Here is a 72,089-nt window from a genome sequence, read left to right on the forward strand (position 1 = left end):
CAGGGAGGCTGAGAGAGAAAGGCTGTGGGGGGAGGGGTGTGGTAATAGAAACTAAAGAACCTGCTCTTCTTGAAGATTTGGAACTCAGGAGTATTGATACCGAGATATGAGGGAAGTCTGTAGACTAGAGGACGGGGCTTTAGGTGAGAAAGCCTACTGTTCCATGACCAGTTTTTCCTTCATTGTCGGTAACTAGAGAAATAGCTGAAATACCCAAAAAAGGTTTATGTGTACAGCCAAAGTATTCACCCCCCTTCGCATTTTTCCTATTTTGTTGCCTTACAACCTGGAATTAAAATACAATGGGGAAAAAAAGTATTTAGTCAGCCACCAATTGTGCAAGTTCTCCCACTTAAAAAGATGAGAGAGACCTGTAATTTTCATCATAGGTACACGTCAACTATGACAGACAAATTGAGATTTTTTTTCTCCAGAAAATCACATTGTAGGATTTTTAATAAATGTATTTGCAAATTATGGTGGAAAATAAGTATTTGGTCACCTACAAACAAGCAAGATTTCTGGCTCTCAAAGACCTGTAACTTCTTCTTTAAGAGGCTCCTCTGTCCTCCACTCGTTATCTATATTAATGGCACCTGTTTGAACTTGTTATCAATATAAAAGACACCTGTCCACAACCTCAAACAGTCACACATCAAACTCCACTATGGCCAAGACCAAAGAGCTGTCAAAGGACACCATAAACAAAATTGTAGACCTGCACCAGGCTGGGAAGACTGAATCTGCAATAGGTAAGCAGCTTGGTTTGAAGAAATCAACTGTGGGAGCAATTATTAGGAAATGGAAGACATACAAGGCCACTGATAATCTCCCTCGATCTGGGGCTCCACGCAAGATCTCAAAATGATCACAAGAACGGTGAGCAAAAATCCCAGAACCACACGTAGGGACCTAGTGAATGACCTGCAGAGAGCTGGGACCAAAGTAACAAAGTCTACCATCAGTAACACACTACGCCGCCAGGGACTCAAATCCTGCAGTGCCAGACGTGTCCCCCTGCTTAGGCCAGTACATGTCCAGGCCCATCTGATGTTTGCTAGAGTGCATTTGGATGATCCAGAAGAGGATTGGGAGAATGTCATATGGTCAGATGAAACCAAAATATAACTTTTTGCTAAAAACTCAACTCGTCGTGTTTGGAGGACAAAGAATGCTGAGTTGCATCCAAAGAACACCATACCTACTGTGAAGCATGGGGGTGGAAACATCATGCTTTGGGGCTGTTTTTCTGCAAAGGGACCAGGACGACTGATCCGTCTAAAGGAAAGAATGAATGGGGCCATGTATCGTGAGATTTTGAGTGAAAACCTCCTTCCATCAGCAAGGGCATTGAAGATGAAACGTGGCTGGGTCTTTCAGCATGACAATGATCCCAAACACACCGCCCGGGCAACGAAGGAGTGGCTTCGTAAGAAGCATTTCAAGGTCCTGGAGTGGCCTAGCCAGTCTCCAGATCTCAACCCCATAGAAAATCTTTGGAGGGAGTTGAAAGTCCGTGTTGCCCAGCGACAGCCCCAAAACATCACTGCTCTAGAGGAGATCTGCATGGAGGAATGGGCCAAAATACTAGCAACAGTGTGTGAAAACCTTGTGAAGACTTACAGAAAACGTTTGACCTGTGTCATTGCCAACAAAGGGTATATAACAAAGTATTGAGAACATTTTGTTATTGACCAAATACTTATTTTCCACCATAATTTGCAAATAAATTCATTAAAAATCCTACAATGTGATTTTCTGGAGAAAAAAAATCTCAATTTGTCTGTCATAGTTGACGTGTACCTATGATGAAAATTACAGGCCTCTCTCATCTTTTTAAGTGGGAGAACTTGCACAATTGGTGGCTGACTAAATACTTTTTTTCCCCACTGTACTTATGTAAATTAGATATATTTCTGTGTTTCATTTTCATTAAATTAGCAACAATTCTTAAAAATATGTTTTCACTTTGTCATTATGGGGTATTGTGTGTAGATAGGTGAAAAAAATTAATTTAATCAATTTTGAATTCTGTCTGTAACAACAAAATGTGGAATAACTCAAGGGGTATGAATACTTTCTGAAGGCACTGTAGCAACTCTGTGGTTTTGTCTTGACGCTAAAATGTAATGAGTGTAGCCTACGCCTCACAGACAAGAAAATAAACCCTTCAATTGTGTCTACATACAGTGCATTCAGAAAGTATTCAGACCCCTTGACTTTTTCCACATTGTGTTATTTTACAGCCTTATTCTGAAATTGATTAACTTAAATGTTTTCCTCATCAATCTAAACACAATAATCCATAATGGCAAAGTGAAAACAAGTTTTTAGAATTTTCTGCAAATGTATTAAAAATAAGAAACAATGTATTCAGACTAGAAATTGATCTCAGGTGCATCCAGTTTCCATTAATCATCCTTGAGATGTTTCTACAACTTGATTGGAGTCCACCTGTGGTAAATTCAATTGATTGGACATGATTTGGAAAGGCACACACCTATTTATATAAGGTCCCACAGTTGACAGTGCATATCAGCAAAAACCAAGCCATGAGGTCGAAGGAATTGAGCTCCGAGACAGGATTGTGTCGAGGCACAGATCTGGGTAAGGGTACCAAAAAAGGTCTGCAGCATTGAAGGTCCCCAAGAAAACAGTGGCATCATTCTTAAATGGAAGAAGTTTGGACCCACAAAGACTCTTCCTAGAGCTGGCCGCCCGGCCAAACTGAGCAATCGAGGGAGAAGGGCCTTGGCCAGGGAGGTGACCAAGAACCCGATGGTCGCTCTGACAGAGCTCCAGAATTATTCTGTGGAGATGGGAGAACCTTCCAGAATGACAACCATCTCTGCAGCACTCCACCAATCAGGCCTTCATGGTAGAGTGGCCAGATGGAAGCCACTCAATAAAAGGCACATGACAGCCCACTTGGAGTTTGCCAAAAGGCACCTAAAGGTTCTCTGGTCTAATGAAACCAAGATTGAACTCTTTGGCCTGAATGCCAACTGTCACATCTGGAGGAAACCTGGCACCATCCCTACGGTAGAGCATGGTGGTGGAAGCATCATGCCGTGGGGATGTTTTTCAGCGGGAGGGACTGGGAGACTAGTCAGGTTTGAGGGAAAGGAGCGGAGCAAAGTACAGAGCAAAGTACATAGAGATCCTTGATGAAAACCTTCTCCAGAGCGCTGAGGACCTCAGACTGGGGTGAAGGTTCACCTTCCAACAGGACAACGACCCTAAGCACCCAGCCAAGACAACACCGGAGTGGCTTCCGGACAATTCTCTGAATGTCCTTGAGTAGCCCAGCAGAGCCCGGACTTGAACATCTCTGGATAGACTTAAAAATAGCTGTGCAGCGACACTCCCCATCCAACCTGATAGAGCTTGAGAGGATCTATAGAGAATAATGGGAGAAACTCCAAATACAGGTGTGTCAAGCTTGTAGTGTTATACCCAAGAAGACTCGAGGCTGTAATCATTGCCAAAGGTGCTACAACAAAGTACTGAGTAAAGGGTCTGAAGACTTATGTAAATGTGATATTTCTGTTTTTTATATTGAAAACATTTGCAAACATTTCTAAGAACCTGTTTTTGCTTTGTCATTATGGGGTCTTGTGTGTAGATTGATAAAACATGTATTTTTTAAAATCCATTTTAGAATAAGGCTGTAACGTAACAAAATGTGGAAAAAGGGGTCGAAAACTTTCCGAATGCACTGTACGTACTTGTGAATTGTTGCAATATTTAAAATTGTAATATGGTTTGGTTGCATTATTCAATAGTTTAACATGTTTTAGAAGAAAAGTTTCTGTCATTATTGAATAGTTTGTGCTTTCTGGCTGGTGGCTACTGTGATATTTACGTTTCATTTGAGCTGCGGACCAAGAATGTTGTGTTGCCAGCCACAACGAAAGGTAAGGCAAGAATGCAATGTGAATTGAAAAGTAGAATTCTCTTTCGCCACCCTGCTCCTCAGACTCTCCTTCATATCTCGTAGTGGGAATAGGTTCCAAAACAGAGATAATGATATCAATGCAAAACCTCAGTATAATTCTATTTGTACATGTCAGAGAGATAAGAAATAAATGACAATTTTGTAAGTGAGGGAGACTGACCTCTGAGAAGCACATTCTTGTTCTCGAGCTCACCTCGAGAAAAAGGTATAACTTCAAAGAAGATTATGTGATTTCTACCGTGAGCCGGTGTTGTCTGCGAATGCCTCTTAAATCATCTTCACATCAAGGATGCTCTTTCCTCCGCCAAATAACCTCTCGTCCTTGTCGAGTGTGTACACAAGGCCCCCTCAAGTCCTCTCACTCTAAACAGTCCTTTCTGAAGTAGAGAACTGCATTGTTTGATGCTGAATTGATGAAGAGAGGGGTCATAGTGAAGGAAGTCTTACAACAAGCGATGAGTTTCCCTCTGGTTTTCTTTGTACCCTTGGGGCAGCGATACCAAACCTTTATGTAGGGAATACAGTACACCACTACTCATCTGAAACATGTAACTATGCAAGCCTAGCGTCTGATGAAAATGTATTAACGAACAAAATATTCCTTCAGTTGAAAAACAAGAAACCCAGCCACCTCCTACGCCATTTGGTCTTCCAATTCCCTTTGTTGGATTTGTTTGCTTATTCCTCGTTGTTACCCACTGGGCACACCACGTCATTTCAACGTGGATAATTGGGTAATATTTGATTGAGACGTTGATAAATGAGATTATAACCGATATTCACCCCCTCAAAAAGACAGCCAAAAGTTAGTTGAATTTGGAATGTGTTATCACTGTTGTTTCAACCATTTAAAACAGGGTGCCCGAGGCGTATGCACATACCAATTGGACGCATGGGGAGTGAGTAGCGCAGTTTTGTACCGACAAAACTGTGGTTATATTTAGAAGCCAGACAACAGAGTTTAAATTAATCCTCTAAAATCGATAGATCAATATATCCTCAAGCAACTGGGAGAGAGTGAGCGGTCAGTTACAGTACCAGTCATAAGTTTGGACACATCTACTCATACTTTATTTTTACTATTTCGGGCACCGATGATGCCCTAAACAGACTGCAAGAAACCTTTCCAGTTGAAGAAATAAACCCCACTGCACTGAGGAGAGGCAGAAGTGGGAAAAAGTGATAACCACACTAGGCTACATACAGTGATGCCTAATAGACCCTTTTCCAGTACACGACACACTGACGTCACGTACAGATGCACGCGACTCTTGGTTGCAGTAAGAAAGCCATCGCCATCTGCACCCCTTCAACATAGACTAGATTATGTTTTGAGACTTGCTTGAACAGTCGCTAAGATTAAATTTGGTGGTGATCTTTGCAAAATAACTATTTTGGATGCAGCAGTTGTTAGCTAGAATGCTAATGCTCATTGATATAGGCTGTAGCAAAAGCTAGCCAAAGAGACATTTTACAGGTTGAAGTTGAAGTGATTTTTCAGGTATAATGCTGTTGATTTGCGATGATGACAAACATTATAATAAACAGGACATTCATACCAGCCATAAAATCCAATTATAATCGAAAAGTAGTGTTAAATGCACTCATAAGCAACATGTAAATTGAGTTTTTTTTTGCTGGCATTCTATAAGGACTCCCCCTTGTTCTGCCACCAACTTGCGCACATCGCCCTGGTGCGGCAATGTTTGTAAACACAGATAGGGGTCTTGTAAATTGAGACAATATTCTTTCCCCCTCCCCCAATACAATCTAAACTCTACTGTCCCCAAGTAACTGTTCTTCTCTAGGAAGTAACGATTGAAGTAGCCGACGCCAATGAGCTACATGGACACTGAATAAACAACCCAAAAAATGAATTATAAACTGGGTGGTTCGAGCCCTGAATGCTGATTGGCTGACAGCCATGGTATATCAGACCGTATACCACGGGTATGACCAAACATTTAATTTTACTGCTCTAATTACGCTGGTAACCAGTTTATAATAGCAATAAGGCACCTCGGAGGTTTATGGTATATGGACAATATACCACGGCTAAGGGCTGTATCCAGGCACTCCATGTTGCATCGTGCATAAGAACAGCCCTTAGCTGTGGTATATTGGCCATATACCACACCCCCTCTGGACTTATTGCTGTAATATAGCACGTATGTCTATAATTGTTCTATGGATATGTGTATGTGTGGGCATGAGTGGGTGTATGTGTGTATATGTGTCTGTGCATAGGAATGGGAGTGTGAAGGAGGGTGAATATGAATATGTGTAGGAGGGCGGAGAATGGGTGGGTGGGTGGGTGGATGCATAGGGTATATGTTGTATGTAAATGAAGGTGAATGGATGAGTAAGTCGATATATGGATGGGTGTAAATGTGTCTGAGAAGAAGGGAGGGTGGGATAAATTGATGCTTATTTATAAGACCCTCTTAAGCCTCACTCCCCCCTATCTGAGATACAGTGGGGAGAACAAGTATTTGATACACTGCCGATTTTACAGGTTTTCCTACTTACAAAGCATGTAGAGGTCTGTAATTTTTATCATAGGTACACTTCAACTGTGAGAGACGGAATCTAAAACAAAAATCCAGAAAATCACATTGTATGACATAAGTATTTGATACATCAGAAAAGCAGAACTTAATATTTGGTACAGAAACCTTTGTTTGCAATTACAGAGATCATACGTTTCCTGTAGGTCTTGACCAGGTTTGCACACACTGCAGCAGGGATTTTGGCCCAATCCTCCATACCTTCTCCAGATCCTTCAGGTTTCGGGGCTGTCGCTGGGCAATATGGACTTTCAGCTCCCTCCAAAGATGTTCTATTGGGTTCAGGTCTGGAGACTGGCTAGGCCACTCCAGGACCTTGAGAGGCTTCTTACGGAGCCACTCCTTAGTTGCCCTGGCTGTGTGTTCGGGTCGTTGTCATGCTGGAAGACCCAGCCACGACCTATCTTCAATGCTCTTACTGAGGGAAGGAGGTTGTTGGCCAAGATCTGGCAATACATGGCCCCATCCATCCTCCCCTCAATACGGTGAAGTCGTCCTGTCCCCTTTGCAGAAAAGCATCCCCAAAGAATGATGTTTCCACCTCCATGCTTCATGGTTGGGATGGTGTTCTTGGGGTTGTACTCATCCTTCTTCTTCCTCCAAACACGGCGAGTGGAGTTTAGACCAAAAAGCTCTATTTTTGTCTCATCAGACCACATGACCTTCTCCCATTCCTCCTCTGGATCATCCAGATGGTCATTGGCAAACTTCAGATGGGCCTTGACATGCGCTGGCTTGAGCAGGGGGACCTTGCGTGCGCTGCAGGATTTTAATCCATGACAGCGTAGTGTGTTACTAATGGTTTTCTTTGAGACTGTGGTCCCAGCTCTCTTCAGGTCATTGACCAGGTCCTGCCGTGTAGTTCTGGGCTGATCCCTCACCTTCCTCATGATCATTGATGCCCCACGAGGTGAGATATTGCATGGAGCCCCAGACTGAGGGTGATTGACCGTCATCTTGAACTTCTTCCATTTTCTAATAATTGCGCCAACAGTTGTTGCCTTCTCACCAAGCTGCTTGCCTATTGTCCTGTAACCCATCCCAGCCTTGTGCAGGTCTACAATTGTATCCCTGATGTCCTTACACAGCTCTCTGGTGTTGGCCATTGTGGAGAGTTGGAGTCTGTTTGATTGAGTGTGTGGACAGGTGTCTTTTATACAGGTAACGAGTTCAAACAGGTGCAGTTAATACAGGTAATGAGTGGAGAACAGGAGGGCTTCTTAAAGAAAAACGAACAGGTCTGTGAGAGCCGGAATTCTTACTGGTTGGTAGGTGATCAAATACTTATGTCATGCAATAAAATGCAAATGAATTACTTAAAAATCATACAATGTGATTTTCTGGAATTTTTTTTGATTCCGTCTCTCACAGTTGAAGTGTACCTATGCTAAAAATTACAGACCTCTACATGCTTTGTAAGTAGGAAAACCTGCAAAATCGGCAGTGTATCAAATACTTGTTCTCCCCACTGTACATACTGCAGCCCTCATCCTCCACATACAACACCCGTTCTGCCAGTCACATTCTGTTAAAGGTCCCCAGAGCACACATCCCTGGGTTGCTCCTCTTTTCAGTTCGCTGCAGCTAGCGACTGGAACGAGCTGCAAAAAAACTCTCAAACTGGACAGTTATCTCCATCTCTTCATTCAAAGACTCGTACTGAGAGTTTTGGCTGCTTCGCGTGATGTATTGTTGCCTCTACCTTCTTGCCTTTGTGCTGTTGTCTGTGCCCAATAATGTTTGTACCATGTTTTGTGCTGCTGCCATGTTGTGTTGCTACCATGTTGTTGTCATGTGGTGTTGCTAACATGCTGTGTTGTCATGTGTTGCTGACATGCTATGTTGCTGTCTTAGGTCTCTCTTTATATAGTGTTGTAGTGTCTCTTGTCGTGATGTGTGTTTTGTCCTATATTTTTTATCCCAGCCCCCGTCCCCGCAGGAGGCCGTTTGCCTTTTGGTAGGCCGTCATTGTAAATAAGAATTTGTTCTTAACTGACTTGCCTAGTTAAATTAAGGTGAAATAAAATAAAAAAATAAACTTTGCCTGGGTGGGTAAAGGCGGGCAAGGATGGGAGATGGTGATAAGCTTGGTTTGGGTGGAAAAGGGTAGGTAAGGACGGGAGGGTGGGTAAGGATGGGAGGTTGGGACAAGTGTGGCTAGGGCGGAGTAAAGGGGGGAGAAAACTGGGATGGGGAGGTGGAGAGGGAAGGGTCGGCTTGGGAGAGAGATAAAGAAGGATTTAACTATACTATACATCATTTTATTTATTTTTGTGACTTGCAAACCTGCGGTAAAATGAATAAGAATTCTGGAAAGATTAGGAGAGGATGTTGAGTCATTATTATTCCTTGTTTGTCATTATAGCTAAGATTCAATGTTGGTTATTGGTGAGAGTGGAGAGGGGCTCTATCCGAGGGATTGGGATGGGGTGACTGGGAGGGCACCTCTACTCATCCCACTTCAGTCTCTCGGTGGAGCCACTCTCCCCAAGTAGACCCCCACCAGCCACTATACTTTAATTTAATGCAAACTGACCACAGTACTTAAGTGGCAGTCTTTCTCCAATGTACAGTTGAAGTCGGAAGTTTACATACATTTAGGTTGGAGTCATTAAAACTTGTTTTTCAACCACTTCAAAAATGTATTGTTAACAAACTATAGTTTTGGCAAGTCGGATAGGACATCTACTTTGTGCATGACACAAGTACTTTTTCCAACAATTGTTTACAGACAGATTATTTCACTTATAATTCACTGTAACACAATTCCAGTGGGTCAGAAGTTTACATACACTAAGTTGATGGTGCCTTTAAACAGCTTGGAAAATTCCAGAAAATGATGTCATGGCTTTAGAAGCTTCTGATAGGCTAATTGACATCATTTGAGTCAATTGGAGGTGTACCTGTGGATGTATTTCAAGGCCTACCTTCAAACTCAGTGCCTCTTTGCTTGACATAATGGGAAAATCCAAATAAATCAGCCAAGACCTCATAAATTTTTTTTTTTACCTCCACAAATCTGGTTAATCCTTGGGAGCAATTTCCAAACGCCTGAAGGTACCATGTTCATATGTACAAACAATAGTATGCAAGTATAAACACCATGGGACCACGCAGCCGTCATACCGCTCAAGAAGGAGACGCGTTCTGTCTCCTAGAGATGAACGTGCTTTGGTGCGAAAAGTGCAAATCAATCCCAGAACAACAGCAAAGGACCGTGTAAAGATGCTGGAGGAAACAGGTACAAAAGTATCTATATCCACAGTAAAACGAGTCCTATATCGACATAACCTGAAAGGCCACTCAGCAAGGAAGAAGCCACTGCTCCAAAACCGCCATAAAAATGCCAGACTACAGTTTGCAACTGCACATGGGGACAAAGATCGTACTTTTTGGAGAAATGTCCTCTGGTCTGATTAAACAAAAATATAACTGTTTGGCAATAATGACCATCGTTATGTTTGAAGGAAAAGGGGGGGGGAGCTTGCAAGCCGAAGAACACCATCCCAACCGTGAAGCACGGGGGTGGCAGCATCATGCTGTGGGGGTGCTTTGCTGCAGTGGGGACTGGTGCACTTCAAAATATAGATGGCATCATGAGGAAGGAAGATTATGTGGATATATTGAAGCAACATCTCAAGACATCAGTCAGGAAGTTAAAGCTTGGTCGCAAATGGGTCTTCCAAATGGACAATGACCACAAGCATACTTCCAAAGTTGTGGCAAAATGGCTTAAGGACAACAAAGTCAAGGCATTGGAGCGGCCATCACAAAGTCCTGACCTCAATCCTATAGACAATCTGTGGGCAGAACTGAACAAGCGTGTGCGAGTAAGGAGGCCTACAAACCTGACTCAGTTACACCAGCTCTGTCAGGAGGAATGGAAATTCACCCAACTTATTGTGGGAAGCTTGTTGAAGGCTATCCGAAAAGTTTGACCCAAGTTAAATAATTTAAAGTCAATGCTGCGAAATACTAATTGAGTGTATGTAAACTTCTGACCCACTGGGAATGTGATGAAAGAAATAAAAGCAGAAATAAATCATTCTCTCTACTATTATTCTGACATTTCACATTCTTAAAGTGGTGATCATAACTGACCTAAGACAGGGAATTTTTACTAGGATTAAATGTCAGGAATTGTGAAAACCTGAGTTTAAATGTATTTTGCTAAAGTGTATGTAAACTTTCAACTTGAACTGTATGTACAGTGGGGAAAAAAAGTATTTAGTCAACCACAAAGTATGCAAGTTCTCCCACTTAAAAAGATGAGAGAGGCCTGTGATTTTCATCATAGGTACACGTCAACTATGACAGACAAATTGAGAAAAAAACCCCCAGAAAATCACATTGTAGGATTTTTAATGAATTTATTTGAATATTATGGTGGAAAATAAGTATTTGGTCACCTACAAACAAGCAAGATTTCTGGCTCTCACAGACCTGTAACTTCTTCTTTAAGAGGCTCCTTTGTCCTCCACTCGTTACCTGTATTAATGGCACCTGTTTGAACTTGTTATCAGTATAAAAGACACCTGTCCACAACCTCAAACAGTCACACTCCAAACTCCACTACGGCCTAGACCAAAGAGCTGTCAAAGGACACCAGAAAAAAATTGTAGACCTGCACCAGGCTGGGAAGACTGAATCTGCAATAGGTAAGCAGCTTGGTTTGAAGAAATCAACTGTGGGAGCAATTATTAGGAAATGGAAGACATACAAGACCACTGATAATCTCCCTCGATCTGGGGCTCCACGCAATATCTCAAAATGATCACAAGAACGGTGAGCAAAAATCCCAGAACCACACGGGGGGACCTAGTGAATGACCTGCAGAGAGCTGGGACCAAAGTAACAAAGCCTACCATCAGTAACACACTACGCCGCCAGGGACTCAAATTCTGCAGTAAGCCGCCAGGGACTCAAATTCTGCAGTGCCAGTCCCCTTGCTTAAGCCAGTACATGTCCAGGCCCGTCTGAAATTTGCTAGAGTGCATTTGGATGATCCAGAAGAGGATTGGGAGAATGTCATATGGTCAGATGAAACCAAAATAGAACTTTTTGCTAAAAACTCAACTCGTCGTGTTTGGAGGACAAAGAATGCTGAGTTGCATCCAAAGAACACCATACCTACTGTGAAGCATGGGGGTGGAAACATCATGCTTTGGGGCTGTTTTTTTCTGCAAAGGGACCAGGACGACTGATCTGTGTAAAGGAAAGAATGAATGGGGCCATGTATCGTGAGATTTTGAGTGAAAACCTCCTTCCATCAGCAAGGGCATTGAAGATGAAACGTGGCTGGGTCTTTCAGCATGACAATGATCCCAAACACACCGCCCGGGCAACGAGGGAGTGGCTTCGTAAGAAGCATTTCAAGGTCCTGGAGTGGCCTAGCCAGTCTCCAGATCTCAACCCCATAGAAAATATTTGGAGGGAGTTGAAATTCTGTGTTGCCCAGCGACAGCCCCAAAACATCACTGCTCTAGAGGATATCTGCATGGAGGAATGGGCCAAAATACCAGCAACAGTGTGTGAAAACATTTTGAAGACTTACAGAAAACGTTTGACCTGTGTCATTGCCAACAAAGGGTATATAACAAAGTATTGAGAAACTTTTGTTATTGACCAAATACTTATTTTCCACCATAATTTGCAAATGAATTCATTAAAAATCCTACAATGTGATTTTCTGGAGAAAAAAATTGTCATATTGTCTGTCATAGTTGACGTGTACCTATGATGAAAATTACAGGCCTCTCTCATCTTTTTAAGTGGGAGAACTTGCACAATTGGTGGCTGACTAAATACTTTTTTTCCCCACTGTACATTGACGTAATCCACAGTCTTTTGGTACATTAGGAGAGGAGTTGGGGCATGAAAGCCATAAAAGGCATAGCGCCTCAAAGTACAAAGACGTACTTTGCTTTATGTTTTGTTCAGTGTTAAATGTCTGCTCAGCCCACATGCTCACACGCTGTATAGATGTAATGCATATAATAACTATGTATTTATGCTTTGACTCCATGGAATGTCCACCGCCCTCATATGACATGTCTGTTAAAATGTTTTATCTGATTCTTGAAAGATAGATGGAACAGACAAGGTTAACTTTGATTCTATACAAGTAAAACCCAAAAAATTCAACTGAGTACATTGAATGTGCACAAGCTTCATGATGGGAAAAATGAAAATTGAATATGGATATCACATGACTGGGCAAGGGTGCAGCCATGGGTGGGCTTAGGCCCACCCACTTGGTAGCCAGGCCCACCCACTGGGGAGCCAGGCACAGACAATCAGAATGAGTTTTTCTCCACAAAAAGGTTTTATTACAGACAGAAATAATCCTCAGCACATTCAATTCTCTGGCAACAGCTCTAGTAGAGACATTTGTGGCATTGTGTTGTGTGACAAAACTGCACATTTTAAAGTGGTATTTTATTGTCCCCTGTGTAATTGTCATGCTGTTTAATCAGCTTCTTGATATGCCACACCTGTCAAGTGGATGGATTACCTTGGCAAAGGAGAAATGCTCAATAATAGGGATGTAAACACATTTTTGCACAACATTTTATATAAATACGCTTTTTGTGCATATGGAACATTTCTGTGATTTTTTTATTTCAGCTCATGAAACATGTGACCAACACATTACATGTTGCGTTTATATTTTTGTTCAGTGCATATTAGATCAAATCCAGACATTAACTATTATTTTAGCAGGCGACCTAAATCATACATTTGATAAGATTGACAGACATAGTAATACATTTTTGGGGAAGATCTCCACAGACCTGCGACGAAATATGCAAGCTATCTTGAACATGATTAAGAAGAAATGCATAGTTACAGTAACCTCAATGTGGCCATGGATGTGTTACTCATTTTAAGGCTTAATGCTACATTAGTTTGTAAGATAGCCTTAACTTTAGGCTATTTACTGTATTACAAAAGTAATACTGAATTGTGTTTGGTTGACAATGCAACCAAATATCAACATTTAAATGATATATATATATACGGCTTGGATAGTTCCATCAGAGCCACTGGCTTAATCCCATTCTTTAACTTTCATTTTTGAGTTGAGTTGGAGACGTGAATCCGACAATAGCCTATTTATTGGATTTCATAAGTGATATTGAATTGTGTTTGGTTGTCAACGCAACTAAATAGCAATATTTGAAGGAGATGTATCTTCTGATTGGAGAGATCCATCTGTGCCACTGATTTAGTCTGGCTTTAATTCCAGTTTGTCTACAAATTAACAATTGGGGCACACTTTATTTGAATAGTCCATCAGTAGAGCATCTACAGATGGTCATACTATCAACAAAGTATCTGTATCTGCTTGATAAGGTTATGGTTAGGTTTAGAATAAGGGTTAAGGTTAGTAGATAGTTAGCTGAAATGTTACTAATAGTCTGTAGATGGTCTGTAGAGACCCAACATGTCACGGTTTCGGCCGAGGCTGCCTCTCTTCCTTGCTCGGGCAGGCTTCGGCGTTCGTCATCTCCGGAATACTAGCTGCCACCGTTGTATGTTTCTATGTTCGTTTGGTCTTGTCTGGTATTGTACACCTGTTGTCGTTTAGCGTCATTAGTGTCCTATAAGTTCTCGTTGTGTTTGTCAGGTGTTGTGTGTGATTGTTTCGCTGTCGTGTTTGTGCTCTACAGTATACCGTTTGCTCTTTGTAGCTTTCCTCCTCTGTTAAGGAGAGTATTTATCGCACATGTTTAGTGCGCCCTTTTGTTTACGCCTGCGTGCGGAGTTTCTCGCCTCAGGGCTTTTGGCTCGTGTATTTGTTTGTGCCTGCACTAAAGTCTTTTGGACTTATTTTCTGCGTCCTGCGCCTGATTCCAGCACCACACCCACCTACAGCACCTACTGACAGAATCACACACCACTCTGAATGGAATCAGCAGGAGCCGCAGCAGCACAGGAGTTGGAGGATCGGGTCCGGGAGCAGAATGACCAGATCCTGCGGATCGGGACCGCCCTGCAGGATGTTATCAACACACTCCAACGCTGGGAGACCCGAGGGACACCCCCAACTCCACCTTCCCTGCCATCACCATCAGCCAGTCAGCCCATTCCCGCTCCGGAACCCAGGGGAATTCGACTCTCGCTCCCGAGGGCCTACGATGGGACCGCTGCCGGGTGTCAGGGCTTCCTTCTCCAGGTGGAGCTTTACCTGGCCACCGTGCACCCGGCGCCCTCGGGACACGAGACCGTGTCCGCCCTCATCTCCTGCCTTTCCGGCAAGGCGTTAGAATGGGCCAACGCCGAGTGGAGGAGGATAGACGCTACCACCATCACATACGCTGAGTTCTCCCGCCGCTTCTGGGCGGTGTTTGACCATCCACCGGAGGGGAAAGCGGCGGGGGAGCGTCTGTTCTGCCTCCGGCAGTGGAGGAGGAGTGCCCAGGAGTTCGCGTTAGAATTCCGTACTCTAGCGGCGGATGCAGGGTGGAATGAGCGGGCCCTCATCGATCACTACCGCTGTAGTCTACGTGAGGACGTCCGTCGGGAGCTGGCCTGTCGGGACACCAGTCTCTCTTTCGACCAGTTAGTCGACATGTCCATCAGGCTGGACACCCTGCTGGCTACCCGTGGACGTCCCGAGGGAGGTCCGTCCATTTCACCCTCCAGCGCCTCCGAGCCGAGCCCCATGGAGCTTGGGGGCGCTGGCGCTAGAGAGAGGAGGGGTCAGAGTACGAGGGGGCCCGTCTCCTGCACCAACTGTGGCCGTGGAGGACACACCGCGGCTAGGTGCTGGGGATGGCCTCCTAGGGGAGAAGACGACAGGCCCCGCACTGGGGAGTCCTTCCAGGTGAGTAGGCGCCCCACTCACCCAGAGCTCTCTGTTGCGCACTTCTGTATACCTGTGCGTTTTCCACAGGTAGCACCTCATTCCCAGCATAAGGCGCTGGTAGATTCAGGCGCGGCTGGGAATTTTGTTGATAGGAAATTTTGTTTAGATTTAGGGATTCCCCTTCTTCCTGTTGACGTCCCATTCCCCGTTCATGCCCTAGATAGCCGTCCGTTGGGATCGGGCTTGATCAGGGAGGTCACAGCGCCACTTAGAATGTGTGCGCAGGGGGGTCATCAGGAGATGATCCAGCTATTTCTGATCGACTCGCCTGCGTATCCGGTGGTGCTGGGCATGCCCTGGTTGAGTATCCCTAACCCGTCTATTTCGTGGCAGGAGAGGGCTCTGATGGAGTGGTCTGACCAGTGTGTGGGTCGATGTTTAGGCGTTTCCGTAGGGGCTACCTCGGTGGAGAGTCCAAACCAGGTGCCCGCATTGCACGTTTCCCCCTGAGTATGGGGATTTGGCTATTGTGTTCAGTAAGTCGAGGGCGACGCAGTTGCCTCCCCCATAGGCAGGGGAGATTGTGCGATAGACCTCCAGGCAGGAGCTGCGCTCCCACGGAGCCATGTGTATCCTCTGTCTCAGGAGGAGAAGAGAGCTATGGAGACTTACATAGACGAATCTCTGAGACAAGGATACATACGGCCATCCACTTCCCCTGCGTCCTCGAGTTTATTTTTTGTGAAGAAAAAGGATGGAGGGTTACGCCCGTGCATTGATTACCGTAGTCTCAATCAGATCACGGTGAAGTACAGTTATCCACTTCCGCTGATTGCGACCATGACGGAGTCATTGCACGGGGCGCGTTTCTTCACTAAATTAGATCTCAGGAGCGCGTACAACTTGGTGCGCATTAGGGAGGGCGATGAATGGAAGACAGCCTTTAGTACCACCTCGGGCCATTACGAGTATCTTGTCATGCCATACGGGTTGATGAACGCTCCTTCAGTTTTCCAATCAATCGTGGATGAGATATTCAGGGACATGCAGGGGCAGGGGGTGGTCGTGTACATAGATGACATTCTCGTGTACTCGTCTACCCGAGTCGAGCATGTGGCTCTGGTGCGCCGAGTGTTGCGGAGGCTGTTGGAGCACGACCTGTATGTCAAGGCAGAGAAGTGTCTGTTTTTCCAGGAGTCGGTCTCCTTTTTGGGTTATCAGTTGTCTGCGTCAGGGGTGAAGATGGAGGTAGACCGGGTGTCAGCCGTGCGTATTTGGCAAACGCCAACCACTGTGAAGGAGGTGCAGCAGTTTTTGGGGTTTGCGAATTACTACCGGAGGTTTATCCGGGGTTTTGGACAGGTGGCAGCTCCCATAACGTCTCTTTTGAAGGGGGGTCCGGTGCGTTTGCAGTGGTCAGCCGAGGCGGACAGGGCGTTTGTGACGGCAAAGGACCTGTTTACCTCGGCTCCGGTGCTGGCGCATCCGGATCCCTCTTTACCATTTCAGGTAGAGGTGGACGCGTCAGAGGCCGGTATAGGAGCCTTGCTTTCGCAACGGTCCGGCACGCCACCTAAACTCCGCCCCTGTGCTTTTTATTCCAAGAAGCTCAGTCCGGCGGAGCGAAATTATGACGTAGGGGACAGGGAGCTGTTAGCCGTGGTACAGGCCCTAAAGGTGTGGAGGCACTGGCTTGAGGGGGCTCAACACCCTTTCCTCATTTTGACGGACCACCGTAACCTGGAGTACATCCGGGCAGCTAGGAGACTGAACCCTCGCCAGGCGCGGTGGAATATGTTTTTGACCCGGTTCGTATTTAAGATCACGTACATCCCTGGGTCACAGAACGGTAAGGCAGACGCACTGTCTCGGCGGTATGACACGGAGGAGAGGTCCGTGGAGCCCACTCCCATACTGCCGGAGTCTTGTCTGGTGGCACCGGTAGTGTGGGAGGTCGATGCTGAACTCGAGCGGGCGTTGCGCACCGACCCTAGTCCACCTCAATGCCCGGAGGGTCGGAAGTACGTTCCGCTCGAGGTTCGGGATCGATTGATCTATTGGGCTCACACGTCACCCTCCTCTGGACATCCTGGTATCGGCCGGACAGTGCACTGCCTTAGTGCTAAGTACTGGTGGCCCACGTTGGCGAGGGATGTGAGGGTTTATGTCTCCTCCTGCTCGGTGTGCGCCCAGTGTAAGGCGCCTAGACATCTGCCTAGGGGTAAGTTACTACCCCTGCCCGTTCCACAACGACCATGGTCTCACCTCTCGGTGGACTTTATCACAGACCTTCCTCCCTCACAGGGGAATACTACTATACTGGTCGTTGTGGACCGGTTCTCTAAGGCCTGTCGTTTGCTCCCTATGCCGGGCCTTCCTACTGCCCTACAGACCGCCGAAGCGCTATTCACCCATGTTTTCCGGCACTACGGGGTACCCGAGGATATTGTGTCTGATCGAGGTCCCCAATTTACCTCCAGAGTCTGGAGAGCCTTTATGGAGCGGTTGGGGGTCTCGGTGAGCCTCACCTCGGGTTACCATCCGGAGAGTAATGGGCAGGTGGAACGTGTGAACCAGGATGTGGGTAGGTTTCTTAGATCATACTGCCAGGACCGGCCGGAGGAGTGGGCACGGTACGTTCCCTGGGCAGAAATGGCCCAGAATTCCCTACGCCATTCCTCCACTAACCTAACCCCTTTCCAATGTGTGTTAGGTTACCAGCCGGTTCTGGCACCTTGGCAGCAGAGCCAGATCGAGGCTCCTGCGGTGGATGAGTGGGTGCGGCGCTCGGAGGAGACGTGGAACGCTGCACACGTCCACCTGCAGCGGGCACTCCGTCGTCAAAAGGCGAGCGCCGATCTCCACCGCAGTGAGGGACCGGTGTACGCACCTGGTGATCGAGTCTGGCTCTCTACCAGAAACCTGCCCCTCCGCCTGCCCTGTCGGAAACTGGGTCGGCGGTTTGTGGGGCCGTTTAAAGTCCTGAGAAGATTGAACGAGGTGTGTTACAGATTACAACTACCTGTTGAGTATAAAAGTATTAACCCCTCGTTCCATGTGTCTCTTCTCAGGCCGGTGGTAGCTGGCCCACTCCAGGAAAATGAGATCAAGGAGACTCCTCCGCCCCATTGGACATCGAGGGGGCACCGGCGTACTCCGTGCGGTCCATCTTGGATTCGAGACGTCGGATGGGGGGTCTCCAATATCTGGTGGAGTGGGAGGGGTACGGCCCGGAGGAACGGTGCTGGGTGCCGAGGAGAGACATTTTGGACCCGTCTCTCCTGACAGAATTCCATCGTAGTCACCCGACGCGCCCTGCTCCGCGTCCTCCTGATCGTCCCCGAGGCCGGAGTCGGCGCACGTCTGGAGCCGCGCGTCAAGGGGGGGGTACTGTCACGGTTTCGGCCGAGGCTGCCTCTCTTCCTTGCTCGGGCAGGCTTCGGCGTTCGTCGTCTCCGGAATACTAGCTGCCACCGTTGTATGTTTCTATGTTCGTTTGGTCTTGTCTGGTATTGTACACCTGTTGTCGTTTAGCGTCATTAGTGTCCTATAAGTTCTCGTTGTGTTTGTCAGGTGTTGTGTGTGATTGTTTCACTGTCGTGTTTGTGCTCTACAGTATACCGTTTGCTCTTTGTAGCTTTCCTCCTCTGTTAAGGAGAGTATTTATCGCACATGTTTAGTGCGCCCTTTTGTTTACGCCTGCGTGCGGAGTTTCTCGCCTCAGGGCTTTTGGCTCGTGTATTTGTTTGTGCCTGCACTAAAGTCTTTTGGACTTATTTTCTGCGTCCTGCGCCTGATTCCAGCACCACACCCACTTACAGCACCTACTGACACAACAGATGGACTGTCCAAATAAAGTGTTACCAATAATTGATATGCTCGATTCACATCTCCATCTCAACCAACAAACTAAGTTAAAGAATACTCAGAGTCATAAGGAGGAATTCCCCTCGACCACGCTCACAAATTGGGGAAAACAAACATTCTTTCCAATTGACCCCCATTGTAAGAGAGACAACTTCGTTGTACATTTCTTGTTACACAGAAATAACAAAACATGCTGAAAAGCTGCTGTGTTGTTCAATGTACATGTAACCAGGTCAAAAATCTCGACCTACGGTTCGCAATGCTACCACGTTCTGAACGACTGTGTGATCATGCTCTCCGTAGCCGATGTGAGTACAGTGCCTTGCAAAAGTATTCATCCCCCTTGGCGTTTTTCCTATTTTGTTGCATTACAACCTGTAATTAAAATTGATTTTTATTTAGATTTCATGTAATGGACATACACAAAATAGTCCAAATTGGTGAAGTGAAATGAAAAAAATAACTTGTTTCAAACAATTCTAAAAAATAAATAACGGGAAAGTGGTGCGTTCATACAGTGGGGGAAAAAAGTATTTAGACAGCCACCAATTGTGCAAGTTCTCCCACTTAAAAAGATGAGAGAGGCCTGTAATTTTCATCATAGGTACATGTCAACTATGACAGACAAAAAAAATATCCAGAAAATCACATTGTAGGATTTTTAATGAATTTATTTGCAAATTATGGTGGAAAATAAGTATTTGGTCAATAACAAAAGTTTCTCAATACTTTGTTATATACCCTTTGTTGGCAATGACACAGGTCAAACGTTTTCTGTAAGTCTTCACAAGGTTTTCACACACTGTTGCTGGTATTTTGGCCCATTCCTCCATGCAGATCTCCTCTAGAGCAGTGATGTTTTGGGGCTGTCGCTGGGCAACACGGACTTTCAACTTACACCTATGTAAGAATGCTGTTCATTGACTACAGTTCAGCGTTCAACACCATAGTGCCCTCCAAGCTCATCACTAAGCTAAGGACCCTGGGACTGAAAACCTCCCTCTGCATCTGGATCCTGGACTTCCTGACGGGCCGCCCCCAGGTGGTGAGGGTAGGTAACAACACATCTGCCACGCTGACCCTCAACACGGGAGCCTCTCAGGGGTGCATGCTAAGTCCCCTCCTGTACTCCCTGTTCACCCACATCTATGTGGCCACGCAGGACTCCAACACCATTATTACATTTGCAGACGACACGACGGTGGTAGGCCTTATCACAAACGACGATGAGACAGTCTATAGGGAAGAGGTCAGAGACAAGAACCTCTCCCTCAACGTAAGCAAGACAAAGGAGCTGATCGTGGACTACAGGAAACGGAGGGTCGAGCACGCCCCCAGTCATATCAACGGGGATGTAGTGGAGCAGGGCGAGAGCTTCAACTTCCTCGGTGTCCACATCACTAAGGAGCTATCATGCTCCACACACACCCGCACAGTCGTGAAGAGGGCATAACAACGCTTTTTCCCCCTCAGGAGGCTGAAAAGATTTGGCATGGGCCCTCAGATCCTCAAAAAGTTATATAGCTGCACCATTGAAAGCATCTTGACTGGCATTGAGAGCATCTTGAGAGCATCTTGATCGGTCCACAAGGCGTTACAGAGGGTAGTGTGTACAGTGGCTTGTGAAAGTATTCACCCCCCTTGGCATTTTTCCTATTTTGTTGCCTTACAACCTGGAATTAAAATGGATTTTGGGGGGATTTGTATCATTTGATTAACACAACATGCCTACAACCTTGAAGATGAAAAATATTTTTTATTGTGAAACAAGCAAGAAATAAGACATAAAAACAGAAAATTTGAGCGTGCATAACTATTCACCCCCCTCCAAAGTCAATACTTTGAAGAGCCACCTATTGCAGCAATTACAGCTGCAAGTATATTGTGGTATGTCTCTATAATCTTGGCACATCTAGCCACTGGGATTTTTGCCCATTCTTGAAGGCAAAACTGCTTCAGCTCTTTCAAGTTGGATGGGTTCCGCTTGTGTACAGCAATCTTTAAGTCATACCACAGATTCTCAATTGGATTGAGGTCTGGGCTTTGACAAGGCCATTCCAAGACATTTAAATGTTTCCCTTAAACCACGAGTGTTGCTTTAGCAGTATGCTTAGGGTCATTGTCCTGCTGGAAGGTGAACCTCCGTCCCAGTCTCAAATCTCTGGAAGACTGAAACAGGTTTCCCTCAAGAATTTGTGTGTTCTCGGGGTGATGAGAGGTGTTGGGTTTGCACCAGACATAGCGTTTTCCTTGATGGCCAAAAAGCTCAATTTTAGTCTCATCTGATCAGAGTACCTTCTTCCATATGTTTGGGGCGAACACCAAACATGTTTGCTTATTTTTTTTTTAAGCAATGGCTTTTTTCTGGCAACTCTTCCGTAAAGACCAGCTCTGTGGAGTGTATGGCTTAAAGTGGTCCAATGGACAGATAATCCAATTTCCGCTATGGAGCTTTGCAGCTCCTTCAGGGTTATCTTTGGTGTCTTTGTTGCCGCTCTGATTAATGCCCTCCTTGCCTGGTCCGTGAGTTTTGGTGGGCGGCCCTCTCTTGGCAGGTTTGTTGTGGTGCCATATTCTTTCAATTTTTTAATAATGGATTTAATGGTGCTCCGTGGGATGTTCAAAGTTTCTGATATTTTTTTGTTACCCAACCCTGATCTGTACTTCTGCACAACTTTGTCTCTGACCTGTTTGGAGAGCTCCTTGGTCTTCATGGTGCCGCATTCTTGGTGGTGCCCCTTGCTTTGTGGTGTTGCAGACTCTGGGGCCTTTCAGACCAGGTGTATATATGCTGAGATCATGTGACAGATCATGTGACACTTAGATTGCACACAGGTGGAATTTATTTAACTAATTATGTGACTTCTGAAGGTAATTGGTTGCACCAGATCTTATTTAGGGGCTTCATAGCAAATGGGGTGAATACATATAAACGCACCACTTTTCCGTTATTTATTTTTTTGAATTGTTTGAAAAAAGTTATTTTTTTCTTTCCACTTCGCCAATTTGGACTATTTTGTGTATGTCCATTACATGAAATCCAAATAAAAATCAATTTAAAATACAGGTTGTAATTCAACAAAATAGGAAAAACGCCAAGGGGGATGAATACATTTGCAAGGCACTATATGGACCAGTACATCACTGGGCCTGAAATTCCTGCCATCCAGGACCTCTATACCAGGCGGTGTCAGAGGAAGGCCCTAAAAATTGTCAAAACTCCAGCCACCCAAGTCATAGACTTTTCTCTCTTCTACCGCATGGCAAGCGGTACCGATGCACCAAGTTTGGAACCAACAGGACCCTGATCATCTTCTACCACCAAGCCATAAGATTACTAAATAGTTAGCTAAATAGTTAACCAAATAGCTACTTGGACTATCTGCATTGACCCTTTTTGCACTAACTTTTTGGACTCATCATATACGCTGCTTCTACTATATATTATCTGTCAGTTTAGTCCTAGGTACAGTGAGGGAAAAAAGTATTTGATCCCCTGCTGATTTTGTACGTTTGCCCACTGACAAAGAAATGATCAGTCTATAATTTTAATGGTAGGTTTATTTGAACAGTGAGAGACAGAATAAAATAAAATAAAATCCAGAAAAACGCATGTAAATTTTTTTATAAATTGATTTGCATTTTAATGAGGGAAATAAGTATTTGACCCCCTCTCCATCAGAAAGATTTCTGGCTCCCAGGTGTCTTTTATACAGGTAACGAGCTGAGATTAGGAGCACAATCTTAAAGGGAGTGCTCCTAATCTCAGCTTGTTACCGCTATAAAAGACACATGTCCACAGAAGCAATCAATCAATCAGATTCCAAAATCTCCACCATGGCCAAGACCAAAGAGCTCTCCAAGGATGTCAGGGACAAGATTGTAGACCTACACAAGGCTGGAATGGGCTACACGACCATCGCCAAGCAGCTTGGTGAGAAGGTGACAACAGTTGGTGCGATTATTCGCAAATGGAAGAAACATACAGTATCAACCTCAATTACCTCGTACCCCTGCACATCGAGTCAGTACTGGTACCCCGTGTATATAGCCAAGTTATCGTTACTCATTGTGTATTCATTATTACATGTTTTACTTTTCTATTATTTCCCTATTTTCTTTCTATCTACATTGTTGGTAAGGGCCTGTGTCAAGGCGTGTGTAGGTGTAGTGTAGGAAATCAAATGCAGGACGCCGACGGTAGGTTCCAAATGCTGTATTTCTGGCCCAACACAGGCAACTGGACAACTAAGCCCAACAGCTAAACTACGCACAAGGCGAAAAGGCAAATGCGCACAAACAGGTGCGACAAACGAAGTGGTGCACGAACAAGTGCAACTGTGCTCCAGCGCAGTGGAGAAAATATGCTCAACCGAGCAAAACACAACACTGACGAAAAACAATCATACACAACACATGACAAACACAACGAGAAACTTATAGGACACTAATTACGTAAAACAGAAACAGGTGTGACACAAACAGACAAAAGCAAACGAACATGAAACATCTATCGGTGGCAGCTAGAATTCCCGGAGACGACGAGCGCCGAAGCCTGCCCGAACAAGGAGGAGAGGCAGCCTCGGCCGAAACCGTGACAGTACCCCCCCCTTGACGCGCGGCTCCCGGCGCGCGCCGACTCCGGCCTCGGGACGGCCAGGGGGACGCGGCGCAGGGGCGCGTCGGATGCCTCCGATGGAACTCCGTCAGGAGCGACGGGTCCAACACGTCTCTCCTCGGCACCCAGCACCGCTCCTCCGGACCGTACCCCTCCCACTCCACTAGATACTGGAGACCCCCATCCGACGTCTCGAATCCAAGATGGATCTCACGGAGTACGCCGGTGCCCCCTCGATGTCCAACGGGGGCGGAGGAGTCTCCAAGATCTCATCTTCTTGGAGTGGGCCCGCTACCACCGGCCTGAGAAGGGACACATGGAACGAGGGGTTAATACACTTATACTCCACAGGAAGCTGTAATCTATAACAAACCTCGTTCAACCTCCTCAGGACTTTAAATGGCCCTACAAACCGCCCGACCCAGTTTCCGACAGGGCAGGCGGAGGGGCAGGTTTCTGGTAGAGAGCCAGACTCGATCACCAGGTGCGTACACCGGTGCCTCACTGCGGTGGAGATCAGCGCTCGCCTTCTGACGTCGGAGGGCCCGCTGCAGGTGGACGTGTGCAGCGTTCCAAGTCTCCTCCGAGCGCCGCGCCCACTCATCCACCGCAGGAGCCTCGATCTGGCTCTGCTGCCAGGGTGCCAGAACCGGCTGGTAACCTAACACACATTGAAATGGGGTTAGGTTCGTGGAGGAATGGCGTAGGGAATTCTGGTCCATCTCGGCCCAGGGAACGTACCTTGACCACTCCTCCGGCCGGTCCTGGCAGTATGTTCTGAGAAACCTACCCACATCCTGGTTTACGCGTTCCACCTGCCCATTGCTCTCCGGGTGGTAGCCCGAGGTGAGGCTCACCGAGACCCCCAACCGCTCCATAAACGCTCTCCAGACCCTGGAGGTGAATTGGGGACCCCGATCAGCCACAATGTCCTCGGGCACCCCGTAGTGCCAGAACACATGGGTAAACAGTGCCTCGGCAGTTTGCAGGGCCGTAGGAAGACCCGGCATGGGGAGCAAACGACAGGCCTTAGAGAACCGGTCCACAACGACCAGGATGGTGGTATTCCCTTGGGAGAGGGGAAGGTCTGTTATAAAGTCCACTGAGAGGTGGGACCATGGCCGTTGTGGAACGGGCAGGGGTAGCAACTTACCCCTAGGTAAATGTCTAGGCGCCTTACACTGGGCGCACACCGAGCAGGAGGAAACATAAACCCTCACATCCCTAGCCAACGTGGGCCACCAGTACTTGGCACTAAGACAGTGCACTGTCTGGCCGATACCCGGATGTCCAGAGGAGGGTGACGTGTGAGCCCAATAGATCAATCGATCCCGAACCTCGAGCGGAACGTACTTCCGACCCTCCGGGCACTGTGATGGACTAGGGTCGGTGCGTAACGCCCGCTCGAGTTCAGCATCGACCTCCCACACTACCGGCGCCACCAGACACGACGCAGGCAGTATGGGAGTGGGCTCCACGGACCTCTCCTCCGCGTCATACCGCCGAGACAGCGCATCTGCCTTGCCATTCTGTGACCCAGGGATGTACGTGATCTTAAACGTAAACCTGGTCAAGAACATACTCCATCTTGCCTGGCGAGGGTTCAGCCTCCTCGCCGCCCGGATGTACTCCAGGTTACGGTGGTCCGTCAAAATGAGGAAAGGGTGTTGAGCCCCCTCAAGCCAGTGCCTCCACACCTTTAGAGCCTGTACCACGGCTAACAGCTCCCTGTCCCCTACGTCATAGTTCCGCTCCGCCGGACTGAGCTTCTTAGAGTAAAAAGCACAGGGGCGGAGTTTAGGTGGCGCGCCAGATCGTTGTGAAAGCACGGCTCCTAAACCGGCCTCCGACGCGTCCACCTCTACTTGGAACGGCAAAGAGGGATCCGGGTGCGCCAGCACCGGGGCCGAGGTAAACAGGTCCTTCAGCCTCCCAAACGCCCTGTCCGCCTCGGCCGACCACTGCAGACGCACCGGACCCCCCTTCAACAGAGACGTGATGGGAGCTGCCACCTGTCCAAAACCCCGGATAAACCTCCTGTAGTAATTTGCAAACCCCAAGAACTGCTGCACCTCCTTCACAGTGGTTGGTGTTTGCCAATCACGCACGGCCGACACTCGATCTACCTCCATCCTCACCCCTGACGCAGACAACTGATAACCCAAAAAGGAGACCGACTCCTGGAAAAACAGACACTTCTCTGCCTTCACATACAGGTCGTGCTCCACCAGCCTCCGCAACACCTTGCGCACCAGGGCTACATGCTCGACACGGGTAGGTGAGTACACGAGAATGTCATCAATGTACACCACCACCCCCTGCCCCTGCATGTCCCTGAAGATCTCATCCACAAATGATTGGAAAACTGATGGAGCGTTCATCAACCCGTATGGCATGACCAGATACTCGTAATGGCCCGAGGTGGTACTAAAGGCTGTTTTCCATTCATCGTTCTCCCTGATGTGCACCAAGTTGTACGCGCTCCTGAGATCTAGTTTCGTGAAGAAACGCGCCCCATGCAACGACTCAGTCATGGTCGCAATCAGCGGGAGTGGATAACTATACTTCACCGTAATCTGATTGAGACCACGGTAGTCGATGCATGGGCGCAAACCACCATCCTTTTTCTTCACGAAAAAGAAACTCGAGGACGCGGGGGAAGTGGACGGCCGTATGTATCCTTGTCTCAGTGATTCGTCTATGTAAATCTCCATAGCTTTCTTCTCCTCCTGAGACAGAGGATACACATGGCTCCGTGGGAGCGCAGCTCCTGCCTGGAGGTTTATCGCACAATCCCCCTGCCTATGGGGTGGCAACCGCGTCGCCCTCGCCTTACTAAACGCAATAGCCAAATCCCCATACTCAGGTGGAATGTGCAATGCGGGCACCTGGTTTGGACTCTCCACCGAGGTAGCCCCCTACGGAAACGCCCAAACATCTACCCACACACTGAGCAGACCACTCCATCAGAGCCCTCTCCTGCCACGAAATCACTGGGTTATGGGTACTCAACCAGGGCATGCCCAGCACCACCGGATACGCAGGAGAGCCAATCAGGAACAGCTGAATCATCTCCTGATGATCCCCCTGCGCACACATCCTAAGTGGCGCCGTGACCTCCTGATCAAGCCCGTACCCAACGGACTGACTATCTAGGGCGTGAACGGGAAAAGGAACATCAACAGGAATGAGGGGAATCCCTAACGCTAAACAAAACTTTTTATCAATAAAATTCCCAGCTGCGCCTGAATCTACCAGCGCCTTATGCTGGGCATGAGGTGCTACCTGTGGAAAACATACAGGCATACAAAAATGGGCAACAGAGAGCTCTGGGTGAGTGGGGCGCCTACTCACCTGGAAGGAATCCCCAGTGTGGGGCCTGTCGTCATCTCCCCTAGGAGGCCATCCCCAGCACCTAGCCGCGGTGTGTCCTCCCCGACCACAGTTGGTGCAGTGGATGGACCCCCTAGCCTGCCGACTCCTCCTCTCTCTAGCGCCAGCGCCCCCGAGCTCCATGGGACAAGGCTCGGAGGCGCTGGAGGGGGGAATGGACGGACCCTCCGCAAGACGTCCGCGGGTAGCCAGCAGGGTATCCAGCCTGATGGACATATCCACCAGCTGGTCGAAAGTGAGGCTGGTGTCCCTGCACGCCAGCTCCCGACGGACGTCCTCCCGTAGGCTGCATCGGTATAGATCGATGAGGGCCCGATCATTCCACCCTGCATCTGCCGCCAGAGTACGGAATTCGAGCGCGAATTCCTGGGCACTTCTCCTCCCCTGTCGGAGGAAGACCAGACGCTCCCCCGCCGCTTTCCCCTCCGGGGGATGGTCAAACACCGCCCTGAAGCGGCGGGAGAACTCGGTGTACGTGATGGTCGTGGCGTCGATCTTCCTCCACTCCGCGTTGGCCCACTCCAACGCTTTCCGGCCAGGCAGGAGATCAGGGCGGACACGCTCTCATGCCCTGAAGGTGCCGGGTGCACGGTGGCCAGGTATAGCTCTACCTGGAGCAGGAATCCCTGACACCCAGCCGCTGTCCCGTCGTAAGCCCTCGGGAGAGATAGTCGGACTCCTCGCGGTTCCGGCGCTGGAATGGGCGGGCTGGCCGATGGTGCTGGCAGGGCGGGCGGTGGTGGAGGCGAACCCCAGCCTCGGAATGTGGTAATCACCTCCTGCAGGGCGTTCCCCATCTGCAGGAGTTGATCTTGCTGGTCCCGAACCTGGGCTTCCAGTCTTGTCTGGGCTGCTTCGGCTCCTGCTGATTCCATGGCTGGTGTATGATTCTGTCAAGGCGTGTGTAGGTGTAGTGTAGGAAATCAAATGCAGGACGCCGACGGTAGGTTCCAAATGCTGTATTTCTGGCCCAACACAGGCAACTGGACAACTAAGCCCAACAGCTAAACTACGCACAAGGCGAAAGGCAAATGCGCACAAACAGGTGCGACAAACGAAGTGGTGCACGAACAAGTGCAACTGTGCTCCAGCGCAGTGGAGAAAATATGCTCAACCGAGCAAAACACAACACTGACGAAAAACAATCATACACAACACATGACAAACACAACGAGAAACTTATAGGACACTAATTACGTAAAACAGAAACAGGTGTGACACAAACAGACAAAAGCAAACGAACATGAAACATCTATCGGTGGCAGCTAGAATTCCGGAGACGACGAGCGCCGAAGCCTGCCCGAACAAGGAGGAGAGGCAGCCTCGGCCGAAACCGTGACAGCCTGCAAGTAAGCATTTCACTGTTAGTCTACACCTGTTGTTTTCAAAGCATGTGATTAATAAAATGTGATTTCATTTGACGTAGGGAAATAGAGCCTGCGAGAAGAGCCATGTGGCTTCAGGCTATTCGGCGTAGGAGAGTGGGAAATGTGGGGACCATGTGTCCAAGTAGGCTACACGTTATGTGTGTGGAAAACATTTCATCACAGGTAAGACATTTAACTTGTTAAGTAAAGTCAGTTTGTAACTCCACATACTACTTTTAGCTGTATAGTCAGTTTGTGTTGTTGGTCTTGGCTAGCTTAATGTTCCAGTTGGTAGCTAGCTAGCACTCATTCACATGGCTGCTAGCACCGTCATGAAAAGGGGCATGAGGGAAGACCTACAATATTACGTTTTTATAAGTAGTGAGAATGCTCAGGAGTAGGCAATGTTGAAAAGTAATCTTTGGACATGTTGTACTTCTTAAATGTAGTTTTGTAGTTGACTAAAGCAAGCAGACAACAAGAAAATTGTGTTTGAAAAGGGTAACGTTTTTGCTGTGAGCCAATGGGGTAACCTAGGTAAAGACAGGTTGTTTTCCCCACAGGCGGGCGGGGCCGCAACATTCTATCTAATACTGACTGGGACTATAGGACTAAATCAAATCAAATTATAATATTAAAAGCATTTCAAATAAAGTTTGATTTGCATTAGATACATCTCATTCAAATGTTGGACCACCCATACACAAAAATGTATGCATGCATGACTGTAAGTCGCTTTGGATAAAAGCATCTGCTAAATGGCATATTATTATTATTATTATTGATATTTGGTTGCGTTGACAACCAAACACAATTCACCGTCAATAAATATCATTACATTTGAAATCAACCAGAGCTTGAAACCCTAGGCCTATTGTATTGTCAATGTTTTGTTGAATTCTCATTTGAATTGAAACAATAGCTGTTGATGACTTTGCAAATGCTTTATAGGCCTAAATAGCATCATTGATGGTATATGAGTGATAAAGTATGGTCATTTCATTTGCTCTGTTAAACCTACCCTTTGGAATGACTTCGATAGCAACAGTGAATCTATTTAGTTTAAGTGGAGATCTCTCAACAATCATTCTCACGATTGCAAATTGGTAATAGTCAGTGACATACTGTATATCATAGCTGGGCTTGGTTAAAATGGGAGACCAAAGGGTATCTGTAGATAGATACATTCTCCAGTAGGAGTTGCTAGAAATTCAAAACAACAGTTTTCATTGATGAATAAAAAAAAAATTTGAATGTATTTTCCACATAAATTTTGATTCCACGTCAAAATATGTTGACAAATTACGTTGAAACAACGTTGATTCAACCAGTTTGTGCCCAGTGGGTATTCTGTTATTTATTGTCATCTCGTAAGGCCTGCCGAAAGGTTTTCCATTCGTTAGAAGACAGTTAAAAAAAAATAGTTTTAGTTTTTATATTGTCTGGGCCTAAATCACCTGTTTACTGAGTTACAAGACTGCGGCGAAGGGAGGGAAATAATGTGGAGATGCAGTCATGCCCGTGAGGTCTCTGATGTAGGAAACACAGCCTGTTTTGCTAATAACCCTAGTAGTCATCCTAGTTCATTTTTTCCCTCCATTTTTATGTCTGCTCTTTTGCTTAGGTGATGTTTTGATCCCAAACCTCTCCTCTCTCCCTAGACAGACATCTGATGGTGGTTATTTGCATAGGAATTAGTGCAGCGGATTACTACGTATCGATCCCCAGCTGCGTGTCCCTCTTGCTTTCTCTCTTCCTCTCCTGTGTGATCCCTGAAAGAAAAAAAGTATTTAGACTACGCTAATGAGATCAGCAGTATTGGATAAGGAGTGAGCCTGTTCAAATATGGTGCATTCAGCGGAGAGGGAGCAGGTTATAGACCACATACCAGGTGACTGATGCAATAGCCATTGTTTGATGCGAAAATCCATACAGCGAGAAGCGTAGCAAACATCTCATAATCGGATAAATCAGCCTGGAACTTATTAGTTCAGTGAGAGCGAGAGCGAGAGCTATTATACTGCAGGGAAAAATCCCTCTCCACAACCAGGGAGGACGGGAGAATAGCCAGATCACAATGAGTGCCGCTAAAGAATGCATTTGAAGTAGCATTAAAGCTTCTCTCTTGGCATTTGGGTAGCACTTTATAATAACCTTGGAATAAAGCATTCCTCCCACATTTGGAAATGTCAGTAAGCTAGTTTTTCATACATTTGTATACAACTTTTACAAGAATGTTATAATGATTCATAAGATCATTCATAAGATGTTAAATTCACTGTATTATAAAGTGGGTGGTTCGAACCCTGAATGCTGATTGGCTGAAAGCTGTGGTATATCAGACCGTTTACCATCGGTATGACAAAAAAAAAGACTTTGTACTATTCTAATTATGTTGGCAACCAGTTTATAATAGCAATAAGGCACCTTTATGCGAGATTAGGCCTGGCAAAAATACTTTACTAATGAGTAGTAAATTGGTTTATAAGGACCTACAGTATATTGCTTAAATATACTGTAGTCCTCATAAACCATTTACTACAAATTGGTAGAGTATTTTTGCGAGGTCTATTCTAAAATGAGAGCTAATTATTCTTAATAGATACTTTATAAATGTTTTGATTGTCCAGTGTAATTTCTCACAAAAAGATGGACATGCCATTGCTAGACATTCCAGCTGTACTGATGCTCCTTAAGGTCTCAAAATGGCCTCTAAGACAGCTCAATAGTTAAACAATAAGCACACAATACAGAGGATGTTTAAGAAAATATATTAAAAGTGTTATTCCAAAACAGTCACACTGTTGTAATAGTGTAATGTGTAGCTCTATGCTGAGTAAATTAACGCATTAGCGTTTCTTGGCAGTGAGTTTTCTACCAAAACTCAAGTGTGGATTGCAGTCACTCCTTAGAGCAGTCCATACACTGCTTACGAGGTAAGGAAACAAATATCTGAATACATAATTTTGCTGAACTAATTCAAACAATTAATTTAAATGTAATTTGAATTGGCCACACCCCACAGAAAGCAGAATTTGAATTGAAGTTGATTTTAAGGAAGTAGAATTTAATTCAAAGCAATTCAAAACAATTCAACTAAGACGTGAACCATGAAAGTCTAATCCATTTGACAAATATTTTAAAATCAGCCAGTTGGGTCATTCCACCAAGTCGGTGCCTTTTGAGAAGTGTAAATTGGTTAATATATATATATATATATATATATAAATTAAGAGACCACTGCAAAATTATCAATTTCTCTGGTTTTACTATTTACAATGAGGGAAGAAAGGATTTGATCCTCTGCTGATTTTGTACGTTTGCCCACTGACAAAGAAATTATCAGTCTATAATGTTAATGGTAGGTTTATTTGAACAGTGAGAGACAGAAATCAACAACAAAAAATGAAGAAAAACGCATGTCAAAAATGTTATAAATTGATTTGCATTTTAATGAGGGAAATAAGTATTTGACCCCTCTGCAAAACATGACTTAGTACTTGGTGGCAAAACCCTTGTTGGCAATCACAGAGGTCAGACGTTTCTTGTAGTTGGCCACCAGGTTTGCACACATCTCAGGAGGGATTTTGTCCCACTCCTCTTTGCAGATCTTCTCCAAGTCATTAAGGTTTCGAGGCTGACGTTTGGCAACTCAAACCTTCTGCTCCCTCCACAGATTTTCTATGGGATTAAGGTCTGGATACTGGCTAGGCCACTCCAGGACCTTAATGTGCTTCTTCTTGAGCCACTCCTTTGTTGCCTTGGCCGTGTATTTTGGGTCATTATCATGCTGGAATACCCATCCACGACCCATTTTCAATGCCCTGGCTGAGGAAAGGATGTTCTAAACCAAGATTTGACGGTACATTGCCCCGTCCATCGTCCCTTTGATGCGGTGAAGTTGTCTTGTCCCCTTAGCAGAAAAACACCCCCAAAGCATAATGTTTCCACCTCCATGTTTGACGGTGGGGATGGTGTTCGGGGTAATAGGCAGCATTCCTCCTCCTCCAAACAAGGCGAGTTGAGTTGATGCCAAAGAGCTCGATTTTGGTCTCATCTGACCACAACACTTTCACCCAGTTCTCCTCTGAATCATTCAGATGTTCACTGGCAAACATCAGACGGCCCTGTATATGTGCTTTCTTGAGCAGGGGGACCTTGCGGGCGCTGCAGGATTTCAGTCCTTCACGGCGTAGTGTGTTACCAATTGTTTTCTTGGTGACTATGGTCCCAGCTGCCTTGAGATCATCGACAAGATCCTCCCGTGTAGTTCTGGGCTGATTCCTCACCGTTCTCATGATCATTGCAGCTCCACGAGGTGAGATCTTGCATGGAGCCCCAGGCCGAGGGAGATTGACAGTTATTTTGTGTTTCTTCCATTTGCGAATAATCGCACCAACTGTTGTCACCTACTCACCAAGCTGTTTGGCGATGGTCTTGTAGCCCATTCCAGCCTTGTGTAGGTCTACAATCTTTTCCCTGACATCCTTGGAGAGCTCTTTGATCTTGGCCATTGTGGAGAGTTTGCAATCTGATTGATTGATTGCTTCTGTGGACAGGTGTCTTTTATACAGGTAACAAACTGAGATTAGGAGCACTCCCTTTAAGAGTGTGCTCCTAATCTCAGCTCGTTACCTGTATAAAAGACACCTGTGAGCCAGAAATCTTTCTGATTGAGAGGGGGTCAAATACTTATTTCCCTCATTAAAATGCAAATCAATGTATAACATTTTTGACATGCGTTTTTCTGGATTTTTTTGTTGTTATTCTTTCTCTCACTGTTAAAATAAACCTACCATTAAAATTATAGACTGGTCATTTCTTTGTCAGTGGGCAAACGTACAAATCAGCAGGGGATCAAATACTTTTTTCCCTCACTGTATATATATATATATATATATATATATATATATATATATATATATATATATATATAAATATATATATATATATATAAATATATATATATATATATACACACACAGAGAGATTAATGAATTTTAACATGCTGTCATAAAGAGCAAAACATATGACTGTGACATAGGAATGCAACCAAAAAGAATTTTATGAAACTGGTTACAATTTACGTCACCCATGATTCACTAAATTATATTTTGAAGGAGGAAACAAAGTACTTTAAGCAGATGTTTTCGTTTCAGTCGCCTCCATCTCCTCTAACTGAAGCTAATTGTAGAGATTTTGTTCTATTGATAATGTAAAATTAACAGCCATACAGAAAGACTCATGTGAAGGTGAAATTACAGAGGAGGATCTTCTGGATGCAATTAAAGACTTTAAGTCCGGGAAAACTCCAGGGTTGGATGGCATACCAGTCGAGGTATACCAAACCTTTTTTGATATACTAAGAGGACCGTTAATAACATGTTTTAACCACTCCTATGTAAATGGTAGATTATCTGACACTCAAGAAGAAGATCTCATTATTACTGAAACAGGATACAAGTGGAAAATATCCAGTCCATTTAAAAAATTGGAGGCCCCTTACACTTCAGTGTTGTGATGCAAAGATTCTAGCAAAATGTATAGCGCACAGAAATAAAAAGGAATTGTCGGATATTATTCATTCTAATCAGACAGGTTTTTTACATGGAAGATACATTGGAGATAATATAAGGCAAGTATAGGAAACAATAGAACACTATGGAAAATCTGGGAAACCAGGCCTGCTATACATAGCAGACTTCGAAAGGGCATTTGATAAAGTACGACTTGGGTTTATATATAAATGCCTGGAGCATTTCAATTCTGGAGAATCTCTTATAAAATGGGTCAAAATCATGTATAGTAACCCTAGGTGTAAAATAGTAAATAATGGCTATTTCTCAGAAAGTTTTAAACTGTCAAGAGGAGTGAAACAAGGTTGTCCACTATCGCCATCGAGATGTTAGCTTTTTAAAATCAGATCCAACAATAATATCAGGGGATTAGAAATCCAGGCTTAAAAACAAATGTGTCATTGTACGCTGATGATTCATGTTTTCTTTTAAATCCACAACTAAAATCCCTCCACAGCCTCATAGAGAATCTAGATACATTTTCTAACCTCTCTGGATTACAACCAAATTATGACAAATGTACTACAGTGGGGGAAAAAAGTATTTAGTCAGCCACCAATTGTGCAAGTTCTCCCACTGAAAAAGATGAGAGAGGCCTGTAATTTTCATCATAGGTACATGTCAACTATGACGGACAAAATGAGAAAAAAAAATCCAGAAAATCACATTGTAGGATTTTTAATGAATGTATTTGCATATTATGGTGGAAAATAAGTATTTGGTCAATAACAAAAGTTTCTCAATACTTTGTTATATACCCTTTGTTGGCAATGACACAGGTCAAACGTTTTCTGTAAGTCTTCACAAGGTTTTCATACACTGTTGCTGGTATTTTGGCCCATTCCTCCATGCAGAACTCCTCTAGAGCAGTGATGTTTTGGGGCTGTCGCTGGGCAACACGGACTTTCAACTCCCTCCAAATATTTTCTATGGGGTTGAGATCTGGAGACTGGCTAGGCCACTCCGGGACCTTGAAATGCTTCTTACGAAGCCACTCCTTCGTTGCCCGGGCGGTGTGTTTGGGATCATTGTCATGCTGAAAGACCCAGCCACGTTTCATCTTCAATGCCCTTGCTGATGGAAGGAGGTTTTCACTCAAAATCTCACGATACATGGCCCTATTCATTCTTTCTTTCCTTTACACGGATCAGTCGTCCTGGTCCCTTTGCAGAAAAACAGCCCCAAAGCATGATGTTTCCACCCCCATGCTTCACAGTAGGTATGGTGTTCTTTGGATGCAACTGAGCATTCTTTGTCCTCCAAACACGACGAGTTGAGTTTTTACCAAAAAGTTCTATTTTGGTTTCATCTGACCATATGACATTCTCCCAATTCTCTTCTGGATCATCCAAATGCACTCTAGCAAACTTCAGACCGGCCTGGACATGTACTGGCTTAAGCAGGGGGACACGTCTTGCACTGTAGGATTTGAGTCCCTGGCGGCGTAGTGTGTTACTGATGGTAGGCTTTGTTACTTTGGTCCCAGCTCTCTTCAGGTCATTCACTAGGTCCCCCCGTGTGGTTCTGGGATTTTTGCTCACCGTTCTTGTGATCATTTTGACCCCACGGGGTGAGATCTTGCGTGGAGCCCCAGATCGAGGGAGATTATCAGTGGTCTTGTATGTCTTCCATTTCCTGATAAATCTGTAGAGCTGGAATGGTTGTATCCCCCATATACAGTGCTTTCGGAAAGTATTCAGAACCCTTGACTCTTCCCACATTTTGTTACGTTACAGCCTTATTATAAAATTGATAAAAATCTATCAATCTACACACATAACCCCATAATGACAAAGTAAAAACAGGTTTAGAAATTTTAGCAAATGTGTAAAAAAATAAATAAATATATATATATATCCTTATTTACAGAAGTATTCAAACCCTTTGCTATGAGACTCGAAGTTGAGCTCAAGCGCATCTTGTTTCCATTGATCATCCTTGAGATGTTTCTACAACTTGGAGTCCACCTGTGGTAAATTCAATTGAATGGACATGATATGGAAAGGCACACACCTGTCTATACAAGGTCCCACAGTTGACAGTGCATGTCAGAGCAAAAACCAAGCCAAGGAATTGTCCGTAGAGCTCCGAGACAGGATTGTGTCGAGGCACAGATCTGGGGAAGGGTACCAAAACATTTCTGCAGCATTGAAGGTCGCCAAGAACACAGTGGTCTCCATCATACTTAAATGGAAGAAGTTTGAAACCACCAAGACTCTTCCTAGAGATGGCTGCCCGGCCAAACTGAGCAATCGGTGGAGAAGGAGGTGACCAAGAACCCAATGATCACTCTGACAGAGCTCCAGAGTTCCTCTGTGGAGATGGGAGAATCTTCCAGAAGGACAACCATCTCTGCAGCACTCCACCAATCAGGCCTTTATGGTAGAATGACCAGACGGAAGCTACTCCTCAGTAAAAGGCACATGACTGCTCACTTGGAGTTTGCCAAAAGGCACCTAAAGACTCTCAGATCATGAGAAGCAAGATTCTCTGGTCTGATGAAACCAAGATTGAACTCTTTGGCCTGAATCCCAAGCTTCACTTCTGGAGGTAACCCTGGCACCATCCCTACGGTGAAGCATGGTGATGGCAGCATCATGCTGTGGGAATGTTTGTCAGCGGCAGAGACTGGGAGACTAGTCAGGATTGAGGGAAGCTACTACATTTCCAGATATTATACGTTTCTTATTTTGTCAGAAAGTTGTTGCAAGTTATAGCGTACTGTTAGCAAGCTAACGTTAGCTGGCTGGCTGGCTCGCTAGCTAACGTTACGTGTATGATCTTTGTAGTAATATTAATTGTATCTCAGAGCCAGTTGAATTAGTAGTTAGCTAGCTAATGTTGAACCTAGCTAGTTGGTTAGCTTGAGCTACCTGTAGATTCATGCAGGGTAGGAACGTTATGAGTTGGGATTATGGTTCGTTGTTTTGCTAGCGAGCTAGCTACATGTCTGAACAAAAGATTCCACTATGCAAGTAACCATTTCATTGTACCGTTTACACCTTCTGTATATGTGCATGTGACAAATAAACTTTGATTTTATTTGATATAGTGTGTGCTTACCAGAGACGGTAATGTGAAGAACATGACCTCCACCAAAGTCCAATTATTATATAATGTTAGGCCAACGAGACCGTGTCGAAGTTCAAAAATTCTCCGGTAGAATGCCCTGCTTTTATTTCGTTACTCACAACCGTAAGCTATTTTCTGTAATTAGCTCGTCATTATCTTGTAAATAATGATCTTGTTTTGAGTTTATTTTCCTGTAATAATGAATACAAATTAGCTAAAGTTAAGACGTTGTCAGCAATATGATATGGTCATTATTTAAACTAGCTAGCCAGCTAACTTAACGTTAGCTAGCTAACAAGCTAGATACGAACCAAAACATTGTTTAGAAAGTTGCTTTTAATTGCCTGGTTTGCTAGATTGACATATACAAAGTACATTTTTAAAAACGGATGGGTTTATTGGTGTTAAAATACAACAGTTTTGAAGGTGAACTGCATTATAACAGACTTAAAATTCTATATAATTACACAATCTCTACTTAAAATATCTAATGAATGCAAAAGTCATTCATTTCATGGAACGACCCACTTATTAATGCAAAGAATACACATACACTATGTATTCAAAAGTATGTGGACACCCCTTCAAATTAGTGGATTCAGCTATTTCACCCACACCTGTTGCTGACAGCCATGGAATCTCCATAGACAAACATTGGCAGTTGAATGGCCTTACTGAAGAGCTCAGTGACTTTCCAAGTGGCACCGTCATAGGATGCCACCTTTCCAACAAGTCAGTTCATCAAATTTCTGCCCTGCTAGAGATGCCCTGGTCAACTGTAAGTGCTGTTATTGTGATGTGGAAATTAGCAACAATGGCTTAGCCGCGAAATGGTAGGCCACACAAGCTCACAGAACGGGACCGCAAAGTGCTGAAGCGCATAGCACGTAAAAATTGTCTGTCCTCGGTTGCAACACTCACTAGCAAGTTCTGCCTCTGGAAGCAACTGCCTCTGGAAGCAACGTCAGCACAATAACTGATTGTCAGGAGCTTCATGAAATGGGTTTCCATGGCCGAACAGCCACACACAAGCCTAAGATCACAATGCGCAATGCCGGCTGGAGTGGTGTAAAGCTCGCCGCCATTGGACTCTGGAGCAGTGGACTTGCGTTCTCTGGAGTGATGAATTACACTTCACCATCTAGCAGTCTGACAGATGAATCTGGGTTTGGCGGATGCCAGGAGAACGCTACCTGCCCGAATGCATAGTGCCAACTGCAAATGTTGGTGGAGGAGGAATAATGGTCTGGAGCTGTTTTACATGGTTCGGGCTAGGACCCTTAATTCCAGTGAAAGGAAATCTTAACACTACAGCATACAGTGACATTCTAGACGATTCTGTGCTTCCAACTTTGTGGCAACAGTTTGGGGAAGGCCCTTTCCTATTTCTTCATGACAATGCCCCCGTGCACAAAGCGAGGTCCATTGGAAATGGTTTGTCGAGATTGTTGTGGAAGAACTTGACTGGCCTCCACAGAGCCCTGACCTCAACCCCATCGAACACCTTTGGGATGAATTGTAACGCTGACTGCGAGCCTGGCCTAATCACCCAACATCAGTGTCCGACCTCACTAATGCTTGTGGCTGAATGGAAGCAAATCCCCGCAGCAATGTTCCAACATCTAGTGGAATGCCTTCCCAGAAGAGGGGAGGATGTTATAGCAGCAAAGGGGGACCAACTCCATATTAATGCTTTGGTCATGTAGTGTACCATTTATAAAATATTATTAGTTTCATTAGTTCAAATATTATTTTCATTATAAAGTAGAGTTATGAGATGTTAGATTGTTCCATTTCCATACTGCAGAGTTTGATCTAATGTATTCTAATGCTTATTTTTTCAGATATAAAAAAATTCTGTGCTTCTAACTTTGTGGTAACAGTTTGGGAAGGACCTTTCCTGTTTCAGCATGACAATGCCCTCGTGCACAAAGCGAGGTCCATACAGAAATGGTTTGCCATTATCCAGGCTCTGTCGTAGCCGGCCGCGACCGGGAGACCCATGGGGCGGCGCACAATTGGCCCAGCGTCGTCCAGGGTAGAGGAGGGAATGGCCGGCAGGGATGTAGCTCAGTTGGTAGAGCATGGCGTTTGCAACGCCAGGGTTGTGGGTTCGATTCCCACGGGGGGCCAGTATGAAAAAAATTAAATAATGTATGCACTCACTAAATGTAAGTCGCTCTGGATAAGAGCGTCTGCTAAATGACTAAAATGTAAAAATGTAAATCTATTGAACTATTATAGATAACCTACAACACGATCTTAGAATATTTCCAAACCACTGTAATTATAAAAAATGGTTTTAGGAGAATGAGTTTTAAAAATGAAATGTTTCAACCTTATGCTACATGGTATTGCAGTGTTAATTTTGTCACCTATTTCAGATTTACTTTTAGTCTTAATGACTAAAACACCTTTTAGTCTTAGTCATTACATTTACATTTTAGTCATTTAGCAGACGCTCTTATCCAGAGCGACTTACAGGAGCAATTAGGGTTAAGTGCCTTGCTCAAGGGCACATTGACACATCGTCGGCTCGGGGATTAGAACCAGCGGCCTTTCGGTTACTGGCACAACGCTCTTAACCACTAAGCTACCTGCCGCCAGTCATGTCATCCTTCTTAGTTATCATTTGACTAAAACTCAATTTCAGTCTATTTTTATTCATAGTCATTTAAGTCCTATTTTAGTCATTGTAGTTTTATTTAATTGTATTAAGTAATGAGGCTAATAGTTAGGCTACTTCTAACTTCCATCATGTGCACATTCAGATAGCCTTGTCCAACTAGGCCTAATATTCCCTCGTTACCTTAACAGGCAACATTGATATTGTGGCAGAATGTAACCAATGCCAGCCATAATTAACCATATACTATAAAGCCTTGGCTACAGGTTAAAGAACAGCTCTGATTTTCTCCCGATTATAACCATCAAGGGGGCAAATAACAGTGGTTTCCTTGAAAAGGGAGAATTTGAACTTTACAGAAATGCCAGAAGCATTACTGTACCCCTTATATTCAACAAATAGCCTTTTTTTTCCAATATGAAAAAAACAACCGCAATTTGCATTTGCGGACTGCGAGAGCCAGCGTCAATGAATAACAGCGCACATGGGAAAATATAGCTTCTGATGAGATCAAGGCAAATATAGCCTAAATTAAAGTAAGAAAGAGAGTAAACAGTATAGTTTCTAGTTCAGGTTAGTTACAAGTGAAGTGTCCTGGCTTCGCATCAGTTCAAAAGATTGACGAGTGACTGATGAGACCGCCGAGAGGTGTGTGAGAGAGGCGCACAGATCAGCTCATCAGATCACGCACCTGAAAGATGTTAATTATGCCAATGAGAGGATTGCATGAAATATTTTGCATGCATGCATACTTATGATTGGACAAAACCGATATCAAATATCCATTAGCCTCACGTGGAATTCTTGTCATCACATTTTAGTCAACAAGTAATTTTATTAAGGAGGGGAGATGCCATGGGAAAAAAACGATGAGTCATTTGTTATAGTTTTTTTTCCAGGGCATCTAAATATTTAGTTGAATATTTTTCATCATAGTTGAAGTTATTGAAATTAACACTTGCTAACCATACATGATGTCAAAATGAACATTATTATTTTTATTTTATTTTTTTATTTCACCTTTATTTAACCAGGTAAGCCTGTTGAGAACAAGTTCTCATTTACAACTGCGACCTGGTCAAGATAAAGCAAAGCAGTGCGATAAAAACAACAACACAGAGTTACATATGGGGTAAAACAAAACATAAAGTCAAAAATACAACAGAAAATTGAAAATATATATACAGTGTGTGCAAATGTAGCAAGTTATGGAGGTAAGGCAATAAAAAGGCCATAGTGCAAAATAATTGCAATTAGCATTAACACTGGAATGATAGATGTGCAAGAGATGATGTGCAAATAGAGATACTGGGGAGCAAATGAGCAAAATAAATAACAATATGGGGATGAGGTAGTTGGGTGGGCTAATTTCAGATGGGCTGTGTACAGGTGCAGTGATCGGTAAGGTGCTCTGACAACTGATGCTTAAAGTTAGTGAGGGAGATAAGAGTCTCCAGCTTCAGAGATTTTTGCAGTTCGTTCCAGTCATTGGCAGCAGAGAACTGAAAGGAATGGCGGCCAAAGGATGTGTTGGCTTTGGAGATGACCAGTGAGATATACCCACTGGAGCGCAAACTACGGGTGGGTGTTGCTATGGTGACCAATGAGCTAAGATAAGGCGAGGATTTGCCTAGCAGTAGTGAGGACCAGCCAACAAGAGCGTACAGGTCACAGTGGTGGGTAGTAAATTGGGCTTTGGTGACAAAACGGATGGCACTGTGATAGACTACATCCAATTTGCTGAGTAGAGTGTTGGAGGCTATTTTGTAAATGACATCGTCAAAGTCAAGGATCAGTAGGATAGTCAGTTTAACGAGGGCATGTTTGGCAGCATGAGTGAAGGAGGCTTTGTTGCGAAATAGGAAGCCAATTCTGGATTTAACTTTGGATTGGAGATGCTTAATGTGAGTCTGAAAGGAGAGTTTACAGTCTAACCAGACACCTAGGTATTTGTAGTTGTCCACATACTCTAGGTCAGACCCGTCGAGAGTAGGGATTCTAGTCGGGTGGGCGGGTGCCAGCAGCGTTCGATTGAAGAGCATGCATTTAGTTTTACTTGTGTTTAACCCTCCCGTTGTCCTACGGTCAAAATGACCCACCACTGTGTTGAACCAACTTTATTTAATTTTTATATTTTTTGGATCATTTGTGAGAAGCAGGCAGTGATACTTTCTTTAAAGTCTCACTGCCTCCTTCTCACAAATGATCCCAAAATATAAAAATTAAATTCATTTATTATTTGTCATTTAGCAGACGCTCTTATCCAGAGCGACTTACAGGAGCAATTAGTGTTAAGTGCCTTGCTCAAGGGCACATCGACAGATTTTTCACCTAGTCGGCTCGGGGATTAGAACCAGAGACCTTTCGGTTACTGGCACAACACTCTTAAACACTAAGCTACCTGCCGTTGGTTCAACACAGTGGCGGGTCATTTTGACCCTAGGACAACGGGAGGGTTAAGAGCAGTTGGAGGCTACGGAAGGAGTGTTGTATGGCGTTGAAGCTCGTTTGGAGGTTTGTTAACACAGTGTCCAATGAAGGGCTAGATGTATACAAAATGGTGTCGTCTGCGTAGATGTGGATCTGAGAATCACCAGCAGCAAGAGCAACATCATTGATATACACAGAGAAAAGAGTCGGCCCAAGAATTGAACCCTGTGGCACCCCCATAGAGACTGCCATAGGTTCAGACAACAGGCCCTCCGATTTGACACATTGAACTCTATCTGAGAAGTAGTTAGTGAACCAGGCGAGGCAGTCATTTGAGAAACCAAGGCTATTTAGTCTGCCAATAAGAATGCGGTGGTTGACAGAGTCGAAAGCCTTGGCCAGGTCGATGAAGACGGCTGCACAGTACTGTCTATTATCGATCGTGGTTATAATATCGTTTAGGACCTTGAGCGTGGCTGAGGTGCACCCATGACCAGCTTGGAAACCGGATTGCATAGCAGAGAATGTACGGTGTGATTCGAAATGGTCGGTGATCTGTTTGTTAACTTGGCTTTCAAAAACTTTCGAAAGGCAGGGCAGTATGGATATAGGTCTGTAACAGTTTGGATCTAGAGTGTCACCCCCTTTGAAGAGGGGGATGACCGCAGCAGCTTTCCAATCTCTGGGGATCTCAGACGTTACGAAAGAGAGGTTGAACAGGCTAGTAATAAGGGTTGTGACAATTTTGGCGGCTAATTCTAGAAAGAAAGGGTCCAGATTGTCTAGCCCAGATGATTTTTAGGGGTCCAGATTTTGCAGCTCTTTCAGAACATCAGCTGTTTGAATTTGTGTGAAGGAGAAGCAGGGGGGGCATGAGCAAGTTGCAGCGGAGGGTGCAGAGCTGGTGACCGGGGTAGTGGTAGCCAGGTGGAAAGCATGGCCAGCCGTAGCAAGATTATGGTGATGTGTAGAATAAAAAAGATATTTCAATTATACTTTCTTTAATTCTAATTCTACTTCCTGTGGGGTGTGGCCAATTCAAATAAAATTAAAGAATTGAAATTAAAGAGCAATTAGCAACACAATTCAGAATTGACCCCCACCTTGTTATACATAAAACATTTCCACCTGCAGATAATACATGTCACATTTCAACCTCAATGACATAATTATTAATAAGGTAATAAAAATCAACTTGTGAAAAGCTAGTGTGTGTTGGATACATCTCCTTTTATGATTAGTTCGCGAGGTTGAAAACATTAGCAAAACATTTGCATTACAACTCTTCCTCAGATCCTTGAAACAGTTGCTTTACAACAGTTGGTGAATAAAATGTTCAATATATTTCCTTAAAGAAATTGTGTTGTGTGCTTATTCTTTTACCACATTGATAATATATTATGTTCTATGCTATTTGGAGACCTTAAGAAGCATCAAGTTCTGCTGTAATGTGTAACAATGGCATATTTTGTGAGAAATTACACTTGTCACTCAAAACATTTATAAAGTATTTATAAAGTATAAATAGCCCTCACTTTAGAATAGGCCTCACAAAAATACTTTACTTATGATTAGTAAATGGTTAGTAAATAATTTATAAGGACCTATATTAAACATCTTATGAATCATTATTACATACTTTAAAAGTTGTTGATAAATATGTGAATAACTAGCTTACTAACATTTACAATTCTGGGAGTAATGATTAATAAACAATTTACTAAACCATTAGAAATGCTTTATTACGAGGTGTTATTATAAAGCGGTACCGATATGGTTATATAGTGTGTTTTGCGTTGTGATAGTGAGGAGATCTCAGATTAATAGTATTTTGCTAATGAGTGTCACAAACAATGACCATTTCCACTGGCTTTGTTATGCTTATTTGTAGTGCGGATATTCACTTCCATTCTGTAACATGATGAAGAGGTTTTGTATGTTCCACCTGCGCTTCGCTCCGGCGAAGCAGTTGCTCTGATTATAGGGGACAGAGTGCATCTGCAGTCAGTGGTCACACCCCGCTGGGCTAAGTGGTGGTTAAGACACAGTGCATCCTGGGTAGTCTCAGACAAGGAAGTCGGCATGCCGAAGATGTGATACATTGGATTCTAGCAATACAAATAAGAGTAGGGAAAAAGAAAGAGGGAGATTAAATATTATGAAACATCCAGAATATTAAGTTTGGATTGAGTATGTGTATATTGATCTTGAACGTATCACAAATGTTTTTAGCCTAGCTCTGCTAGCTTGTGGGGAAGGTTGTGTTGTGAGGTAATGCAGGGTAGCAGATGATAGAGGAGGGTGATGGCAGCGGGGGTGGTGGTAAGTGATACTACACATTGGCTTTGTAATCACAGTTAGCTCAGACATCTGCAGGAGGTGAGTGGTAATATTTGTCCTAGAACAGCTTTTGCTTTTAGCCCCATGTTACAAGACAATGGCCACCCTCTGGCGTGTGGGAGTTCCCTTGTGTTCATTGTCTGTGTATACATGAACACTCGCCTGCATATTTATTTGGACAGTGTATCTAAAACTGTTAATTTGGATCTATACTCCAGAATTTTGGATTTAAGATCAAATGTTTCATAGGAGGCGACAGTACAGCATGTCATCTTTTATTTGAAGGTACTTTCATACCCATCTGTTCTACCATATAGAAATGAAAGCACTTAATGTATTGACAATTCCATGGTAACAGAGTGACGCTGAGACAAATAAATTCACTTTAAAATGTATGCCAAGCAAAAACAATTGATTGCAAAGTTTTACAAACCATACACCTACAGTATATACAGAAGTCTACTTTTAACACTTGCCACTGAAAATGTTACTAAAACACATTTACTTGAGGAACAGTGCAGATGCAAAATTTGGTGACAGAATGACAGTAATAATCTCCCTTAGTTTTTTCTGTGACCACGTTTTCCATAAACGTAAATATCTAATCCGAATTAAGATTCAAAGATGTCTGCAGAAAGAATGGTGTGTCAGCTATGATTTGACACCTAGAGCTTGAATTGTTTTTATTTTGGTTATTGAACTACACTAAGGAAGTGGATCAACACACGGTAACAGAATGACGATAACATAATGACATCATGGGTCCTTGATCTGTACTATACAGAAATGCATAATCATGAAGGGCACTCTCTACATGGTGATGTATCCTGAATATGTACACAAAAGGTAGAAAAATGTAATATCCTCCTTTGCATGTTTGGGTATTATCCTACACACTGGCTATTATTTTAATGAGCTCCGCCCCAAAACAAGACCAAGTTTGGTTGGTCTAAACCGGACCAAATTTGTACCAAGTTTGGACATCACAGTGGAGCACAGAGGAGTACAGTACAGCAAAGCACAGTTCAGTAGAGTGCAGTACAGTAAAGCACAGTGCAGTACAGTTCAGTAAAGAAAAGTAGAGTAGAGTTCAATACAGTACAGCACATCATAGTACAGTGGAGCATAGTAGAGTGCAGTACAATCCAGTAGATTGCATTATACTGTACTCTACTCATGTGTGCTGTACTGTACTGAACTACAGTATACTCCAATATTTTTCTTTACTGTATTCCACAGTGCTCTACTGTGCCCTACTGTACTGTACTGGGCTGTACTCTACTGCAACTGTGGTTTGTGACTACTATGATTTCCCATTGTGACCAATTCAGGTGCAGAGTGACGCATTTTAATCACTTAACCTCTTCATCACTAGGCACCTGGCTAAAGTGCCTGCCTCGAAAATGCATGCCCAAATTGAATAGAGTATATCTCTAAAACGACAAGGGCTACAAACATAATCTTGGTAGCAAAAGAAAGGTAACACATGTGAGATGTATCTTGAAGTGAAATAATTAATGTGGGTATTACTGTGTCAGAGTACACGAAGTTAGAACACAACATACATTTGGAGGTTGATTCCGCCTGAAAATAACTTGACAGGTTTTATAGGGAATAATTTATTGGACTTATGCAGCTGTAGCCCCTAAACACTATGGGACCATGGCCCAATATCTGATGAGTACTCATGTGAAGTTTGATGCCAATAAAGTAAAGTAAACCAAAGTTGTAGGGGTTTTAGTTGAAGTATGTTTAGGCGGATTACCAAATGGAGACATTTGGGTAGATTTGGGCAGATTGGGTCTGGTCATTCATCATTCTCTTCTCTATTATGCCACCTTCCTCCCCGACTCTTGGAGTGGCAGGCCTACCTCCACCACGCTGACTTGGATGCGCTGACTTTGAGAAAGCTTTCCCTTTTATTTTGGGTTGAGGGCTCTTTACAGGGGACTCAGTGTCCGATGAAGACCGTGGCCGAGGGAGGGGAGCAGAAGTGCGTTGTCTAGACAAGCGGCCAGGCTGAGGAAGAGGAGGCTCTGCCTGAGGAAGGGGAAGCTATGGCTGAGGAGGCAGATGCTCTGGCTGTGGCTCATCACCCCTATAGTCATCTTCACTGTGCAAACAAGACAAAAGAGAAAATAAAATCATGACTAAAACACACTTGTATTCATTCATTGACAAATCTGACTCAAAACAGTCAGATATATAAAATAAATAGTTAGAACTATGAGAATGTTGACTTAAGTGATAATTCAGTGACAATAAATAATAAACATAGCATTCTTTTGTAAGTAAATTTGCGTGTGGGCCTCTAAGCTAAGCTAGCGCTAACTTAAGTTGAGCTTCAGTTACTCAAATAGATACTTTAGAATGTATGTTTTGTACTCATACAATAAATTAGTAATAGTAGTATTAGAAGTAATAAATAACAATGGGATTACATACTCTTCTGATAGGGCCCTGGACACAATAACCTTTGTTCTCGTCGTTGGGTTCTGGTTCGTCCGGTTTAAGCAGGTCCTCATCGTCCGATTCAGAGTCAATGGGGATACATGGAGTCCAACTTTCATCTGTTACAATTAATAACGCCTCTGTAACTGTATATTTGTTACTAGAGCCTGCCATATTTTTTATAAACTTTGTGTTTTCCCTCCAAAATTCAAGTGTTGTTGTGCGCTCTGCGTAACTGTGCGTATTGCAGCAAGTCAACTAATATGAGGCAATGAGGTGCGCACTTGGATATTTCAACAACCGGTTGGTCGATTTTGACATGTGACCCCTCTATCGCAAGCTCTGGATCATTTTACTTAAATTAGCACAATTGCAAGCCACTGTGATAGCATCATATATCAAGAAGATGGCGACAAAACAGTGCCTGTTGTGATTGAAACAAACTACTGACTTCATCTTGGCCATGTAAAACGATGGAAACTCACTGAAATCGACTCGGAATGAGAGAGAGACACTAGAGTATCTTTTCAAGTGGTTTTATTCGATCAGACACTACTTTTGGTAACAAAAACAACAAAGGTAAGACAGTTTGTTGTTGTGATAAAAAAAATGGAAGTTTGTTATTGACGTTCTTTGATTAATAGTTTAGTGAGTGTTGGTCATAGAGGAACACGGCTATCACTGTTAGAATCTGTGAGGTAGCAGCTTTCGAATGGTGTATCGTTTGTGTAGATAGGTTGAGAAAAATAAGTTATCTGTCTACGAATATATGGGCATGCACGGTTTCAAAATACAGTACTGGTTTTGCTATGTGCTTATATATTTGCTTGGAGTCTGAAAACAACAGTTTAGCTAGATTCACAGTTGAGACGCTTCTCGTTCCAGTGGTGTATAACATTCAGGTATTCACACGTTTAAAAAAAACTTACTACGTCATTGTTGAGGGGACTGTTTGAAACAGGCCTTCATGGTTGAATTGCTGCAAAGAAACCACTACTAAAGGACACCAATAATAAGAAGAGACATGCTTGGACCAAGAAACACAAGCAATTGACATTAGACCAGTGGAAATGTGTCCTTTGGTCTGGAGTCCAAATTTGAGAATTTTGGTTACAACTGCCGTGTCTTTGTGAGATGCGGTGTGGGTGAACGGATGATCTCTGCATGTGTATTTCCCATTGTAAAGCATGAAGGAGGAGGTGTTATGGTGTGGGGGTGCTTTGCTGATGACACTGTCTGTGATTTATTTAGAATTCAAGGCACACTTAACCAGCATGGCTACCACAGCATTCTGCAGTGAGACACCATCCCATCTGGTTTGGGCTTAGTGGGACTATTATTTGTTTTTCAACAGGACAAATGACCCAACACACCTCCAGTCTGTGTAAGGGCTATTTTACCAAGAAGGAGTGTGATGGAGTGCTGCATCAGATGACCTGGCCTCCAAAATCCCCCGACCTCAACCCAATTGAGATGGTTTGGTATGAGTCGGACGACAGAGTGAAGGAAAAGCAGCCAACATGTGCTCAGGATATTTGGGAACTCCTTCAAGTCTGTTGGAAAAGCATTCCAGGTGAAGCTGGTTGAGAGAATGCCAAGAGTGTGCAAATCTGTCGTCAAGGCTGTTTGAAGAATCTCAAATATATTTTGGTTACTATATGATTCCATATGTGTTATTTCATAGTTGAGGTCTTCACTTGAAGAACCCTTGAATGAGTAGGTGTCCAAACTTTTGACTGGTAGTGTAGGCTTACTGCAGCTCTGATTATTCATGCCACACCATTCTGTGTAGAGTATGCGCTGAGTCTTCGTAGGATCCTACTCCGATGCATTCTGCCTACAACACAATATCTTGCATAGTTAGTTTTGTTTCGGTATGTCGTATTGAAAGTGGCTAATATTGCGTTGATTCGATCACAATTGCCACAGTAAAGGGAAACGTTGATAGTGTTAACAGGGAAAAGTCTAGAACAGTGGTCACCAAACTTTTCTGAGTCAAGATCACTTTGAATCAAAATGCAAGCCGAGATCTACTGCTTAGATTTATTTTTATTTTTACATTACTTCAAAAACATTTGCCTATGCAACATTTAAAAACAGTACTGTGGCAATGAGGTTTGTGCAGTAAGCTATAGGCCCAATACAATTATCACCGCATTTTGGCTGTGCTTGAATTGCCCTGCCAATGCATTGTTGTTGGGGCCATTTTAAAATTATATTTCAAAAGTTGAGGTAGGGTATATGATCACACCGGTAATAGATCCATTGTTGCATTTTTTTGTGAGGCACAGCTGAGTGAGCATACAGTTAAATAATGAGCTTTTTATTTTACTGGACTGATGGTGCCGGCATCTGATGGTCAGTCTCAGAAGAGGGAGAGAGCAGCAGACTGAGGGTCTGCCTCAACATCCTTCCGCTCTCCCTTTCCTCCACTGACCAAAAAGGGACACCGTCTTCCAGCTGATGGCGAAACTCAAGTCGCACCGCATAATTTCTGCTCATGCACAAATTCATGTTGTTACTCCTATGAACAGAGAAAGTGAAATATTCCTAAATATTAAAAAAGACCCAAGCCGCTAATGGTAACAAAAACGCAAGCCTATAGATACACTTTCCTACTCATTCATTGTTGCTGCAGTGCTTGTTGTAGCGCTGAGCAGAAATAGGAAGAACACGCATTTTATGGCTTATAAAAGTGTTGAATACAAAGTGTTGAGAGTGCTGAGTAAGAACTTAAAAACAGAAACTATTTTCTCTATTCGTTGACAGTCTCTCTCTAGTCATGGTTTTAAACGTTTTGAAATCTCACAGTATCAATTTCACTGTTATTTTATTTTATGCTTGCTACATTTCTGCAGACACGGTAATCTGAGCAATCCGATTGGCCAACGGTAGGCCTATAGTGCACTTGATTTGCTCCCCGGGCCCTCCGGGATGGCAGAGTTTGTACCTTCAGACACATGAAATTGTTAAAAATGGCAACAGTTCGCCTACCTGGCGTGCAGGGCCGCTGAATCGGGTGCACCTACAGCCAACAGCCAGAGACAAAAAATTATAATAAAAAATAATAAAAAGGCTTTATCGTTGTTTTTTGCAGAAATGTTTGGCGATCGACTAGGAATGCCTTGGAGATCGACCGGTTGGTGACCACTGCTCTAGAAAGTTGAGTGAAGTTTAATCTGGTGCATCTCTGTGGGCTGATATTTATTCTACCCAGCACTCCGTCTCGGGGCTGCTGCGCGCAGTTTATTGGTTGGCAAGGGCCTTTACTTCTACATTGTGTTTTGATGTCTAATACCTTATGACCTTTTCTTGAACTTTTCCATCTGTGTGACCAGAAATCAAAGCCTTTGCTTATTCCACATTTTTAGGATGGAAAATTGTATCTATGCCTTCTTTTCCCAAAAAGATATGCTTCGCTTTCATTTGACATGCTGCTATAAACTTTGTTTACCCTACCTCAGTAGCAGAGAGAACAGTTTTTTTAGGGCCTTCCTTTGACAACCTAGTATAGAGGTCCTGGATGGCAGGGAGCTCGGCCCCAGTGATGTACTGTGCCGTATGCACTACCCTCTGTAGCACCTTGCGATCGGATGCCAAACATTTGCCATACCAATCAGTGATGCAGCCAGTCAAGATGCTCTCAGTGGTGCAGCTGTAGAACATTTTGAGGATCGGCGGGCCCATGCCAAATCCTTTCAGCCTCCTGGGGTGGAAGTGGAGTCGTCATGCCCTCTTCACGACTGTATTGATGTGTGTGGGCCATGACAGTTCCTTAGTGATGTGGACTCCGAGAAACTTCAAGCTCTCAACTTTTTCCCCAACAGCCAGGGTTGCTCCAAAGTTGCTGTCACCCTCTCTGAGGGTGTCTAAGGGGCAGTAGGATATGCAAAGAAACACCTTTCCAACACACACTTGTACATGTGTGAAATAGAATAAATGTAAGCACTCCCCCATAATTATTAATAATGATGGGTGAGAAAGTAATAGAGGCACAAAAGATCATACCCCCAAAAGATGCTAACCTCTCACCATTACCAATACCAGAGGTGGTGTAATGATGTCATGTCATAGTATTGTGAGGACCGAGGTAGAGTTACGAGATAATTGGTTTGGTTCCACTGAGTCTACATTCCTTATGTCAAAGGAGATTACTGATGTTTAGGGTAGTATGATTGATGGACAGGATATAATGACCTGGGGCAAAGGGTAATAGTAACAGAGAAAGGGATTGCCTATGATGGCTGCCAGATGTATGTGAAAGGAAGGATAACCAAGAGTATAAAAGCTGTGAGATTTGTGTGTGTGGTCAGTTCAACTGTCAAAGGGCAGAGCTATGTCCGTTTGTTAGATGAACCCACGAGCTCATGATCCAATAAATACTTGGTATACAATCTCCACAGAATGTCTAAGTAAGTTCTTTCATTTGGACTTCTCAATACCAGAAACTCATCATAACAGGTGGTTAGCATTGTTTGGGGGGGTATGATATTTATGCATCTGTAACTTTCTCAATCATCATACATTATTTACCATTAATTTCTATTGGGTACAACATAAACCAAAACACAACCAAAACAAACAGCAATGCATCCAACAAGTTTGTAGAGTCACAAGCTTAATGTAGTCATTGTTTGCTAGGAATATGGCACCAAATACTAAACTTTTGACTACTTCAATACACTATTAAGTGAATTTGTCCAAGTACTTATGACGCCTTCAAATGGGGAGACTAGATACATAAAGTGCTTTCATTTATAAAACGGTAAAACATATGTATGAAAATACCCTAAAATAAAAAAGGTGACATTCTGTACTGTCACATGTGAAACATTTAATCTCAAATCCAAAATGCCAAATTAACAGTTTTAGCTTCATTGTCCAAATAAATGTGTAGGGGAGTGTACGTGTCCTATATCAAACTTAAGAGCTGAGACCAGAGATCCTCTATTAAAATGGTGCAGAACTTAGACTGAAACATAAACAATATTGCCTGGTGGGTAATAACAACGAAGTGCTATATAAAGGGGAAGTAATCAAGGCGGTGATGAAGTCCAGGTGTGCCTAATGAGGCGCAGGTGTGCGTAATGAAGGTTGCCAGGTGTGCATAAGGACGAGTTGCCAGGACCGGTGGTTAGTAGACCGGCGACGTCGAGCACCGGAGAGGGGGAGCGGGAGTGGACGTGACAGTAGTATTTTAGTATTTTATTAGGATACCCATTAGCTGCTGCTAACATAGCAGCTACTCTTCCTGGTGTCCACATAATAACAATACAATACATTTAGTTTTGCATCAATTTTCACTTGGATGATCTTAGGCCCATTGTATGGATCTTGCCCGTATAATAATACGGAATATACTGTATTGTAGAACTGTGCAATGGTCAACTTCTACCTGGCTGATTAGGTCAACACCACCAGAGGCTTGGATTCTGTGGATGGACTGAGGGATCGTAGAGATGGGTAGGGAGGGATTGGTAGGGGGTCAGGGGTGGGTAGGGGTACCTGCTGTTGGGGGTAGAGGGGAGGGTAACAGGGTCACTGACCTGAATGATAAAGGACCTACAGAATAGCAATGCCATGCACATTCTCTCCGTGCAAGGCCAGTGGGAAGGTGTGTGTGCGCAATGTTAACAAACTGTCTGGATCAATATATCTGACCCAAACTTTTTAAGGTATCAAACTTCTTGTCCAGGATACCGGATGTAAACAATAACAGAAATGTGAGATATAAACAAGAAAAATAACAACATGTTGCTTATTATGTTGCTAAAATAACCAACTACAATATACAGTCGGTCCTGTACAGTCGTGGTTAAACATTTTAAGAATGACACAAGTATTGTTCTTCACAAAGTTCGCTGCTTCAGTGTTATGATATATTTTTGTCAGATGTTACTATGGTATACTGAAGTATAATTACAATCATTCCATAAGTGTCAAAGGCTTTTATTGACAATTACATTAAATGTATGCAAAGAGTCAATATTTGCAGTGTTGACCCTTCTTTTTCAAGACCTCTGCAATCCGCCCTGGCATGCTGTCAATTAACTGCTGGGCCACATCCTGACTGATGGCAGTCCATTCTTGCATAATCAATGCTTGGAGTTTGTCAGAATTTGTGGGTTTTTGTTTGTCCACCCGCCTCTTGAGGAGCGAACAGAAGTTCTAAATGGGATTATGGTCTGGGGAGTTTCCTGGCCATGGACCCAAAATGTCAATGTTTTGTTCCCCGAGCAACTTAGTTATCACTTTTACCTTATGGCAAGGTGCTCCATCATGCTGGAAAAGGCATTGGTCATCACCAAACTGTTCTTGGATGGTTGGGAGAAGTTGCTCTCTGAGGATGTGTTGCTACCATTCTTTATTCATGGCTGTGTTCTTAGGCAAAAATGTGAGTGAGCCCACTCCCTTGGCTGAGAAGCAACCCCACACATAAATGGTCTCAGGATGCTTTACTGTTGGCATGACACAGGACTGATGGTAGCTCTCACCTTGTCTTCTCCGGACAAGCTTTTTTCCGGATGCCCCAAACAATCGGAAAGGGGATTCATCAGAGAAAATTACTTTACCCCAGTCCTCAGCAGTCCAATCCCTGTACCTTTTGCAGAATATCAGTCTGGAGAGACGTGGCTTCCTTGCTGCCCTTCTTGACACCAGGCCATCCTCCAAAAGTCTTCGCCTCACTGTGAGTGCAGATGCAACCATGGTTAGCAGAGGAAGAACAATGATTTCAACACCACCCTCCTTTTAAAGCTTCCAGTGTGTTATTCTAACTCAATCAGCATGACAGATTGATCTCCAGCCTTGTCCTCGTCAACACTCTCACCTGTGTTAACGAGAAAATCACTGACATGATGGCAGCTGGTCCTTTTGTGTCAGAGCTGAAATGCAGTGGAAAGGTTTTTTGGGGATTAAGTTCAATTTCATGACAAAGAGGGACTTTGCAATTAATTGCAATTCATCTGATCACTCTTCATGACATTCTGGAGCATATGCAAATTGCCATCATCAAAACTGAGGCAGCAGACTTTGTGAAATGTAGTATTTGTGTCATTCTCAAAACGTTTGACCATGACTGTATATATAAGGCACACTGCACAGCTAGAGGCGAAATAAACGCACACCTGTTTAGGCGAGGTGCTGGCTAACGGAGTAGAACACTTGAAAAAGAAAAGCAGAGCTGCACACTCTTGGAGCTCAAATGCAATAATAACACTGCACAGCTATCCATGCGCTATTACAAGTAGGCAACACGTCTACAGAAAAAATTTGTACACACTTACTTTGATCTTTTTTGACCCTGGGTCAACTGAAGGGATCCATGTACTGTACAACACAAAGGCTAGCTAGCAGCATGAGGCGATCAAAGAAAAGGAAACCAAAGTGTGGAGTAGGTGTCAGAGAGATATTTTGTATTTATTAGGATCCCCATTAGCTGCTGCAAAAGCATCAGCTGCTCTTCCTGGTGTCCACATGAAACATGACATAATACATGGTACAGAACATTATTAGTCAAGGACTGAAATACATACATTTAAAACGTCACACATTTTCTACATATCAGTACATACACACAATATATAGGTCTAATACATAGTACAGTGCAAATTACAATACAATATTCAGTACCAGTCAAAAGTTTGGACACACCTACTCATTCAAGGGTTTTTCTTTATTTTTACTATTTTCTAAATTGTAGAATAATAGTGAAGACATCAAAACTATCAAATAACACATATGGAATCATGTAGTAACCAAGAAAGTGTTAAACAAATCAAAATATATTGTATTTTTGAAATTCTTCAAATAGCCACCCTTTGCCTTGATGACAGCTTTGAACACTCTTGGCATTCTCTCAACAAGCTTCACCTGGAATGATTTTCCAACAGTCTTGAAGAAGTTCCCACATATGCTGAACACTTGTTGGCTGCTTTTCCTTCACTCTGCAGTCCAACTCATCCCAAACCATCTCAATTGGGTTGAGGTCGGTCGAATTGCTGCAAAGAAACCACTACTAAAGGACACCAATAAGAAGAAGAGACTTGCTTGGGCCAAGAAACACGAGCAATGGACATTAGACCAGTGCAATTTGTCTTTGGTCTGGAGTCCAAATTGGAGATTTTTGGTTCCAACCGCTGTGTCTTTGTAAGACGTGGTGTGGGTGAACGGATGATCTCCACATGTGCATTTCCCACCGTAAAGCATGGAGGAGGTGTTATGGTGTGGGGGTGCTTTAATGGTAACACTGTCTGCGATTTATTTAGAATTCAAAGCACACTTAACCAAACATGGCTACCACAGCATTCTGCAGCGATACGCCATCCCATCTGGTTTGGGCTTCAACTATCATTTGTTTTTCAACAGGACAATGACCCAACACACCTCCAGGCTGTGTAGGGGCTATTTTACCAAGAAGGAGAGTGATGGAGTGCTGCATCAGATGACCATCCTCCACAATCCCCCGACCTCAACCCAATTGAGATGGTTTGAGATAAGCAGCCAAGAAATGCGCAGCATATGTGGGAACTCCTTCAAGACTGTTGGAAAAGCATTCCAGGTGAAGCTGGTTGAGAGAATGCCAAGAGTGTGCAAAGCTATCATCAAGGCAAAGGGTGGCTATTTGAAGAATCTCAAATATAAAATATATTTTAATTTGTATAACACTTTTTTGGTTACTAATTGATTCCATCTGTGTTTTTTCATATTTTTGATGTCTTCACTATATTCTACAATGTAGAACATAGTACAAATTAAGAAAAAACCCTTGAATGAGTAGGTGTTCTAAAACTTTTTGACTGGTAGTGTATGTCCTTCTTTGCCGCACATGACCACACAGCTGGGCAGTAGACCAGGTGAGACATAACTAGGGCTTGTAGGACCCGTCTGGTCGACTGAGATGTCAAGAAGGCAAAGCAACGCCCTATCATGGACAGACCTCTTCCCATTTTAGCAATCATTGAGTCTATACGTTTTGACCATGAAAGCTTACCTATTATCTATGGTTATACAGTGGGGAAAAAAAGTATTTAGTCAGCCACCAATTGTGGAAGTTCTCCCACGTAAAAAGATGAGAGAGGCCTGTAATTTTCATCATAGGTATACGTCAACTATGACAGACAAATTGAGGAAAAAAAATCCAGAAAATCACATTGTAGGATTTTTTATGAATTTATTTGCAAATTATGGTGGAAAATAAGTATTTGGTCACCTACAAACAAGCAAGATTTCTGGCTCTCACAGACCTGTAACTTCTTCTTTAAGAGGCTCCTCTGTCCTCCACTCGTTACCTGTATTAATGGCACCTGTTTGAACTTGTTATCAGTATAAAAGACACCTGTCCACAACCTCAAACAGTCACACTCCAAACTCCACTATGGCCAAGACCAAAGAGCTGTCAAAGGACACCAGAAACAAAATTGTAGACCTGCACCAGGCTGGGAAGACTGAATCTGCAATAGGTAAGCAGCTTGGTTTGAAGAAATCAACTGTGGGAGCAATTATTAGGAAATGGAAGTCACTGATAATCTCCCTCGATCTGGGGCTCCACGCAAGATCTCACCCCGTGGGGTCAAAATGATCACAAGAATGGTGAGCAAAAATCCCAGAACCACACGGGGGGACCTAGTGAATGACCTGTAGAGAGCTGGGACCAAAGTAACAAAGCCTACCATCAGTAACACACTACGCCGCCAGGGACTCAAATCCTGCACTGCCAGACGTGTCCCCCTGCTTTAGCCAGTACATGTCCAGGCCCGTCTGAAGTTTGCTAGAGTGCATTTGGATGATCCAGAAGAGGATTGGGAGAATGTCATATGGTCAGATGAAACCTGGTAAAAACTCAACTCGTCGTGTTTGGAGGACAAAGAATGCTGAGTTGCATCCAAAGAACACCATACCTACTGTGAAGCATGGGGGTGGAAACATCATGCTTTGGGGCTGTTTTTCTGCAAAGGGACCAGGACAACTGATCCATGTAAAGGAAATAATGAATGGGGCCATGTATCGTGAGATGTTGAGTGAAAACCTCCTTCCATCAGCAAGGGCATTGAAGATGAAACGTGGCTGGGTCTTTCAGCATGACAATGATCCCAAACACCCCGCCCGGGAAACGAAGGAGTGGCTTCGTAAGAAGCATTTCAAGGTCCTGGAGTGGCCTAGCCAGTCTCCAGATCTCAACCCCATAGAACATCTTTGGAGGGAGTTGAAAACTGTGTTGCCCAGCGACAGCCCCAAAACATCAATGCTCTAGAGGAGATCTGCATGGAGGAATGGGCCAAAATACCAGCAACAGTGTGTGAAAACCTTGTGAAGACTTACAGAAAAGGTTTGACCTGTGTGATTGCCAACAAAGGGTATATAACAAAGTATTGAGAAACTTTTGTTATTGACAAAAATACTTATTTTCCACCATAATTTGCAAATAAATTCATAAAAAATCCTACAATGTGATTTTCTGGATTTTTTTCTCTCATTTTGTCTGTCATAGTTGACGTGTACCTATGGTGAAAATTACAGGCCTCTCTCATCTTTTTAAGTGGGAGAACTTGCACAATTGGTGGCTGACTAAATACTTTTTTCCCCCACTGTACCCAGCAATTTAGTCTCCTCAACTTGCTCAGTAGCCACATTATTCAATAATAGAGCTAAACAAGGTTTAGCATTGAGCGATTGATTTGTCCCTAAAAATTATGCTTCTAGTTTTTTTTAATAGTTAGCACCAGCCTATTGCTAGTTACCCATTCTTAAACTGACTGGAGCTCTATGTTAAGTGTCTCAGTTATTTATTTTACTGTTGCAGCCGACGTGTATACTATTGAGTCGCCAGCGTACATAGACACACAGGCTTTATTCAAGGTCAGTGGAATGACATTTGTAAAGACAAAAAACTATAATGGTCGTAGCCGGCTGCCCTGCGGTACACCACAATCAACTGAATTTGCATGAGAGAGGCTTCCATTCATGAAAACCCTTTGTGTTCTATTAGATAGGTAACTCTCAATCCAGAGGATGCAAAACCCTAACAGCTAAGTTATTTCAGCAATAGGTTATGATCAATGACATCGAAAGCTTCACTGAAGTTACAAAACAGCATCTTCTTACTATAATTTATTTTCAGTTTTCAAACATCAGTGCCGAGCATGTTGAGTGCCCTTCCCTATAAGCATGCTGAAAGTCTGTTGTTAATTTGTTTTCTGTAAAAAAACTTTATATTTGATCAAACACAATATTTTCCAAAGGTTTGGCAAGAATGGTTGAGTATGACTCAAACCATAATGTTTTCCTTTTCATCTTTCCTTATTGATATGTTCTTCAACAACCCGAGTTGTATTTCACCTTACAGTACTAGTATTATGAATTATTAATCACCTTACTGAGATACAATACTATAATACATTATATTTAAAGTCCATTCAACATGTGTTGTGAGAATATTACATGAATGTTGCATGAACGTTGTGGGAAACAAAAACATTGTCCTCATTGCTAAAAAATCCAAATCAATTGATTGCCGCAAGAGGTGTGCATTAATCATGTTCATAATGGAATAGGGATGGAGTCATAGCTAGCTCCACAAATTAAATCTGATAGCTATTGTTATTGTAGCTACCATGGGGCACATGAGTGGGAGTGAATTAAAGGAACTGAGAGAGAGAGAGTTTCATGTTGGTCTATGCATACAATACAGAACACGTGATGACAGGAAGGGTGGAAGACATTTACATAAACAGTGAGTGTGAGTAGGGGAAGGGGGGTGGGGGGGAGAGAGAGATTAAGTAATTATCCTTTCAAGCTTCATTTGAGGTGCTGTTTGAAATTAACCTATGCAAATGTTGGGCTACATCACAACACCACGGTGAGGACCGCAGTGACTCAGCCGCAACAAGAACAGGTTGGGTGTGTTTTCTTCTTATCATGATCGCCAATCCCTCATGTTGCCATTGTTGCACAAGCAAGAGTACTCAGTGGCTCAGTGTCTAATGAGTACTGTAGTATGTTTTGTTAGACTTGTGGTTGAGACTAAATGTGACCGACTGCCTTGTTTTTTTTACATTGGATTTTTTTTACAGTGGATAAAAGTAAAGACACAGAGCTACAAAATGGTATGTCATACACTGCATTTAAGTGAACAATGGGAAAGTATTTCTGCTTTGAAAGTTGATAAACTTGTAATCTCACTTTTGAGAAAATGGCCTTTGAATGTTTTGGTACCTACTGAAGAGTTCTTTGTCTACACCCATTCAGCATCATTCACACCCTATTAAGCTTTAGCCCCACCCATCTCGTTACGCTATCGGAGTGTTCAGAGCACACACTTGATGCTCTGGCCGATGAGTAGGGTTGATCCGAGCGTTCTGACCTCACAACGGCAGTCAAGCACCCAAGCTAACTGGCTAACATTGACTAGCTTGCTAGCTACTTCCAGACACAAAATTGGGATTATAGTTATTTGTTTACCTCTGGATAACATGAAACAGCCTAACCAGCTCTGCTAGGGCGAGTAAAATGGTCAGTTGGGTGTTCTCTCATTGTTGTAATTATGGTTCATTGTTTACCTAGCTAGGTAGCTACATATCTTAACAAAAGACTCCACTATGCAAGTAACCATTTCGGATGAGTTCGTAAATTCAGTCTGAGTATGCCAGAGCGCAGAATAACTGATGAATTCATGGACGCACAACACCCATTAAATATGGCCGGTGTCAGTAAACATCGGCAAAAAAGCGTAATTACATTTTTGCCAGCAGCACAGTTACAGAACACCCTACTGACCATTTTACTCGCCCTAGCAGAGCTGGTTAGGCTGTTTTCATGTTATCCAGAGTGTTGGTGACTGTAACTGTGTTGCTGGCAACAATTTAATTACGCTTTTTTGCCGACGTTTACTGACACCGGCCATATTCAACGGGTGTTGTGCATTCGTAAACTCATCTGTTATTCTGTGCTCTGGCATACTCAGACTGAATTTACGATCGCACCCGAAATGGTTACTTGCATAGTGGAGTCTTTTGTTAACACATGTAGCTAGCTAGCTAGGTAAACAATGAACCATAATCCCAACTCATGACATTACTACCCTGCATGAATCTGCAGGTAGCTAACCAACCAGGTTCAATATTAGCAAACAAATGGCTCTGAGATAAGAATAATAAGATCATACATGTAACGTTAGTGTCAGTGTAGCTGTAGGTGGGTGTGGTGGTGGAATCAGGCGCAGGACGCACAAAGTAAGTCAAAAGACTTTAGTGGTTTTAGCAACAAGCACAGCACGAAAACAAATGCCCTGAGGCGAGAAACTCCGCACGCAGGCGAAATAAAACGGGCGCACGAAACACGTGCGACAAAATACTCCAAAGTACAAATGGAGAGCAGCTCAACCGAGCAAACTGTAGAGACACAAGCAATACGCACGACAGTGAAAATAATAACACACAACACTAGACAAACACAACGAGAACTTATAGGACACTAATTACACTAAACGATAACAGGTGTAACAACAATCAGACAAAAGCAAAAACGAACATAGAAACATGCAACGGTGGCAGCTAGTATTCCGGAGACGACGAACGCCGAAGCCTGCCCGAGCAAGGAAGAGAGGCAGCCTCGGCCGAAACCGTGACAGTACCCCCCCCTTGACGCGCGGCTCCAGACGTGCGCCGACTCCGGCCTCGGGGACGACCAGGAGGACGCGGAGCAGGGTGCGTCGGGTGCCCACGATGGAATTCCGTCAGGAGAGACGGGTCCAAAATGTCTCTCCTCGGCACCCAGCAACGTTCCTCCGGGCCGTACCCCTCCCACTACACTAGATATTGGAGACCCCCCATCCGACGTCTCGAATCCAAGATGGACTGCACGGAGTACGCCGGTGCCCCCTCGATGTCCAATGGGGGCGGAGGAGTCTCCCTGATCTCACTTTCTTGGAGTGGGCCAGCTACCACCGGCCTGAGAAGAGACACATGGAACGAGGGGTTAATACTTTTATACTCAACAGGTAGTTGTAATTTGTAACACACCTCGTTCAACCTTCTCAGGACTTTAAATGGCCCTACAAACCGCCGACCCAGTTTCCGACAGGGCAGGCGGAGGGGCAGGTTTCTGGTAGAGAGCCAGACTCGATCACCAGGTGCGTACACCGGTCCCTCACTGCGGTGGAGATCGGCGCTCGCCTTATGACGATGGAGGGCCCGCTGCAGGTGGACGTGTGCAGCGTTCCATGTCTCCTCCGAGCGCCGCACCCACTCATCCACCGCAGGAGCCTCGGTCTGGCTCTGCTGCCAAGGTGCCAGAACCGGCTGGTAACCTAACACACATTGGAAAGGGGTTAGGTTAGTGGAGGAATGGCGTAGGGAATTCTGGGCCATTTCGGCCCAGGGAACATACCTTGCCCACTCCTCTGGCCGGTCCTGGCAGTATGTTCTAAGAAACCTACCCACATCCTGGTTCACACGTTCCACCTGCCCATTACTCTCCGGGTGGTAACCCGAGGTGAGGCTCACCGAGACCCCCAACCGCTCCATAAAAGCTCTCCAGACTCTGGAGGTAAATTGGGGACCTCGATCAGACACAATATCCTCGGGTACCCCGTAGTGCCGGAAAACATGGGTGAATAGTGCTTCGGCGGTTTGCAGGGCAGTAGGAAGGCCCGGCATAGGGAGCAAACGACAGGCCTTAGAAAACCGGTCCACAACGACCAGTATAGTGGTATTCCCCTGTGAAGGAGGAAGGTCAGTGAGGAAATCCACCAAGAGGTGAGACCATGGTCGTTGTGGAACGGGCAGGGGTAGTAACTTACCCCTAGGCAGATGTCTAGGCGCCTTACACTGGGCGCACACCGAGAAGGAGGAAACATAAACCCTCACATCCCTCGCCAACGTGGGCCACCAGTACTTGGCACTAAGACAGTGCACTGTCCGGCCGATACCAGGGTGTCCAGAGGAGGGTGACGTGTGAGCCCAATAGATCAATCGATCCCGAACCTCGAGCGGAACGTACTTCCGACCCTCCGGGCATTGAGGTGGACTAGGGTCGGTGCGTAACGCCCGCTCGAGTTCAGCATCGACCTCCCACACTACCGGTGCCACCAGACAGGACTCCGGCAGTATGGAAGTGGGCTCCACGGACCTCTCCTCCATGTCATACCGCCGAGACAGTGCGTCTGCCTTACCGTTCTGTGACCCAGGGATGTACGTGATCTTAAATGTAAACCGGGTCAAAAACATATTCCACCTCGCCTGGCGAGGGTAACAGCTCCCTGTCCCCTACGTCATAGTTTCGCTCCGCCGGACTGAGCTTCTTGTAATAAAAGGCACAGGGGCGGAGTTTAGGTGGCGCGCCGGACCGTTGCGAAAGCACGGCTCCTACACCGGCCTCTGACGCGTCCACCTCTACCTGAAATGGCAAAGAGGGATCCGGATGCGCCAGCACCGGGGCCGAGGTAAACAGGTCCTTCAGCCTCCCAAACGCCCTGTCCGCCTCGGCTGACCACTGCAGACGCACCGGACCCCCCTTCAAAAGAGACATTATGGGAGCTGCCACCTGTCCAAAACCCCGGATAAACCTCCGGTAGTAATTCGCAAACCCCAAAAACTGCTGCACCTCCTTCACAGTGGTTGGCGTTTGCCAATTACGCACGTCCGACACCCGGTCTACCTCCATCTTCACCCCTGACGCAGACAACTGATACCCAAAAAGGAGACCGACTCCTGGAAGAACAGACACTTCTCTGCCTTGACATACAGGTCGTGCTCCAACAGCCTCCGCAACACTCGGCGCACCAGGGCCACATGCTCGACTCGGGTAGGCGAGTACACGAGAATGTACTCGCCTACCCGAGTCGAGCATGTGGCCCTGGTGCGCCGAGTGTTGCGGAGGCTATTGTAGAAGAACAGACACTTCTCTGCCTTGACATACAGGTCGTGCTCCAACAGCCTCCGCAACACTCGGCGCACCAGGGCCACATGCTCGACTCGGGTAGGCGAGTACACGAGAATGTCATCTATGTACACGACCACCCCCTGCCCCTGCATGTCCCTGAAGATCTCATCCACGAATGATTGGAAAACTGAAGGAGCGTTCATCAACCCGTATGGCATGACAAGATACTCGTAATGGCCCGAGGTGGTACTAAAGGCTGTCTTCCATTCATCGCCCCCTAATGCGCACCAAGTTGTACGCGCTCCTGAGATCTAATTTAGTGAAGAAACGCGCCCGTGCAATGACTCCGTCATGGTCGCAATCAGCGGGAGTGGATAACTGTACTTCACCGTGATCTGATTGAGACCACGGTAGTCAATGCACGGGCGTAACCCCCCATCCTTTTTCTTCACAAAAAGAAACTTGAGGACGCAGGGGAAGTGGAGGGCCGTATGTATCCTTGTCTCAGAGATTCGTCTATGTAAGTCTCCATAGCTCTCTTCTCCTCCTGAGACAGAGGATACACATGGCTCCGTGGGAGCGCAACTCCTGCCTGGAGGTCTATCGCACAATCTCCCTGCCTATGGGGGAGGCAACTGCGTCGCCCTCGACTTACTGAACACAATAGCCAAATCCCCATACTCAGGGGGAACGTGCAATGCGGGCACCTGGTTTGGACTCTCCACCGAGGTAGCCCCTACGGAAACGCCTAAACATCGACCCACACACTGGGCAGACCACTCCATCAGAGCCCTCTCCTGCCACGAAATAGATGGGTTGTGGGTACTCAACCAGGGCATGCCCAGCACCACCGGATACACAGGCGAGTCGATCAGAAATAGCTGGATCATCTCCTGATGACCCCCCTGCGCACACATCCTAAGTGGCGCCGTGACCTCCCTGATCAAGCCCGCACCCAACGGACGGCTATCTAGGGCATGAACGGGGAAGAGAACGTCAACAGGGAGAAGGGGAATCCCTAAGGCTAAACAAAATTTCTTATCAACAAAATTCCCAGCCGCGCCTGAATCTACCAGCGCCTTATGCTGGGAATGAGGTGCTACCTGTGGAAAACGCACAGGTATACAGAAGTGTGCAACAGAGAGCTCTGGGTGAGTGGGGCGCCTACTCACCTGGAAGGACTCCCCAGTGCGGGACCTGTCGTCTTCTCCCCTAGGAGGCCATCCCCAGCACCTAGCCGCGGTGTGTCCTCCCCCGACCACAGTTGGTGCAGGAGATGGACCCCCTCGTCATCCGACCCCTCCTCTCTCTAGCGCCAGCGCCCCGAGCTCCATGGGGCACGGCTCGGAGGCGCTGGAGGGTGAAATGGACGGACCCCCCTCGGGACGTCCGCGGGTAGCTAGCAGGGTATCCAGCCTGATGGACATGTCGACCAACTGGTCGAACGAGAGGCTGGTGTCCCTACAGGCCAGCTCCCTACGGACCTCCTCACGTAGACTACATTGGTAGTGATCGATGAGGGCCCGCTCATTCCACCCTGCATCCGCCGCTAGAGTACGGAATTCTAAGGCGAACTCCTGGGCACTCCTCTTCCCCTGCCGGAGGCAGAACAGACGCTCCCCCGCCGCTTTCCCCTCCGGGGGATGGTCGAACACCGCCCTGAAGCGGCGGGAGAACTCGTCGTAGGTGATGGTGGTAGCGTCGATTCTCCTCCACTCTGCGTTGGCCCATTCCAACGCCTTACCGGAAAGGCAGGAGATCAGGGCGGACACGCTCTTGTGTCCCGAGGGCGCCGGGTGCACGGTGGCCAGGTAAAGCTCCACCTGGAGAAGGAATCCCTGACACCCGGCAGCGGTCCCATCGTAGGCCCTCGGGAGCGAGAGTCGAACTCCTCTGTGTTCCGGAGCGGGAATGGGCTGACTTGCCGATGGTGCGGGCAGGGAGGATGGTGGTGGAGGTGTCCCTCGGGTCTCCCAGCCTCGGATGGTGGTGATCACCTCCTGCAGTGCGGACCCCATCCGCAGGATCTGGTCATTCTGCTCGCGGACCCTGTCCTCCAGCGTCGCCTGTGCTGCTGCGGCTCCTGCTGATTCCATTCTTGAGGTGTGTTATTCTGTCAGTGTAGCTGTAGGTGGGTGTGGTGGTGGAATCAGGCGCAGGACGCACAAAGTAAGTCAAAAGACTTTAGTGGTTTTAGCAACAAGCACAGCACGAAAACAAATGCCCTGAGGCGAGAAACTCCGCACGCAGGCGAAATAAAACGGGCGCACGAAACACGTGCGACAAAATACTCCAAAGTACAAATGGAGAGCAGCTCAACCGAGCAAACTGTAGAGACACAAGCAATACGCACGACAGTGAAAATAATAACACAAAACACTAGACAAACACAACGAGAACTTATAGGACACTAATTACACTAAACGATAACAGGTGTAACAACAATCAGACAAAAGCAAACGAACATAGAAACATGCAGCGGTGGCAGCTAGTATTCCGGAGACGACGAACGCCGAAGCCTGCCCGAGCAAGGAAGAGAGGCAGCCTCGGCCGAAACCGTGACAGTTAGCTTGCAAGCCAGCCAGCTAACATTAGCTAGCTAGCTAACAGTACACTTTAACTTGAAATGAAACCACTTTTTGTCCAAATTAGAAACGTGTAATATCTGAAAATGTAGCTAGCTAGACTATATTACCCGTATACATCATGCATGGATGGACGCTAGGTAAACAATGAACCATAATCCCAACTCATGACGTTACTACCCTGCATGAATCTGCAGGTAGCTAACCAACCAGGTTCAATTTTAGCAAGCAAATGGCTCTGAGATAAGAATAATAAGATCATACATGTAAAGTTAGCTGGCGAGCCAGCCAGCTAACGTTAGCTAGCTAGCTATCAGTACACTTTAACTTGAAACGAAGCCACTTTTTGTCCAAATTAGAAACGTGTAATATCTGAAAATGTAGCTAGCTAGACTATCTTACCCGCATACATCATGCATGGATGGACGCGTCTCCCTGTCACGGATGCCATGGTTGCCCTTAGTTTGAAGAAGTAATCTGGAGACAGGTGTTTTCGCCATCTCTTTAGCTATCATACTCTAATTCCACTGATTTCAAAACTCGATCCACCAGAAAGTGGAGAGCAACAATTCTGCAGCTCCATTACACAATACATTTTTTTTTACGCGTTAGACAGGATTACCTACACATACTGACCAGCTCAAATAGACAGAGGCGTGCTATATGGCAGACGAATCCGAACTCCTCTCTCGGCATGTCCAGCCCACTCATTATCTCAGCCAATCAAGGCTAGTGGGAAGGTTAACCAACTAGGCTCGTAATTGAACAATTGTATTCGTATTTACAGATGGCATACAAGTTTGTTATTAAGGCACATGTTGCAGAAGGCATTTCTGCCAAAAAACGCATTTAGATTTTTAAAAAAAAGTTTACGTTGAAATGGCTCTCCTGTGAATTAGTGATGCGCGACATATGCCTACTTTCCTAAAACGAGTCACAAAGAAATACATAACAGTATCTTGGGATGGGTTCTGTGCATTAATTGCACTAGCTAAAGTTGATGTACTTTGCTCTTTCAAACCGTGATATTATGCAGGGCTAACATATGGGGAAATATAATGATTATTTCACATTAGTTAGATTCTCACAGGAGTAATCTATTGTATTATCCTTTACACTGGCCTAAAGCCACTCATGACCCTGACTAACCACAACAACAGTTTAAGGAGAATCCATCCTCTGTGTGTGCATGTGTATGTGTGTGTGTCCATACTTGTATGTGTATTGTTTTGTTTTGAACAATGAATATGTAAAAAAAATGAATATTCCTGAAGTGTGTGTGTTTACATGTGAATAATGTGTGTGCGTTTGCGTTTATGATTGTTTCATCAAAAGTGCTCCTGAGGTGGATTGCAGATTAACAATAGGCAGGCCAGCGAGCGAGCGGCAGAGAGGGGGCGCATGTTTAACTGGAGGAGATGGAATTAAAAGCGGTGATTTCCCTGATGACTGCTCCCTCTCAGCAACTGCTTGCCTCTCTTCGCACCGAAAGCTCCCATTAGCTCTCTTTAGCGTGCTCTTTCGCCATCCGTTAGTTTCTCAATACCCTACAATCTGCCACTCTTATTCCCTCCCTCCCTCTCTCTCTTTACCCAATCCTTCCCACTCAGTACCCTGGTTCAGAACTACTCTTTCTTACCATCTCTCTCTACATGGGTTGAAATAGTATTCATTTTAGTTCAAATACTTTAAGCGTTTGATTGAGCCTACCTGGAGTGCCAGATGGGCGAGGTTAGCACTTTTGGGACTATTCCATTGCTTCCATTGTGCCAGTTAAGCACACTCACATCTAATGTATCTGAAAGAAAATAAATACTATTTGAACCCAGGTCTGCTCAGTGCTCTGTATATCCACCCAGACCCTTGGTCTTTGGGTCACAGTATGAACAGTTTGCTTCTTTCTGATCAGCTTGTGATCTAAATGTTAAAAAAATTATCCACACACCTGCCGCCCAGGAGGCTTTTTGCCTCTTACCAGGCCGTCGTTGTAAATAAGAATTTGTTGTTAATGACCTGCCTGATTACATAAAGTTTTAATAAAAATAAAACTAATGTAGAAGGGGCGGAGGCTGTCTGAGGAACGTATTAACTCCATCACAAAATTTGATAAACAGCCCTCAGCATGGGAAGTAAATGGGGAAGTGGGGCACTGGAGTTATGTAATTACACTGATTCATTAGTCTTTTAATTTATTCAGATATTTTTTTTCGCAACACCCCTTCTCCAACCTTAAGTGGTCACATTGTTATTCACTCCTGGCAGGGGTGCATTTGAGACCCCATGGTGTTGTTTATTTTAATGTGTTGCCAACTTTTAGAAGTACACTATATATACAAAAGTATGTGTTCTCCCCTTCATATTAGTGGATTTGGCTATTTCAGCCACACCCGTTGTTGACAGGTTTATAAAATCAAGCACACCGCCATGCAATCTCCATAGACAAACATTGGCAGTAGAATGGCCTTACTGAAGAGCTCAGTGACTTTCAACGTGGCACTGTCATAGGATGACACCTTTCCAACAAGTCAGTTCGTAAAAAATCTGCCCTGCTAGAGCTGCCTCGGTCAACAGTGAGTGCTGTTATTGTGAAGTGGAAATATCTAAGAGCAACAACGGCTCAGCCGTGAAGTGGTAGGCCACACAAGCTCACAGAACGGGACCGTCGAGTGCTGAAGCGCGTAGCGCATAAAAATAGTCTGTCCTCGGTTGCAACACTCACTACAGAGTTCCACACTGCCTCTGGAAGCGATGTCAGCACAATAACTGTTCATTGGGAGCTTCATGAAATGGGTTTTCATGTCCAAGCAGCCGCACACAAGCCTAAGATCACCATGCGCAATGCCAAGCATCGGCTGGAGTGGTGTAAAGCTCGTCGCCATTGGCCTCTGGAGCAGTGGAAATGCGTTCTCTGGAGTGATGAATCACGTTTCACCATCTGGCAGTCCGCTCTTGTGGCTGAATGGAATCAAGTCCCCACAGTAATGTTTCAACATCTAGTGGAAAGCCTTCCCAGAAGAGTGGAGGCTGTTATAGCAGCAAAGGGGGGAACAACTCCATATTAATGCCCATGATTTTGGAAGGAGATGTTCGACAAGCAGGTATCCACATATTTTTGGTCACATAGTGTAGATGTGAAGATCTGTGAGTTGATGATGGTGTGCTCTCGAGTAGACGTGGTTATATTGACATGTTGGGACCTGATATAAAAATTTAAATATATACAGGTTAAAAGTAATGACTAAATGTTCCACCCTTAGATATAGTTGTAAAATGTTCTTGTTTTAAGTGATTAGTACTTTCTTAGTAGTGGCTAATTATTATACTCCGAACGTGTGAGATGTGTTAGAATCTACTACCTGGTAATGTGTGAGTGTAGGACCAGTAAAGATTATGACATTGTGTTAGTATTTAGCAATGTGAGTAGGAGTTAGACCGGACGGCGAAGAAGAAGGAGAACTGTTAAACATGGTGCAAAACCTTGTGAGAACGGCGATAACTGAGGAATGCTGGGAGTAGGCTATGATAAGAAAGTGTGTGTGTGAACTGATGGTCAGGAGAGCAATTATAAAGTGGAAAACTACAGCCTGCCTACAGAGGGGAGGGATTTTCATATGACGTGTGCGTATAAAAATATTGTACGACCATTTTGTGGCAGAATTCTCAATGAATAAACATCTGACAATGCAGACCGGGACTCTGTCCGTTTCCTGATCCTTTTGGGAGACGCACAGAGACACTGAAATAGTTTGTTAAATAATTCACATAACAGGACCGTGACCGTGAAAGGAACAAACGGCGTCATATAATTACAAAATATGTTATGAACACAAACATGTAATGGATGGAGATTAGCTTTGCGCACAACCAAATTGTAAACATGAACTGTGCCATTGTACACAATATGTACAGTATATCTTAAAATAGGTAACTGAAAGATAGGTGCAACTTTGGCGCAGGAAAATGTACAGGTTTACCTAGACCACCTTTTTTGGACCCTCTTTGAAAATCACCCTGACGGTGTCAAAACCCAAATCTGATGTTTTGCACCACAAAGTGTGTTGCGACAGAAGCAAAGGGAAGCATTTGATGTCACTGTTTCCCAATGACACCCAAGGATATTAAAGAAATACCCAAACATACAGTATGCCGAAGTGATATGACATGATGACAAACCCATTGAAAGAGAAACTCCCCCCCAAAAAAGTCACGTTTAGTGGAGATTTTAAAAAAAATGAATCCTTTCAAAATGTAAATGTAGGCAGATTTGCAGCACACACCTTTGAATAAATAATGTTATTAGGAATCCATGTCGTTCTTGGATTGGATGAGGCACTATTGATACAGAATTGATCATCTTTAAAATGTTTTTACATTTATGTAGTTCTGTCTTTGAGCTGTTCTTGTCTACTCATGTTCTGTATTATGTAATGTTTCATGTTTTGTGTGGACTCTAGGAATAGTAGCTACTGGTTTCGCAACAGCTAATGGGGATCCTAATAAAATACCAAAATGGGGGGTATTTTTCATCCCTTTTTCTCTCCCTCTTTTTCTGTCTGTCGGTAGTGAGGGTTTAGTGTGGAAAGGACAGTGTGTTCTCATCATGCGCACACTTGCCCAGTGACAGCCGGATAGCATTGCTATTGTACCTTAACACCTAACTATGGTACTCTTCACAGGTCGGCATTGACTGTAAAACAGCTTTCATTGACACCCTTACCACGTTTATCACACCACACAGATGAGTGCTTATAAACGTAAGCAGACATGCATGCACGCACACACACCATTATGACTCAACCTGTTAATAATGTTCACAGGCTTTACTGTGAAGTAGAAATCCCATTCTTTCGTCTCACAAATTCATTACAACTTACTGAGGACACAAAGATATCAGGGGACATTTGTGAATAAATCCAGCTTGATTTGGAGAAGCTTCTGCAATTCTGCATAAGCCAGTTTTTTCAGAGCAAGTACCTCCAAAAACACTTGCTCTAAACTTCTAATCTCAGAGTGTCAGAGATTCGATTCTAACTAGCACATCAGATGGGAATTCATCATTGTGCTGTTTGGGATGAGAGGCAGAGGTAACCGGGGGCAACATATTAACATCAGATCACACAATTGATCCCAGAATTACAATATGCTAATCAGACCGTGTATATTACAAATTAATAATGCCATGAGCACCACAGAAGAGAATCAGACTTGTAAAATCTATTAAACTAGCTACAACCGTAAAGCCCCCAACTCAAAACAGATAAATAAAAAGCCAAATGGGATTAGAGGAATATGAGAAAGAAGTATTGGGTAACACACCCGCTCATGACAATGTTAATGAAAACTTAATGCAACAATGTATCATTTTACAAATGCGATCTCTCCCATGCCAGTAGGCTGGCTAGCCCAAGAATGAATATGAAACAAATAATTCACCATGGAAACCATAAATTCATTAACCAGCGCAGTGCGGCGTATGTAGGCCTGTTGGATATTTATTAAATAATCTCTCATCATTGAATCTCTGATAGCTAGCTACATACCAATTATTTGTTTAGCATAGCAACGTCGAATGAATAGAATGATTAGAATTAACGACTGGGTCAAAACATGAGTAAATAACTAACGACCAGCCCGCTTGGGTAGCAACTTCCGAATGCAAAAACAAATGTACCTGTTAAAATAATATTTTTAATGAACATATTTAATTAATGTTTTTATAAATATGTTGGCTACTGTTGTGGGTAATTTTTGGTTAACTACTCTACCTCACTTAGGGGCAGACAACATAAAAACCAACTAAATGAATTATGCATGTTGTAGAATGGCATGCCTATATGCCTTAAATGCTTATAGATTAAGAACCAATTAAAGGGTTAAAACAGAGCAGATACATTCCTTTAGTGCAAATGCTGTGCTTCTGATAAGAATGGTTCCCTCTAATTCTCCGCAGCTGGTCTGGGTATGTCAATGACGTGATGGAGATACAACTTCTCGTTGTGGCTGTGTGGTGATAGGAGTAACAATGGAACTAGTGTTATCACTTGTTTGTGCTTATGACCTGACACACATAGTTACATGCACATAGTCACAAGGCAAAATCATAGTGGCTCAGTGTCCTTGGAGGATGGCTGTTGGTAAAGGCTTAAATATATGTGGTTGAGAATGGTTGATGGACATGACATGTTTAAACCATGTTTAAGTATTAATTGATATGTTTTATAATGTGTTATGAAATGATAAAGGTAAAACAGAATGAACATGATTGATACTTTGTACTCCAGATGCATGCCTGGATAGGGAATATAGTCAATACAGAGTGTGATTGTTCTTTAACGTACGTATGTATATAATTTTTGGAGTCACGCCACTAATAAGAGACAGAAGCCCCACTTAGAGAAACGCACGTAGCCTCGTGAGTAACCAACATGTGACACTGAAAGATGTTATTCATTCACATAGAGAGGAGTAACTATGTATGTTGTATAAGCTTGACTATGCATTTGTGTCTGTATAAAAGGAGAGCTCAAGTCATGGCAAGCAGCTACTCC

Source organism: Coregonus clupeaformis, chromosome 39 (genome assembly GCF_020615455.1).
Source record: "Coregonus clupeaformis isolate EN_2021a chromosome 39, ASM2061545v1, whole genome shotgun sequence".
In the NCBI taxonomy this organism is placed as follows: domain Eukaryota; kingdom Metazoa; phylum Chordata; class Actinopteri; order Salmoniformes; family Salmonidae; genus Coregonus; species Coregonus clupeaformis.